Consider the following 50,637-nt stretch of genomic DNA (forward strand, 5'->3'; position numbering starts at 1 on the left):
GAAGGCAGTAGGAAGAGCACTGTAATAGGAGTCAGGAAGCTCGGGGTCTTCCTAGAACTGGCCACAGAGCTGGGGTTGGGGAGTGGGGGCCAGGTCTCTCTTTTGGGCTTCATTGTCCTCATCTGACAACAAAATTAAACCTTATACGTGGTTCTTACCATTCAGAGAAGGAGCCCTTTGAGACGCTAATGAAAGCTGTGGATCATTTTCTCAGAAAAGGACTCACAAAGGTATACCCTGAAGCCCATCAGAGGCTCCCATGATGCTAATTAATGAAGCAGGGACTTTAATGATAATGCTGCTCGGGGCTGTCTATCCATGACACATGCTTTGTTTTTTGTTTGTTTTTTTCTTTTTGAGAGAGTCTCACTCTGTCACCTAAGCTAGAATGCAATGGCACCATCTCAGCTTACTGCAACTTCTGCCTTCCAGGTTCAAGTGATTCTCCTGCCTCAACCTCCCGAGTACCTGGGATACAGGCACCCGCCACCACACCTGGCTAATTTTTGTATTTTTAGTAGAGATGGGGGTTTCACTATGTTAGCCAGGCTGATCTCGAACTCCTGACCTCATGATCCACCCGCTTCAGCCTCCCAAAGTGCTGGGATCACAGATGTGAGCCACCGCACCCAGCCTGAACACATGCTTTGAGTGAATACTTCAGACCTAGTTATCACATTAGGAGAAGTAATAGCCCTGCAAGGGCTGGATGACAGCCTGAAACCACTCAAAATGCACATTAACCAGGGTCTAGAGGAACAACTCTTGTGAAAAATTAATCCCATCGGTATGGAATAGGGACAGCAAAACCAAACGGCAGTTCTTGTGGAAGAGTTGAACTCGGGCTGGATTAGTAGAGGCTTGTGTTCCCAATAAGGGAGGTGATGGTGCAGTGTACCCCACACAGACCTAGTCCTGGGGCAGCATGCCCTTCCTCACCCCCTCACTAGGGAAGTCTGCCCTCACAGTGGAGGGGCCCAGAAGCTGGCACTCCACGTGGAGGAGCACAGGAGGGATCCTGGTGGACACTGTCCTTAGGGGAATAGTCAGAAGGGCCAGGCATGTTTCCTCTAGGACAGAGGAGACGGGGGTTGGACAGAAAGGACAAGATTGCTTTCTCCAAAGTCGCAGGGGGGCAAAGTGTAGTATTCCACAAAGCTCATGAGCCACTGAACTGGAACTCCTGGATGCGTCTCAAGGCTGGCTCGACATGAGGAACACCTCCACAAAAAGAGTAGCGTAAACGTCCCAACTCGGGCAGTCCTCAGGCTCTTGAGTTGTGGTGGAGGGATTTCTAGATTGGAGAGGGTGCTGGTGAGAGAGGGTAGGTGTGGCTGATTCTCGGACCCCAAAGTTGGGAGGGCGTAGAATGGGGACTGCCCAAGAATTAAGGGCCCAGCCATTTGGTCTGGGGAGTGTCCTGGATGCTGGCTGGCTGGTTTTCCCAGCCCAGGTTCTCGGAGCCTCCTCTCCTTTGCCCTCCTGACCCCATGTTTGGAAAAGATGCTGGCAGAGGTGGGAGGAGGAGCTGGCGGCGGCGCCTGCCCCCTGGTGGTCACGAGGGAGAGTTGCTCATTGCACCTCCCACGGTCCATCCCCTCTGCCCTCCTTGGCCCTCTGCCCCAGCCTCCTCCACTCCTACAAACCAGGTTCTGCCAGCCTCCTCAAGACTCTCCCAGCCTGGCTCACTCCCACATTCTCTGTCGGTCCTGAGTTCCTCTTCCCTTCCCCAAGTCCTCCTGTCTTGCCTGCCTTATTCCATCTGCTGAGACACCAGAGCCCCACCCCCAGTCCCATGAGAGGCAGGATGGGGCCAGATGGTTGCAGAAGCCAGGAGCAGAGTGCTGTAGTCGTTAACAGGAAAGCTGCGCCACAAGTTTGTCCCCTCTGTGCTGCTCGGGCAGAGACCAAAGGGCAGAGCTCGTTGGGAAGGTGAACCTGCCCAGGAATCCTTTAACTAGAGCTCTTTGCTAAGGGTCTTGGAAGGGGCGCAAGGGGGTGAAGCCCCAATCACACGTGGGAGCCTCCAAGGCCCAGTGCTCAGCCAGGAGGGTAGGAGTGCTGGTTAGCCCGGGGTGGCAGTGAAAGGAGTGAAGGTGGAACTCCCAGACTTCGGGGTCAGGGTTGTGCCCTCTGCCACCACACCAGCTCACTCCCCTGGAGGACTAGGGGAATGAGAATGCTTTCTCAGAGGTGGCAGTGGGATGATGCCTGCTGTTAATTACTTCCCATGCAGATGGTGTCCAGGGCTTTAGGGGCATAGGGTGATGGGGGCAGGGGGTCTGTCCCAGCCATTCCCTACCCACCACTGCAATGGCTGCCTCCAACGCTGCAGCTTCAAAGCCCAGGAGGCTAGAAACAAAGCTGGCTTCACAGTGTTAATTCTGCCCTCAGTTCCAGAGGTGGCTCAGAGAGGAACAAGGAGTGGAGACACTGCTATTAAGTCCAGACAGGTCATGTCTGTGACCACCTGACCCCACGGATGACCCTAAGGGGCCCCTACGTGCCCAGCCCTGGCGCCATCCCCATGTCTGGGCACCTCTTTCACCAGTGTCCCCCACTGGTACCCCCCGAGGCTGCTGCCCATGGAGGGCCTGACTATGCTGGATCACCATGACCTCGAAGGCTCCATCGGCAGGTGCCAGCTCCAGTGGTTGCCATGGCACCAGAGTGCTTTTTGCAGGCAAAAGCCAAACAAGCAGAGTCCACCTGGCAGGCTGCGGCTGCTGTTGTCACTGCTGCCCCTAAGGGCACTGGGCACTTCCTGGCGGGGGGCAGTCCTGGATCAGCTGCTGCCTGATGCACAGCCTGGAAAGTATAGCCAGAGTGGCGGGGATGCTAAGAGGGGTGCCCCCTTCTCATCTTTGAGTTTCTGCTCCTCCCTCCCTCTGGCCTTCTGAGAAAGTTCCAGAAATGGCTCCTGCCCACTCTCTGAGCAGCCCCTTCCCCACCCCTGACAGCTGGGAGCCGGAGATGACGGAGGAAGACGTCCTGGGCACTTGTGTTTAGGACGTCACTGGTTCATCTCCTGGTCAGCCAGCGTCCTTTTAATCCACAGCCTCATTCCCTCTAAGGGTAGATTCTACCTAGAGGGTCAAAGGCAGAGAAGCTGAGTGAGAGAAATCGGGGTCCTCACAGGTCTACAAGAAGTTCCGGAGCCTTCGGAGCTGGGTGCAGGGGAGGATGTGTGCAGGCTGTTACCTTGACTTCAGCATAAAGCCCAGGTTGTAGGGGATCATCAGGAGGGGCTACAGCACCCCTCAGTCCCCCATGCAGGGGTCAATTCCTCACCATTGCCACTCAGCCACAGCAGTCCGGAAATGAGCATTTTAATGCAGAAATCATGAAAATTTACAAATGAATCACTTTCTGGGCCAGAGCCGTGAGGGCAGAAAGGAGGTGGAGGCTGTTGAGCATCCAGGCAACCAGCTCAGTCAGCACCTTTCTGATGGGATCCTGCCCAGCCTCCCACGCTGGGCCCTCAGGGGCCCTGGCCCCCATCCCATCCTCTTGGCTCCCACTAGTCATTCCCAGATGGGAAGACCTCAGGTCAGCTTCAGGACATAAGGTAGAGCTGGAGAGGCATCCCTGGAAGGAGGGCTTGAGGCCAGGGAGGGAACAAGGCAGAAGACTGCTGGTTCTGGTTTTGGCCACCTCATCCTTGGCCATGTCCCCTCCAGCCAAGCCACAGCACGAAGAAGACCCAGGCTCTGGAGGCCCAGGGCCTTACCACTCCCTCTCCTGTCCCCCCAGCAGGGGAACAGAACAAGCACAGGAGAGCTCGTCGGGGAGCATGTTTCCTGGGGCTGAGGTTTGGGAAGAGGTCGTTTGATTGGATCCGGTTTGGAGAAGGTGAAGGGTCTCAGATGAGGTGGCTGCTGAGGGAGCTGTCATGCTCAATTCTTGGCCCCCACCCATCACCAAGATATGTACATCCATGTGTCAGGGTTGGCGTGATGCTGTTTGGAGCTCAGCACCTCCCACGTGGGGCATGCAGGGGGAGACGGGCTGGAGGCTCAGGGCACTGGAGGTAGAAAGGAGCCCTCCCCGCCTCCTTCCCCAGGCCAGGAAGGGGTAAAGACACATGTAAGGCAGCCCCAATTCCAGCAGGGCCTGGGTCTGGGAATGATGTTTCCCAGGGGTGGTTATGGTCCAGGCCCTGGCTGCAGGCACTTCCTCCCAAGCCTGGTGAGGTGAAGGGGACTCCCAGAAGTGGGTCTATCAGCTCCTCCGGACAGGAGAATGAGGTCTTCAGTGGCCAGCACTGGGGGCTGGCGGCAGGGACAGAGCCTTCTCCCTGGACACCCACCTGTCTCCTCTCCCACCCTGTCCAAGGGTGTGGACCCCAGAGTGCAGCATTGAGCTCTGGAGAACAGGTTTGGCCAGACAGATGGGTGGGGAGGGATGGGTGGCTGGTTACTTTGGCATCTCCAAGGCTGACACCTGAGGCTTCACCTTGAAGTACTGGTTGAATCGGATCACTGCGTACCTGGGGGAAGACAGAAGGAAGCTGGGTGTGAGGAAGGAAGGCAGGTGGGCCGTGCTGGGGTGCTCACATCACGAGGGAAGTTTCTCAGCGGCTCTAAGCCTATCTAGGTCTGGAGAGGCCATTCCCAACCCAGACTGATTAGTATTATTATTTCTTTTGCTGCTTTTATTTTTTTACTTTTTATTATTTTTTTTGAGGCCGTCTCGCTCTGTTGTCAGGCTGGAGTGCAGTGGCGCAATCTCGACTCACTGCAACCTCCAACTCCCTGGTTCAGGCGATTCTCCTGCCTCAGCCTCTGGAGTAGCTAGGATTACAGGCATGCGCCATCACGCCCAGCTAATTTCGTTTCTGTATTTTTAGTAGAGATGGAGTTTCACCATGTTAGTCAGGATGGTCGATCTCCTGACCTCGTGATCTTCCCACCTCACCCTCCCAAAGTGCTGGAATTACAGGTGTGAGCCACCGCGCCCAGCCTTATTTTTTCACTTTTAATATTTATTTATTTTGAGACAGGTCTGGCTCTGTCACCCAGGCTGGAGTGCAATGGCACAATTTTGGCTCACTGCAACCTCTGCCTCCCGGGCTCAGATGATTCCCCCACTCAGCCTCCAGAATAGCTGGGACTACAGGTGAACACCACCGCACCTGGCTAATTTTTGTATTTTTTGTAGAGATGAGGTTTCACCATGTTGCCCAGGCTGATCTCAAACTCCTGAGCTCAAGGAATCCACCTGCCTTGGCCTCCCAAAGTACTGGGATTACAGGCGTGAGCCACTGTGCCCAGCATTTTTTTTTTTTTTTAACTTCAACTATAATTTTTTCTTCTTATATCAGACTAGAGCAACCCTTCCACAAACATGCTTGTTTGGAGTTTTGTTTTTACAGTTCTATATTGGTAAGTATGTTCACATTGCTGTGCAAATGAATCTCTACAACTTTTTCATTTTGGACGACGGAAACTAGACGGACTAAGCAATATTCCCCATTTCTCCCTCTCCCCAGCCCCTGGCAACAATTCTACTTTGTTTCTATGGATTTGACTACTTTAGTTATCTCTTATAGAACCGTATTTGTCTTTTTGTGACTGGCTTATTTAGCATAATGTCCTCAAGTTTCATCCATGTTGTAGCAAATGACCAGATTTTCTTCATTTTTGAGGCTGAGTAATATTTTACTGTATGTATATACCATATTTTATTTATTCATTCATCTGTTGACAGACATCTGGGTGGCTTCCATCTCTTGGCTACTGTGCCAAGAAGAATGTTGCTGTGAACACAGGTATATAAATATTTCTTTTAGAGCCTGCTTTCAATTATTTTGGCTACCCACCCAGAAATGGGATTGCTGGATCATACGGAAGTTACATTTTTATTTTTTGCGGAACCACCATACTGTTTTCCACAGTAGCTCACCATTTTACATTCCCACCATTTCTGCACATTTTCTATTTTTTTAATAGCAGCCACCCTAATGGGGTGAGGCAACATCTCACCATGCTTTTCATCTGCATTTCTCTTATGAACACTTTGAAGACAGGGTAATGATTCCTTTTCAGCTGAAGGTAGGTAAGGAGGAGAAGGGCAAGGCCCTCAACAAGAATGGAGGAAGAAGTGATTCCTGGTCCTTCGGGACATAGGAACCTCACAGGACAGGGACTCCCCGAATCATCAATATGCAAGCAGCGGCTAGCTATATATGTTCGGAGTTACTGAAGGAGTAGCTGGGTCTGTCGCCCAACCAGAAGACAGTATGGCAACACTTAACCGCCGCGTGACTTCAGCAAGTCACTTCCGCTCTCCGGACCTCTGTCCTCTCTGCTGTAAAACGAGGGTAGGACCTGCGATTGTTCAGCCTGATTTTCAACGATTCCATCCACCACCAGGCTCCGTGGATAGGTGCGTTGGCAGCAGGGTGGGGAGTGGGCAGTAGGATGCAGTGGGGACTAGCAGACCTCCTACAAGGCACAGGGAGGATGTGACACTACTCTTTTCCGAGTGGCACTTTCCTGGCATCCCCTGGGGGCAATGGCTCTGCTGGAGATGAGCTGGAACATGAGCTGGAACGGGGACCAGTCAGCAGAGCAGGGGAGAGGACTCTGGGCATTCTGCCTGGGCTGTCCTTTGCCTGCACCCTGGGCTCAACCAAGGCTCTCCCTTTTGTCCACACCCCGCCATCACCCCCACACTCACCTGAGGAAATCAAAGTCGATGGTGGAGTACTGGTTCTGGATGAGGGCCCAGAGAGCCCAGAAGAAGTGAGACGCCTGGAAACAGACCAGAGAGGGTCAGACTGGCAATCTCTCCATGCCTCCTTCTGACTCTACAGAGCTGCAGGGATGCAGTCATTGTGGAAGACACACAGCTAGGACCCTGGACGAGATGTGGTGGGGTCTCCCCAGCACAGGCTGGGGAAATTCTGGAGCCCAAGTCACTGCACAGCATTTGGAGCCTCCACTCTTATTAGAGAAAGGTGGGCAGAGCCAGTTCTACCAAGGCCCTGGTGTTCACCAACCCTCAGGTGGGTAGTCAGCAGTGAGGAATTTCAGGGGGTGACCATAACCTAAGCAGGAACCACACGCCACCTCTGGCCTCTTCCCTACCCAGGGGAATCTCTTGGAGTCTTCAAGGCCAACGTATCCAGGCCAAGATGGACCTCTAAGCCAGAGCTTAGGCCTAATGGCCAGTGGGGGCTGGTTCCCCTCAGGACGGTGCAGGGAAGGAAGAGCGATGGGCAGCAGTGCCCTGGCCACGTGTCTGCTGGAAGATCCCTACACTAACCTCCTCCACTCCTTTCCCTCTCTCCTACTGGGAGGCTGGTTGGGTTGGAAAAATGAACCTAGATATGGAAACAAGAACCCCCAAGTCTGGGCATTTGCTGAGCATCAAACTCTGCTCTCCTCATGGCTGGAGGTACCTACCAGGCCAGGAATTGGGTGGGAGGAGGGTGAGGACTGAAAAACAACCTGTCGCACACTACGCTTATTACCTGTGTGATGAGAGAATCTGTACGCCAAACCCCAGTGACTTGCAGGTTACCTATGTAACAAACCTGCATGTATACCTCTGAACCTAAAATAAAAGTTAAAAAAAAGAAAGCCAGGGAGCTGTGGTTCCCATCTACCCCTGAACAAACACTAGTGACACCATCATTTTCCCACGTGAGTGTCCCCACACTTGTGGCTCTCCCATCCCATTCCCACCCCATCCCAGATTCCTCCTCACTCAGGGGTTGGCTACACTTCATTTCCTTTCCATTATTTAAAAGGGGCATAGTAAGCTAGCATGTATGAATGATCACTAAAAAACTAAGCAAGAGGAAGGCTTGTTCTTAAGGTCTTAAAGACTGAGGAGGAAGAGCCTAATGTAGAATCAGTTTTGTGCCAGTGAGGAAAACAGAATAGGGAATCTGAAATTACAGAAAAGTAAAGATTTTATTTAGTTCTCTTCCGTACTGTGAAATTCAAGGCAGCTGACTTGTCTTCTTACTTACGCACAGCTGACATGAATGAGACTAGTTAGCAACCCCTGAGCACACAGCAGTGGAGCCCTGGCATGACCAGGTGCCTCAGATAAGGGGCATTCAGAATTAAGAAGTGACAGCACAGTCATTTGAACAGGAAGAGCCTGTTGGGAAAAGCTGACTTAGAGTTCTGAGTCAGTGGAGGTAGTTACAAAGAAGGATTAGAGCTTGATATTCTCTATCTTCTCTAAAGGTTAAATATATATATATATATACATGCACACACACACACATAGCCAGGCATGGCAGCTCATGCCTGTAACTGTAGCTACTCAAGAGACTGAGATGGGACGATCATTTGAGGCCAGGAGTTAGAGGCCAGCCTGAGCAACATAGCAATACCCTACCTCTACAGAAAGTTTTAAAAAATTAGCCAGGGGTGGTGGTACACACCTGTGGTCCTAGCTACTCGGGAGGCTGAGGTGGGAGGATCGCTTGAGCCCAGGAGTTTAAGGCTGCAGTGAGCAATGATTGTGTCGCTCTGCTCCAGCCTGGGCAATAGAGTGGGACCCTGTCTCAAAAAAAGTATGTATATATGTACATATGTATATGGATGAATTTGACTGCAGCATGAAGGGCTGAGGTTAGACGGTAGAAAGAACTACTTATTCAAACAAGGGAATTGCTAACATAGGAAGCTAGGCTATTTCTTGGAAGTTTCTCTAGAGAGGAGAGAGCCTAGATTTGGTGGGGCTAGGGGAGCAGGGAACAGGGCATCAAGTATTAAGGGCTGCCTAAGAGGGCTCTTCCCAGGCTTCACCTCTAGGGTGGGGTCAGGAGCCGGGGATGGGTGTCCCCAGGCTCTCACCTAGCCCTGGGCTCTGGGTAGAAGGTTAGGTGGGTCACCAGCCCTTCCTGCTGACTCCTCCTTTCCTGCCCCAGCCCTAGTCACAAGGCACTCACCAGGGCAAACTTGTTGACTTGCACGTAGAGCCTTTCCACCTCCCTGGGGGTCACGGCCATCCCCCTTTGTGCCTGCAGGTAGTGGAGCAGCCACTGCAGCTGGGCCTCCCGCGCCGGGTACAGGCAGTAATCCACCTCATTCACGCCTGATGGGGAGGCAGGCCAGATACAAGGTGCTGGGAGATGGGCCCACCTAGGGTCTCCTCCAGCTCAGTAGTGTTCCCTTCTCCCATCTCCTTTGACCTGCAGGCTGTGCCCAAGAACGTGGCCCTGAGGAGGCAGCTTCTTTGATTACAAAACTCAGCTAGTGTGGGGGTCTATCCCACCCCAGCTAGGAGCACTGCTTCTGTGGGATCGAGGAAAGCAGAGAGAGAGGCAGACTGGTGAAGAAGCAAGACACCGTCCTGGGAGTCACAGGAACCCCTTGAGAGCTCCACGGTCTCTCCCATCCGCTGCACAAAAATGCCAGTGCACAGGAGGCCCTCAGTTAAAAGGCCTGGATCAGCATTGCCAGTCCTAGGCCTCATGCCAACATCAACCTTAGGGCCCTTTCCTATCACTGGCCGAAATTTCTTCATTTATCAAATGAGGGAGCCAGGCTTCATGTAGGGATATCAAACATGGCTTCTGGTGTTAAGCTGGCTACTTAAAAACATCACCCTGAGAGCACCCCAACCAAGGCCAATTCTCCAGATGGCTCGGATGCGTAGCCGGGCTGGGAACCCATGGATCAGATGGCTCTGGTTCCTTCCAGCCCCGCCGGAGCCCTCCAGCTGCCAGCCCAGTACCACCAGCCTCATCCTGGGCGTGGTGGAAGAGACCGTGGCTTCAGAGCTGGTAGAAAAAGAAGTTTATTTAAGACAGGACCAGGACTGGGCCACCTTCTCCAGTGTCCCCTCCTTCCACTTCTTCTTGTCCTTCTCAAGCTTCCTTTATATCCCTGGAGAAACATACGCAGTCTCCTGAGGCTCCAGGAGTGTGGCTAGAAAAGAATCTCCTGGAACAGATGTCGAAACAGAGGTCCACAGAAAAGAAGTGCACTCAAGTTCAAACGGTGGTTACAGGCAGAGTCAGGGTTGGAAGTCTCATCTCCCAGTGCCCAGAACTGCCTTCCTCACTCCTGCATACCCGTGAGGTCCCTCTCCCCAGGTCTGGATCTCCCCAGCTCTCTTCCTTCCCCCATGCTAGGTTCTGCCTCCTCCATTCTCAACTTGGGAGCAGGCTGCAATCTACCCCTTTGGAGAAATTCCAGTTGGACTTTGTTCTGTGCTGTGGGTGAGAAGGACTTAAAACGCTTAAGAATTACCCTCTGTGGAAAGGCCAGTGGGCCTGGCATCCAAGCATTCCCAGGCCCAGGGCCCTGCTGGTACCAGCCTCTGCTCCATGGCACACCCTGAGGCTCGGCTGCTCTGCCCAGCCAAGGCCCCATCACCCCAGGCATTCCTAGGTGTACTCTCAGGTACAGTCAATGCTCAACAGATTCATCGCCTGGGGTTCCGGAAGGAACACAGTTGGCCTGACGATGCTGGTGGAGAGTGGCTCTCCAGTTAGCCTGGGCATGCCTTACCTATCCTGAGCCACAGGGCCCGGCCCCATCATGTGAACCCCTCACCGTGCTAGTCTGGGGACAGCTCTCCAGTCCCAGTGTCCAGCTCCGTCCATGTGAGTTGCCTCCTCGGTCCCACCTAATTAAGTCTCAAAATGGAAAAACCTGCCCTGCTTCCTTTACACAAATGGTTCCATTGTGCATACCATGCCTTTATAAAACAACTGCCTACCCTAGGAATCACCCCCGTTCCCTGCCCCTTCCATTCCCACTCCCTGAAAGCTTCCCAGTCTAATCGCAGCACCAAACGCCAACAAAATGCTTAGTATGTGTCAGACGTGTGTGTGTGTGTGTGTGTGTATCTCATATTAACACTATGAAGTGGGTACTATTATGATCTCCATTTTATAGGGGCACAGAGAGGGTAAATAAATTGCCCAAGGGTCACATAGCCAGTAGGCAGCAAAGCCAGGAACTGAACTTAGGGAGTCAAACTACATAGCACATACTTAGATTCTACTTAGATGATTCTCATCAGGCCACCAGGCAAACAGCTACTTGTAGCCTGTTCTGCTCCTTATCTGCATGGAAGGCCCCATGTACAACTCGCCAGTTGCACTGGGCATAAAGGAGCTTGGACAAAGGAGCGGAGGCTGAAGTCACCCTGTGCTGTGGTAGCCAAGCCGCAGCAATTGTCTGTGTCCACCTGGAGGAAGGGGTCTTTTTCTAATTGTGTACCAAGCTGAGTATCTTCAGGGATCCTACGGAGATCACATTTTCTTAGTTGGTATCAAAGAGCCATATGGGCAAAGAGAGGTCTGCCCTGTGTATGTGAGTCCTGGTTCCTCCCACGAGACTTGGAACTCTCTAAAAGCAGGCTGTGCCTTAACCCCTCAAGCTGTGATATTTTGGAGGACAAAAGCTATCTAGCCTCTACCCTCCAAGTACAGAACCACCTCTGGCCCTCCCCATGCCCTGGCCCTGGTCCCCATCATAAAGAGGGTGCTTTCAACATCGGCCAAATATTGCCTAATGACAGGGATACCTTCTGAGAAATGCACCATTAGGTGATTTTGTGTGATCATCACAGAGTGTACTTACACAAACCGAGATGGACAGCCTACTACACACCTAGGCTACACGGTACAGCCTGCCGCTCCTGGACTATAAACCTGTACAGCATGTTGCTGTACTGAATACTGTAGGTGACTATAACACAGTGCTAAGTAGTTCTTTATCTAAACATATCTAAACATAGAAAAGGTACAGTAAAAATATGGTGCCTATTACCATAAACATACAGTAGTCTCATAGGACCACCATCTACATGCGGTCAGTCATTGAAACATCGCTACGCAGCACATGACGGTAGCAGTGCCCCTCTCACCTGCAAACTCATTGAAATGGTTGCCAATGTCAAAAGCTTGGTAGTTGTAGCCAGCATATTCATAGTCAATGAACCGCACATGACCTATGAAACAGAGGACAGTCGATGAGAGTTGGCCCAGGAGATCTGGAAACGGGCCTGGTCAAGCTTCCACTGACCTCTGGGATGCACCCACTGACTAATGCCGGCCTCTGCAGCAACCCTGCCCAACTCCATCGCTGCAGTAGTCTTCTAAGCTACTTCCTTCCATCCTTCTATCTGCCCTTCCCAGCTCCCAGTGTCCCTCTCACACAGCTGGATCTTCAGGCTCTCCTCATCTAAAGACATCTGTCCTCAGCATGGCTGAGGATCAGGAATACAGCTAAATATTAATACTCCCTGGAGTGATGCTCTCAGCAGCAACACCAGGAGGTGTGCTGTGTCTCTCTCCTCTCTCTCCCTCTCTCTCTCCCCCCACCTCCCCCTCCCCCCTCCCTTACTCCCTCCCTGAAGGTTCGGGACAGCCACAGTGTTCTCAGAAGCCAAGAGTTGTCAGGAGTAATGGCTTAAGTGCCCTACTATTGAGGACCTCCACAAACCATGATTTTGAGTTCTTTCTCGGCACAGATTTTTTTAATAGGTTCTTACTCTGTCACCCAGGCTGGAGTGTAGTGGCTCCATCACTGCAACCTCCGCCTCCCAGGCTTAAGTGATCCTCCTGTCTCAGCCTCCTGAGCAGATAGGATTATAGGTATGCACCATACTGGGCAAAGTTCTGTGTATTTTTTTGGTAGACATGGGGTTTCACCACATTGCCTGGGCTGGTCTTGAATTCCTGGGCTTAAGCAATCCACATGCCTTGGCCTCCCAAAGCGTTGGGATTATAGGCATGAGCCACTGTGCCCGGCCCTTGGCACAGATTTTTCAAAGTGGGAAATTTTTATTTGCTTTTCCCCTTCCCTCCTACAAATTAACTTAAGACCTAAATCCGCCGGGCGCAGTGGCGAGTGCCTGTAGTCCCAGCTACTCGGGAGGCTGAGGTGGGAGGATCGCTTGAACCCAGGAGTTCTGAGCTGTAGTGCACTATGCTGATCGGGTGTCCGCACTAAGTTCAGCATCAATATGGTGACTTCCCGGGAGCAGGGGACCACCAGATTGCCTAAGGAGGGGTGAACCGACCCAGGTTGGAAATGGAGCAGGTCAAAACTCCCGTGCTGATCAGTAATGGGATCGCGCCTGTGAATAGCCATTGCACTCAAGCCTGGGCAACATAGCGAGACCCCGTCTCTTAAAAAATATATATAAATAAAGACCTAAATCCAAGTCTCCTTTTGCTTGTCCCAGGGCCAGAGAAGCCATACCTTTGATGCTGTCATAGATGATATTCTTGCAGAGCAGGTCATTGTGACAAAACACCACAGGGGACTCCAGCTGGGACAGATGCTCCTTCAGCCAGGCCAGCTCCTGTTCCAACACCTCCACCTTAGGGACATCTGCAGAAAGCCTGGGCAGTGGCAAAAAAAGGTAGCCAGTGAAGGGAGGGCTGATAGACAGGGAGCTGCTTGGCCTCGAGAGCCCTGAGTTCGAGCCTCATCACTCCCTCCGTCTTACTGCAGGAGGACCTTGGGAAAATGGCCAGTCTCTTAGACCTTCACTTTTATCATCTGTAAAATGGCACTGAGGCTTCCTGTCCATCTGACTTCTCTGGTTACACTAGGAAGCTGATTAAGACATGGGCATAAAAGCATGAGGCAGGGCATAAAAGTCACTGGCTGAGGGTATCCCTGCTACTTTGTGAAAGGGACAGGAGGGTAAGGAAGGGGACACAGGGAAAGGACAGGGCAGGTGAGAACAAGTGTCCAGACTCGGGGATTCAGAATAAGAGAGAGCAAGGGCAACGGGAGCAGTGGGGAGGGATGCAAAACAGACCCGCTCAGGATGCTGGGAAAACTCACCAGGAGGAGGTGCGCTCCCTAGGTTGAGACTCTCCCACAAGATCCTCCCTGGGAGGAAGAGCAGGGCCCTGGCAGGGAGCTGGAGCAATGGAGCTCTCTTGAGGAGGCAGAAGTATGTCCTGGTGTACCCCAGTTCACCCCAGCAGCTCACCGTGTCACAGGTAGAAGGGACCAGGGAAACAGGCTGGTCTAACCTCTTTTCTTTTTTCTTTTTAATTAAAATCTTTTTAATTCTAGGACTTTATGATCTAACCTCTCATCTCACAAACAGACCATCGGCTCATATGAGAAAGCGAACAGAGAACTATTTTTTTTTTGAGACAGAGTCTCGCTCTGTTACCCAGGCTGGAGTGCAGCGGCGTGGTCTCGGCTCACTGCACCGCCTCCCAAGTTCAAGCAATTCTCTGCCTCAGCCTCCCAAGTAGCTGAGATTACAGGCATCCGCCACCATGCCTGGCTAATTTTTGTATTTTTAGTAGGGATGGGCTTTCACCATCTTGGCCAGGCTGATCTTGAACTCCTGACCTTGTGATCTACCTGCCTTGGCCTCCCAAAGTGTTGGGATTACAGTCGTGAGCCACTGTGCCCGGCCACAATGAGCTTCTTTAGTTCACTCCTACACTATCAAAGGAACACTAAAGCCTTCAATGAGAGCATGCTTGCTTTGCGGGCTCCCCAGTGACTCATCCCTTCTACCTTGAGGTATGAGTACGTGTTCCCTGGTCCCAGACCCCTGCCAGACCATGTACAGGCAACTTGGCGGCATGAACAAAGATGCATGGGTCCACCTCTCCTTCTGCCCCACCCCCATCCCATGCACCCAACAGTCTTTCCTGCTGAAAGAAACACAAGTTGGGGAATGAAGAAACCAGCCAATCAATCAAGTTATCAAAGGCCATGTGGAAGTCTGATGAGGGTGTGCTGTCCTCGTGTGCTCTGAACTTTTGTCCCCAGGAGGCACACAGGTCTGTGTACACTGAAAAGGCCAAACACTTACCAGAGTCCTTAAAAACCTAGAACCACCAATGGGCAGAGAGGAGGAGGCTGGGCTTTGATCTCCATTCCTGTGTCACCTGTTTGTGTTTCTCTGTCCAGGGCAGCAAGAGCACGCAGAGGAGGATGAGAATGAGACTGGCCCCCTCTCACCTTCTCACGGGACAGACCAATCGCTCCCTCACCCAGCCCAGAGGCCAGAACACGAGGAAGACTGAGGCACCCCTCTGTCCCCGCTGGGGAAGGAAGAGAGGACAGGCTCCCTTCCAGGCTTTGAGAAGGTCAAAGCTAAAGAAGATCTGAGTTCGGCCAGGCGCGGTGGCTCACGCCTGTAATCCCAGCACTCTGGGAGGCTCAGGTGGGCAGATCATGAGGTCAGGAGTTCGAGACCAGCCTGGCCAACATAGTGAAACACCATCTCTAATAAACATACAAAAAAAAAATTAGCTGGGTGTAGTGGTGGGCCCTTGTAATCCCAGCTACTTGGGTGGCTGAGGCAGGAAAATCTCTTGAACCCGGGAGGTGGAGGTTGTGGTGAGCTGAGAATGCACCGCTGCACTCCAGACTGGGTGACAGTGCGAGACTCTGTCTCAAAAAAAAAAGATCCGAGGTCACCTAGTCCAGTCCCATGGGGGAACTGAGGCTCAAGGAAGGAAAGAGGCTTCCTCCCAGCCTCCAGACATCTCTTGCACTGCTGGGTCCTCTACTTCCTTGTCTAAGGAAAGCAGTCCTTGGCCTGTCCAAGGATCCAAATTGAATCGAGTCTTCTAATTGTGAAGGCTGTGTACTCTCTGAAGGCCTGGGTGCCCTTCAGAGGCTCTGCAAAGGCCTCTTTGAGTTCAGGGAGTCCGCTGGGAGGAGTGATATGGGGGAGGCCTCCCCCATGCTTCCTGGAGTTTATCTGTGTCGACAGGTCTGCATAAGGTATGTTTCAGTCTTGACTCTCCTTAAGAAGCTACCTTTTAAGATTCCTTTTGTTTTCTTAGACTGATCATCAAAAGAGAAGAATTGGGAGGGCTCCTTTGATTTGCTCAGGTCCCGAACTGAAAAACATGGCTCTGACAGCCAAGATGGCTGCTGCTCTGTCCCTGACCTCAATCTGACCCCCACCCTGCCCACCCCAAGGCCACGCAGAGGCCTTCCGTCTCCCCAGGGCCTCCCTCACTGCTCTGCTTCCCTCCCCTGAGCACTTGAAACATTGCCAGCTTGCTACCTTCAGTCCCACCACCGCGGGGCTCTTTCAAGGCTGTGGGATTGGCAGAAGAGTAACCACCACCGCATCCCAGAAACACTGCCCAGGAAAATCTGCTCCTCCTGCTCCTCTGCCCCAGAGTCAGCAGGAGGGGGAGGAAGGGGCTGCAGGTCTCTGCAGGGAAGCCTTGGGGTTCCTCCTGATGCTGGGACTGCTGCCTGGGCAGTCTCCACTCCACTGTCAGGATCTGGCCAGGCAAGAGTACTTTCTCCCCACAAGACTCTAAGAGTCAAGTCCTCCCAAAGATCTGCTCCAGCCGCCCTCATCTACTCATCACTCGTGAGCAAAGCCCGCTCCAGCCATCTCCTCCAGTTAGAGTAGCCTCCCTGCTCATTTCTGCCATGCCACCTCTGCCAAGACAACTTCCCCTGGTTCTCCCACCCCCAGCATGCATTACACACCCTGCCTTCTTTTGCAGCTGTGCATGGCCATGTCCTGTATACCCACATGACTCTTAAGCTCTTTGAGGGCAGGGCCAATGTCACCTTCATTTTTAAATTGTTTTAAATCCCAGTCAATCAATGTCTGTGAAATGAAGGACTGAACAATCCAGGGTTATTCGGCAATGCCTGGGTCTCCGGGTGCTTATCTGGTCTAAATGATTGTTCAGCAAGGCTCTGCTTTTGGGCAGTCAGGCAGCTTAGGGCATGGATCATCCCCTAAAGAGGCTCAAAGAAGTCAAGCAACTTGATTTGTTCAAGGTTCAAAGGTGTGACAAGAGCAGAGATTGGGCTAGCTCTCCTCCAGGGATTACTCCCTCCCAATAACGTTACCCCTCAAGGTCACACAGTGGCGGCACAGTCAAAGGAAGCTGTAGTATTCAGGACCATGTCTGAGCACCAGAGGCCTGGCTCTAGTTCCTGAGCTGCCACTGATCAGCGACCCTGGGCAAGTTCCCATCCCCTCCCTGGGCCTCGGTTTTCCATCTGTCAAATAAAAGCTGTGGGCTGAAGGATTGGAAGGACGTGTTCTCTGTGAACTGTTCTAGCCCCGAGGGAAAAGGAAGTCCTTGTCCCAGAAAGAATATCTGACATACAAGGTCTGAACATGGTCAAAGAGAGGGCAGGCCTGGGCCACCACAGACAAATGGTCCCAACACGGTGCCTGATAAGCATGGCGTGGGAGGATGCAGATAAAGTCATGCATGTGGGTGACAGAGACATACTCAAAATGGGGATGGAGTTCATTATTATCTTGTCATCTTAGAAGGGGGAAGACACATCCTTCCCCCCAAACCTCTTCTGTACCCTACTCCCATGAACATTTGGAACACGGGTGATGGCCAATCCCAGCAAGGACTGTGAAGGAATCAGAGACTCACTCCTGCCTTTTCTTTGGAGGATGGAAGGCACGGCACCACTCTTTCCTCCAGGCCTCCATCTTCTCCTCAGCACTCAGCGTGTGCTGGGGAGTCAGGTGTCTAAAGGTTTACAGGACTCTCAGGTTGCTGGTCCAAGCGCTTAAGGGAAAACTCAGGGAACCCTGTCTTCCCTGGGGAAAGGCAATGTCAGGATGGGTGGCCTACCTCCTTTCTTGGGAAGAGTAGTGAGGGAAGCAGCAAGCTGTCAGTCTGAGCAAGGTAGGGGCACGGTCCCCGAAGGCACACGGGGACAAGAAAGGTCTTGGGAAGTAGCAGGAACCTTGATGTCCCAAGGGCTTGTCAGCTGATGAGTTGAGTTCTTCTGACGCTAAGTTCAGTCCCACCTCATTCTGAGGGCCCTGCCTTGCTCATGGTTCAGAAGGCAGGGCAGGTGGAAACAGCCCTGGCCTGAGAAACAGAAGCCCTGCCTCTCGCAAGCCCTGTAACACTGGGCCAAGCTCAGTCTCTGAGCTTCAGCATCTGCTAAGCAAAATGGGGAAATGTTGTCCCCAACCCTGGTCCCTGCCACAATCAGAGAGTCAAGGAGAAATGAGCACACAGGTGTAAAACTGCTCATCTAAGCTCCTGAGATTTAATCAACAGGCCCAACTCTGCTTGGAGACAGAGGCTTAGCAACTAGGACTGAAGGGACTGCAGGGGAAACTCCCCAGCCCCCTCCCCAGGACCTGAGCCCTTAAACCTCCTGGCAGGGTGGGCTGAAACCAAAAGGATGGGGAAGGGAGATCACATTAAGGCAGCCTTGGACCCTCCCAGATCGTTGTACCTGGGGTTGATCTCGTTCTTCACAAGCGTGAAATAATTGTGCATCTTGTGCCAGAGAGTGGGCTTGGGCAGGCTGCCGTTGGCGTGGATAGTATGAATCTTTGCCATTTCTAAGGCGATTAACCTACAGCAGGGAACAGGAAGAGTAGAGCATCAGTGCTGGGACATGCCCTCCCCACTCATCCCCTCCTGGCCAGATAGGGGCCCTCCAGGCCCACCAGGGCACTAGCCAGAGGGCCAAGGATGGGATGATCTCAAGTCCTTTAGGAGCACAGGTCCCACAGAAGGAAGGTCTTGGCAGAAGGAAGGAAAATAAATTAAGACCTTAGCTTGGTAGCAACTCCCTTTCCAGTGTCAGGCTGGGGCTGACTCAGGGAACAGAAGGGCAGAGCAGTGGGCTGTTGGTCACAGGTCAGTGGCCTTGCCTTACCCCAGTGTACCCACAGCAACCCCTGAGAACAGAGGGGCACTCGGGGATGGAGGCGGGGCAGCTTATCCTCCCCCTGGACTCTGACCCATCCTCTCAGGGTACGTGAACATAGATCACTTTGCACCAAGAGATCAGGGGTGGTGATGCCAGGCAGGGAAGAAATGCCTGCCCCTTATCAGCCTGGCCAAGGTGGGGAGGAAAACAGGCTGGCCCAGGGCAGCCCCTTCCTCGGCTATAGGGAGTTAATGCTGGCGGCTGAGTGCCAAGGACGCAAAACAAACCAGCTTTCTATTTTCAAGTTCTCCTGTGGACATTATCCAAGGTCTCAGGAGAGAAGGAGTGGGTGGTAGGGAAGGTTGCTGGGAGAAGGTGGGGGTGAGTGGAAGGCTGACCCGTCAGAGAAGGAGGGCCTTGATAAGGACCCCATCGCCCGAGGCCCTGTGTCCCAGCTGGGCCCTCCCAGTCCCCTGCCAGTCCTCCCTTCTGCAGCCCCACCCCCCAACCGTCTGCTAAGCCTCCAACAGTCAGCTTCCTTCCAACATACAGCCTCTGCCTGTTGCTCGAATAACAATCACTGGGAAAGACAACAAAGGCATTGGCTGTTTGAAACCTTGTTACCAAGCTGTTTCACGGACATCCTCTCTCTTGCTAGGCCCTGGGAAGAGGCAGGCCATATCCTACTGGGATAACAGAGCAGTTTTGGGGTTCCTCTGGAAGCCCCCAACGTCCCCAACTCCTAAAGGGTAGAGGAGACAAGGGGCGTGGCAGCAACCACGTGGGTGAGAGGGGAAGGCTGTGCTTTCTTTCAGAGGCCAGAGCCCTGGGGCAGAAGAAGGGAACCCACCAGGGTTTGGGCAAGGCAGGGAAACAGACCTGAGACTCAGGCCTTCCCTTCCCAAAGGAAGATTCGGAACAGAGCATGAGCAGAGCGTTTTCTTGAATATCAATGGGGCTGTTGTCTGGAATAGCAATGAAAGTAACCTCAACACTCAGCATTTTCATGCTGCAAAGCCTCAGCAGGCCGAGGCTGGGGGTGGGGTTCAAGGGTGGCTCCTGGAGGCCTTCCCCGAAGACATCCACCTTTACCCAGAGAAATGATGGTCTATCCTGAGAAAATCATCAAGGAAGGGCCTACCTCCTACCCAATTTCTGGCTCTCCCCCAGATGCCACATTCTTCTTCTTAGGGAACCTAAATCCACCTTCAATCTTCTTGACAATGGTAATTGCATGAGAGGATGAGTGACAGCCTCGGATACATAGAGGCGGAGGGATCCTGGGAGTGGTGAGACCTGCCAATATCCGAGCTTATTTGCACCAGACTGAGGGAGCGCTGGGGGGAGTGCAGTGGCAGAAGTCAGGACAGGGTCCCCTGTACCCTGCTGTGACTTCACATTTCTAGTCTGGGTACTTTTGGAGCTGTTCAGCTGGAACCTGCAAACGCCCTTGCATAGGTTTGTATGCCTCACACCCTCAAGATACACACACACACAGCTACAATACATGACTGAAATATGCCACCCGACCAGCAGCTTAGGAGCACGGGGTTGGAAGGGCTCTCAGCTCCTCTTCTTCTGAGTCCCTGCAAGGCATACACAAACAGAGCCACGTGCACTTGGGGTTACGTGGGTGGCAGGTGATGAAGCAAAGAAGCTTCTTGCTCTACCCCCAGGTGTGCTTGTTTCCCTTCAGTAAGTGAGGCCTCCTTCCCCTTGGATTAGCCTGGGCAGATGCCAAGGCTCCTAGGCAGACCCCTGTGCCCCTGTCCCAGTGGCAGGAGTAAACCCCAGCCTGCCTGGGGCCTCACTCAAGTCAGAGCCCTCCATGTGGGTCATGGCATTGGAGGGAGGGAGGAGGACACTGCTTGCCATCCTTGTTCTGGCACAGAGGAGAGGGAGGTACTAGGGATCCTTCTTTGGTCCTCCCCCTTTCCAGGCTCTACAGCATCCCCAGGGCTTGAAGGAAAAGTTCAGTTCCTGGGTCCACCACATCCAAGCATTTACTGGGAGGGGTTCCCCAGGAGCCAAAGGTTGTTGTGAGCCTTTGAAAGGAGGCCTTGACAGTTCCCCAAACCTGGGTTCCCACTTCGTTAGGGAGCCCGGAAGGAGCTCAGACTGGCAGGAGAGGTAGCATCTCCCTGGGCTGGTAAACCATGCTTACCCTGGATAGGGCCCATTTACCTTGACAAACAGAGGCAGAGGTAGAAAACCCTGAGTGCCCTGGGGATCTGGCTCAGATTTAGTTTCTAAGGCTCTGAGATGTTTCCAGGTCAGACTTGGAGTGGGCAGAGGTTTGAGGTACGGTACCAGGAAGCAGACCTCTGCTGCACTTAGGGAACCAGGTCCTCTGGTCCCATGCTCATGACAGTTTTTCCTTTCCTCCCCCAGAACCCATCCTTCTAGCAGACACCGCTTAAAATCCATGGAAAGCCGTTCTCTGCAGAGCAATGCATATAAACATGTATTTTTTATGCAGTTTCAGGGAACTCATAGATCTTACAAGTCTCCACTACGGACCCCATGTGCCAAAGATTTCCAAGCCCAAGGCCTGAAGAATAGTAGAGACAGAGGCCCTGGCATCCTCCTCACCTGAAAAGCCGGGGCTCACGGATGTGCTCGGGCCCCAGAGCCACACCCTGCATGTACTCATAGCACAGCCCATTCTGGAAGGTGCAGTAGAGTTTGGGGGCACAGCCATGTGCTCGCAGCAGCTGGAAGTTTCTGACTTCATTCTCCCGGTCCACCAGCAGCTCCGTCCGCTCCCCATAGACCCGGACCAGCACACAGTCCTGCATGTCCTCCTCCACGTAGCAGGCCACCAGCTTGTTGGTGATGCCATCCGTGAAGCGCTGGCATGGGGAGAGGGCAGTGCGTGGGTGGGGGTGGGGCAGGGTCTCTCTGGTCTCTCCCCAGGGCTCTGTAGCTCCCGCAGGAGGTGCTCATTTGAATTCTGAGCACAACCACCCCAAGCCCCCAGTGCTTTAGCCAAGTCACTCATGCTCCACTCTGTCCCCAACCTTGGGGGTCTCCAGTCTATAGAATTCAAGAAAAAAAAGGTAGCTTGGGTTCAGCTTCCACACACTCCTGGGTCTGCCTCTAGTGAATGGGATTTGGCAGTGGAGAAATTTCCACACAACTTGGGGGGCAAAGGCCCCCTCCCGCTCCTTACCCTCCATCCCAGCACCAAAAGAAACCCCATGGACCAGAATGTGGCAGGGGAGGGCTGGGAGTTGTCCAGAACAGAACATCCTGACCAGCTGCCTCTCACCTTATGCCAGGCAGTGGGCTCTGCTCTACCTCGTGCCCCATCCAGTGGCAGAGGTACAAGGAGGGCACTAAAGTTGGCACCCATCCTAGGACTTTAGTGGTCAGAGGTCCTGATTAAACAACGCAGGAGACAACTGGGCTGTGAGCAAGGTTCTCTGGACAGCAGGGTGATAAGGAGAAAGGAATCATGGATTTATGGGGCACAATGGGACAGAGCTGGGAGGGCCTTAGAGGTCGTCTGAACCAATTCTAGGTAGGGAAACTGAGGCAGGAGAGGGGAGGGCAGATGGCATGGTAGGTCAGTGCTGGAATTAACCTCAGGCCTGCTTGATAAGCCTTGACAGTCTTACACCAAACTGGACCTTTTATTTTGGAAATGCTACTCCCTCCCCAGGGTTGGGGGGAGGTCTGTCAGCCTCCACACTTGGTTTAGAACCTCCCCACAACTTTGCCCCCACCCCACCCCACCCCAGAATGCCCACTGCATGGAGCCGCTGTGAGAGTGGGTTCAGTGGATGGCTCTGTCCACAGATGTGTCCAGGGACCTGTGGCCAGCTGGCGCTAAGGAAGATGGCCCATGTGGGGGGTGCTGAGCCTGAGCGTGCAGCTATGGTGAGGGGCTGGGTGCTAGCCGGAATTCCGCAGGGTGGCTCCAGGGATCCAAAGAGGCAGCTCAGAGCCTGGAGGATTTGCTCCCACCATGGGGTGGGGCAGAAATGTATGCGTGAGTTTTGAGGGGGGTCTCTTAAAAGTTCCCGCCTCCTCAGGTTTCAGAGCTGGCTGGGTACGCGCTTCTGGGCAGCGAGGGGCACCAGCACCCAGCGCCAGGGGGTGAGGCCCGCAAACGCAGCATGCCGACAGTGGGCATTTGGCCACCCGGCGTGCCCAAGAGCCCCAAGAGGAGGGGGGCGTGTGCAGGGCCGAGGGAGGTGTGAGCCTAGTTTTGCTTAGGGACGAAACAGATCCTTACACAAACCACGTTCCAAACCTTTCTTGCGCAGCAGCCGCGCACCCCTGGGACCGACACCCCCGGAAGGATGGGAGGACTGGGTCCCCGCATCCTCGTAGCAGCCCCGGCCGGGCCCCATCCTCGGTCCCGCGCCCACTCCACTACCTTGGTCCGAACTTGCTCGGGCTTCCAATGCGGCCGCAGCTCCTGGATGAGGCGCAGGGCCCCGGGAAGGATGTCGTCCGGGTCCACGGAAATGCCGAAGTACGCGACGGGGGCGGCCCTCGGGGGGCCCGGAGGCTCCCGGCCGCCGGCGCTGGCCGCCGCCTTCTCCTCCATGCCCCATGAGCACTGCGGGCAAGGCGTGTGCCTCCTCAGGTGAAAGGACGCGCGCGGCGGAGGGGCCGAGGGGGGCACAGCCATTCCCAGCAGCCCCACCCCCTCGGAGCCGCGGCCGACGCTAGCCCCGGCGGGGGGGCCCGGCGAGGGAGTGGGAGGGGTAGAGGAGGGGCCAGGGGAAGTCCATGACTCAGGCGCGAGCTGCCCGCTTCGATCGCCCGCTCGCGGCCCGCCGCCCACCGCCGACCCCGGAGCGCCGCGGCCCGCCGCGATTGTGACATCACGGGCGGCGGCCCGCGGGAACGCCCCTGGCCCGCCCCTGCCCCGGCCCGCGGGCCGCTGGGGAGCGCAGCCAGCCAACGCCGGCAGCTGCGGCCGCCGCTACCTGGAGCGCGGGGCGGGGGCGGGGGCGGGGGCGGGGGCAACGCCCCCCCGGGGGGCCCGGTGACGCCGGGGGTGGGGCCTCCGCTGGCTCCGCCCCGCCCGGGTACCCGCCGAGGCTCGCTTCCCGGCCTCTGAGGCAGGGAGACTCCTGCTCTCTCCCGGTAGCCCGGGGGAGGAGGCTGGGGAGGGCTCGTTCTGCGCCCCCACCTCATCCTGGAATGGAGAGATCTGCTGCTCCCACGACGTCAGCTTGGGCTCTCCCCTCTGTGCCCCTGCTCCCTGCCTCCTCCCCGTCCCCGGACCCCTGGAAATGACTCTGCAGGGGCGACCCCTGCTGCATCTCAAAGGTGCATCCCTGCAGAGAGCCCCCACAGGCAACCTCCCACCCCCGACAGAAACACACTCCATGGAGAGGGGACATTGGGTGATGGCTTTGGGATGAGTGTGCCAGTCCAGCAGACTGTGCTGTCCCCTGGCAGGCCACTGAGCAGCCAGGACGTTGGAGTATTTGGGCACATCCTCGGCAGGACTTGGGGCAAGACTGAGTTAAAGCCTCCCTCCCATCCTGAGCGTGTGAATGGAACTGGGTAGTTAGGCCAGTGGGTATCCCCGAGCCCAGTGCTTTGCCGGGCATTCGGGGTGTGAAGTGGACAGACCCTGCCCACGTCCTGGGGAGGAGAACTAGGAGAACTAAAGGCCTGGTGCAGCTACGAGACCAAAGCAAGGCGTGGTGATGGCTGGGGATGAGAAGGAAGGGGAAGGGGTGACAAGGTGTCCGGGGCAGGGTTGCTGTGGGGAGGAGCCTGGAGAGAGGCCAGGCCGGCTCCAAGTCCCTCTACTAGCCAGACTCTCCCTTGGTCACTCTCTGCCACCTCCTGAGCAGGGCTCTGTTGGCTGCCGGCCCTATTTGCTATAGTGAGGCCTCAGGGATCTCACTAGTCACCATCCCTCACTGCCCTACCCAGAAAAGCACCTTCAGAGAAGGGGCCCTTTCCTATTTCCCCAGTTACCTCTTTGGTCTATCCTGGAACCTCTCAGCCACAAGGCTCCTATGCTTACTGCTGTCCAGAATCCAGCTCTGCCTAGCACAACTTCTGCAATGATAGTAATGTTCTATATCTGTGCTGTCCAGTTCCATGACCACTAGCCACATTGATTTTATTCCATTTTAATTAATTTTAATTTTAGTGTAAATATCCACATGTGGCTGCCATATTGGACAGTGAAGGAGACATGGGGTCGTGCCTGCCTTCTGAAGGTCATGGAGCCCCGGGATGGAGCTGGAAAAGACCCTGGCCTCCAACACTTCCTTTGCAGTGAGAAATTACAGCTACGCAGGACAAGAGAACATGGAGAATCAGCGGGAGTCCAGGGTCTGGAAGCCCAGGCTTGGGTTCTTGGCTCTGCACAGGGACTCTTGCAGGGACTCTTGCAGGGACTCTAGAGGTACTGAGGGCCTGGTTGGGCCGTTCAGTGCCTCATGGTTTTCTGTCAAAAGAGAGGTGAGCAACTGTGGTGAAGAGAGATGCCTTCCGTGGCTCCAAGTGGATGCTGATTTCTCATTCCCCGAGTTACACATGCCCCCAGACAGCCCAATAATAAGAGTGAGAGAAGAGACTTCAGCCTGAGGAGTCTGGGTGGACGGGATGGAGGATAGCAGTGTGTGTGTGCACCTGTGTGCTTGTGCACGTGGCCCTGAACCAGGGTGTGTGAAGCACTGTACTTGTGACAGTACCCACTGCTTGTGATAAAGTGGAAAGCCCCCAGGACCCGGTTCAGACAGACTGGGTTCCAGTCTTGATTCTTCACTCTTTCAGTATTCTTCATTACTCGAGTCTTTTTTTTTTTTTTTTTTGAGACAGAGTCTTGCTCTGTCACCAGGCACCAGGCTGGAGTGCAGTGGCGCGATCTTGGCTCACTGCAACCTCTGCCTCCCAGGTTCAAGCAATTCTCCTGCCTCAGCCTCCAAAGTAGCTGGGACTCCAGGCGCACGCCACCATGCCCAGCTAAGTTTTGTATTTTTAGTAGAGACGGGGTTTCACCATGTTGGCCAGGATGGTCTCCATCTCTTGACCTCGTGATCTGCCTGCCTCGGCCTCCCAAAGTGTTGGGATTACAGGCGTGAACCATCGCACCCGGCCACTACTTGATTCTTGACTGAGCAATCTTGGGCAAGGCCTTCCATTCTCTGGGCCTCAGTTTCCCCACCTGTAAAGTGGAAGTATTGCCCGGATCTCTGGTGTTCTATGGTTTTAGGTGGTAGTGCCTTAGACTGCCTGTGTAAATGGCTACATGGGGCAGGGGCAGGGGCAGTAAGGAGAGTGGAGGGGAGTTTTGCAGGGACAAGAGGCAGGGCTGACTAGCTCAGCAGAGCAGAGTCTGAACTCAGAGCTGGCTTCTGTGAGCTGGGAGAACTTTCTGACCCACAGTCTACTGCCACAGCAGTAGCCTTGGTCCCTGAGGGACTAGAGGGGGCTTGGTGCCGGCTGTCTTCAGGCTTCCCACCCGAGGTTATGTAAACAGCTCCACCTGAGTCCTGTTGATGGCCGATGGATGGCATCATCCCTGCACGCAGGGACCTGTGGACAGCATGAATGTGTAGCTTGTCCGTGTCACTTTCCTGTCCCTACATGATCACGCAGCCCCTCCCTCCATCCTAAACCCTAGTGAACCCAGATGCAACAGGCTGTGAACATGAAGCCTTTATTCTGTTTGTCTTCAAAGCAGGGAAGGGCTGGTGCAGGAGTCAGGGCACGCCTCCAGCAGGAGCTCCATACCTGGTGCCTCCATGTGATGGCATAAGCCCAGGCAGAGGGGCATTCCAGAGAGTGTTCCAGCTCTGGGCCAGGGCTGAAGGCAGGGCCTGCCTGGGCAGCAGAGGGCCTCAGCGGGCCAAGGCAAAGCCAATGCGGTTGTTACGACGATCAAACTCTGTGTAGAACTTTCGGATAAAGGTGGCGCCCAGGGCCCAGGTGGGTCCAGTGGGTGGTGGGATATCCATGGCGTGGATGGCCAGCGTGCACAGCTTTTTACTACTGTAGGATTCCTGCAGGAAGGGGGAGAGTTTCTCCTTACCCAGCACCTTAGCATTCTCCTGTCACCTTGCCTGATCTCAGCAGCTGTCTTCGGTCACATTCCCTCTTCTTGCCCCCTCTCCCCTAGCCACGCGGAGCCTCCCTCACAGTCACATTCCCTCTTCTCGCCCCCTCTCCCCTAGCCACGCGGAGCCTCCCTCACAGTCACATTCCCTCTTCTTGCCCCCTCTCCCCTAGCCACGCGGAGCCTCCCTCACAGTCACATTCCCCCTTCTCGGCCCCTCTCCCCTAGCCATGCGGAGCCTCCCTCACAGTCACATTCCCCCTTCTCGCCCCCTCTCCCCTAGCCACGCGGAGCCTCCCTCACAGTCACATTCCCCCTTCTCGCCCCCTCTCCTCTCCCCTAGCCACGCGGAGCCTCCCTCACAGTCACATTCCCCCTTCTCGCCCCCTCTCCCCTAGCCATGCGGAGCCTCCCTCACAGTCACATTCCCCCTTCTCGCCCCCTCTCCTCTCCCCTAGCCACGCGGAGCCTCCCTCACAGTCACATTCCCCCTTCTCGCCCCCTCTCCTCTCCCCTAGCCACGCGGAGCCTCCCTCACAGTCACATTCCCCCTTCTCGCCCCCTCTCCTCTCCCCTAGCCACGCGGAGCCTCCCTCACAGTCACATTCCCCCTTCTTGCCCCCTCTCCCCTAGCCACGCGGAGCCTCCCTCACAGTCACATTCCCTCTTCTCGCCCCCTCTCCCCTAGCCACACGGAGCCTCCCTCAGTTCTTGGCCGTTTTGCTCCTCGTGGACTGCACCACTCCTGCATTTAGGTCCCGTGCTAGATGCCAGGCAAACAATGCATCAGGCACCATACTTCCTATAGGAGCCCACAGTTTGCCTTAGCTTCTGAACCTAGACAAGCTCTTCAACTTCTCTAAGCCTATTGATGATGAAAAGAGGATCAGAATATAGGAGCCTAAGATTACCGGGAGCATTTGATGAGAAAATGGAGATCAGGGAACAGGCCCAGTGATTCCCAAACATGGCCACACATTGGAATCACCTGGGGAGACCAAGCCCCGGATACCACTCCTAGAGGTTCTGATTTAATAGGTATGGGATGTGGCCCCGGTACCAGGATTTTTCAGAGCTCTCCAGGTAACATGCACAGCCAAGTTTGAGAACTACGGTTCTAACATGATCCGAGCATTGTAATCTTTCCCCCTTTGGGGGTCTCTGTCCAGCCTTCCTCCCTGCCACCGAGGGGGGCCCACTCGAACCTCACCTGAAATACATAGTCCGCGCTGGTGAGCGTGTATTCTTTGCCTCCCAGGTGGAAAGAGATGTCGGGGAGCGTAGGGCCCTCGTTACACTTCACGACATACTGTGGTGGGGGGCAAAGGGAGCCTTCTTGAGTGTGGAAGGCATCTCAGCAGACAAGGGGTCCTGCACTGGTGGCCTGGACTCTCTGCTGGAGAGGGCTGGGCACAGTGCCCCTCTCCATGGGTGACCGGCCACACGTGTGGAGAGTGTGAGGCGAACAAGCGAAGGCCTGAGATGGCCTCATTTGCGACCTCGTGCTGCCTGGGGGATTTGTGAGCGAAGACCAGGTGGCGCTCCCCCCACCCGCAGCACCTTCCCTCTTTGGCTTCTTACATCAAACAGCCTCTTCTTGGCCCCCAAGGCCTCCATGAGCTTCTCTATGGAGCTGGTAGAACCTGAGATGTAGGATGCACCGGTGTCCACCAATGCCAGGCAGCCGTCTTCACAGAGCAAGGTGGACGACCCCACAGACACCCTGGGGGAGGCCACAGTCGGTCAGACAGACAGAAGGCCGATGGGGCACCTCCAGGCTGCATGTCCTTCCTGAGTGTGGGTGGGTGGGTGGAGACCACGCTGGTGGCCCATTGAGGCAGTGAGTGGAGCGGGGAAGGCACTGTCGCCCTCCACTGCTTCTCCCCAGGTCCCTCCCTCCCTCTGTTCCCCAGGCTGGACAGAGCAGGCAGAGAGCAAATGGTGGCTGTGCTTAAGAAGTGACTGCATTGGAAAGAGGGCAGGATGCCCCTTCCCCACCCTCCGCAACCCCAGTGACAACAGCAATTTTTGGAGCCTGCGGAGTGTTGAGGATTTCTGACCCCTTCATTGGAATCTGCCAGAGGCCAGTCCTGATGAGGTTGATATAGTGGAAATTCCCTTCATAATGCTGTGGGTCACTGCCTCCCAGCACAATCTGTCCTCCCAGCGATTGGGAATTCCTAAAGGAAAGATGAGAAGCTCTTGGAAACCCACAACCTCCAGGACTCAGGGACTCAGGCAATCGGGGAAAGTTGGGCAAGGGTGCAGGGCAGGACAGGACAGAGGGCTCTAGGGCAGAGGCATGTGGGACAGCCAGCCAGCTCGGACTGCTGCTGGGGAGCACGCAGGCCCTACTGCTTCTCTGCCTTTCTTGCACCTCCCCAAGCCCAACCAGAGGGTGTTCCAGGGTAGTCCAGCTTTGCCCCAAAAAGCGTCCCCAGAGAGGTCACAGAAAAGGAGCAGGTCCAAGGACAGCGAGTGGATTGAACAAGACACAAATGGACGCCCCTCACTCGGGGTTGGGTTGCTGCTGATTGAGCAGTGCATGGGGGGGGACTCTGGGGAGGCTGTTGGGTGTGGGGTGCGGGGGGTATGGAGAGAGCTGGAAGGAGGGACAGAGAACTGCGGGATCTAGCAGAGGCTGGGCTTGCTGATGTGAGTTGTGGGCCGGTGGTGCGTGTGATTCTAGGTCAGGTGCTCAGGGAATACTGGAAGGTCACAGCCATGTGGAGGTTCTTTCTCCTTACTCGGAATCTCTGCAGAGAAAGAGAGACAGCAGAAAGGAAGCTTCATTTTACGCAAGCCTCAATCAGCCCTGCTGTTTGGCAGAGTGGGTGTTATGTACTCTTCGCTCTTCAGGCAATGGAGTCACCAAGAGGTGAAGTCTCCTGCCTGAAGTTACCGAGGCCATGAGTGAACAAGTGTGGCACTGGAGCCGGGCTCCTGGTGCCCAGTCTGGAGCTGATTCCCCTCGCCTTCCTTTCCTCCACGTTGCACTTGGCTCAGGGACTACCGTAGGCCAATTCTCCAGGGCATGCATGTGCGTGATGTGTTTTTCCAGAATTCATACTAGAATTCACACATGCATGATGTGTGCATGGGTGGGTAGGTGTCCATATGTTATTTTGTGCAACTGCAGACTGCTTGTGTTTCTACAAATTCGGAATGCATGCGTATGTGCCAGCACAAATTCCCTCCTGCTCCTCTCCCAAGACTTCAGGATCTCTCCAGATGTTCCCTCCTTCCCATCCCAAGGTAAAGGAAGAAGCCAGCCCTCTCGTCCGAAAGCCTGGCTTCTTCCTGTCTGCTGGATCCTCCTCTCTTCCATGGCCTCCAAGTTCCGGTGCCCCCACTTTGCTCCTCCTCGTTCCACATTTTTAATCTCTTTCTTTCCATTGGCTTCTTCCTCCACCTACGGGCATCACTCGAGCGTCCTCTAGCATTTTAAAACACCCACCCTTCCTCTCCTGCTCTGGATCTCACCCCACACACCACCCCCATTCCCTTACCCACTGAATTTCCCAGGGCAGCCTACATCTCATGACCTCCACTTCCTGACACCCACGTCTGCCTCTTAACTGCTTGCCATCTGGCCTTGTCCCCACCTCCTCTAAAATGCTCTTCTGAAGACCACCCCTGACTGCAGAACCACCAATTGGCTTTTTCTCAAGGCCTCCCTTTCTATCACCAAACCAGAGACTCCTCTCCATTCACTCTGAGATGTCTCTGGACTCTGATCCTCTCCCCTATTCTTTTTTTTTTTTTTTTGAGATGGAGCCTCACTCCGTTGCCCAGGCTGGAGCATAGTGGTGTGATCTTGGCTCACTGCAACCTCTGCCTCGCCTCAAATGATTCTTCTGCCTCAGCCTCCTGAGTAGCTGGGACCACAGATGTGTGTGACCACAGTTGGCTAATTTTTGTATTTTCAGTAGAGACGGGGCTTCACCATATTGGCCAGGCTGGTCTCAAACTCCTGACCTTGTGATCCACCCACCTCAGCCTCCCAAAGTGCTGGGATTACAGGAGTGAGCCACTGAGCCTGACCTCCTTTCCTCTATTCTTTTTGCCACTGGCCTTGTGTTCTCACCCTTGTGATTTTTTTTTTTTTTTTTTTTTTTTTTTTTTTTTTTTGAGACTGGAGCTCACGCTGTTGCCTTAGCTGGAGTGCAGTGGCACAATCACTGCTCACTGCAACCTTAACTCCTAGGCTTAAGTGATCCTCTCGCCTTGGCCCCCCAAAGTGCTGGGATTCAGTCGTGAGCCACTGCTCCCAGCCCCTCTTATCTCCAACTCATGCCATCTTCCTAAGCCCAGCAGTTTGGAGTAAAGCCCAACTCTCTGCAAAAGCTGACAACAGCTTCCCCAAGACTGGCTGAACTGCATATAAGCTCAGCCTAGAACTGAAAAGCGTCCATGGTTTTCAGCACCACACTCGCTGCCTGCCTGTGACACTCATTACGTTGGAATATGTCTTGTCTTCCCTGTTAGCCTGTAAGCGCTATGTGGGTAGAGGAGTATGGATTCCGCCTGATCAGTGTTCACTGCTGTACCCCCAGAGCCTACCACAGTGCTCGGCACACGGCACTTACCGAACTGATGAGTGAGCACACAAATGAGCGATCTAATGGATAACTGAAGTTGGCTGTCTCTGTGTGGGAGGAGCCATGGCCCTCACAGGCAGGGCTCCAGGTCACAGAAACACCTTATTTTCCATCACCCCCACCTGGCATCTCCTCTTGCTCCAGAGTGGCACTGTCTACTAGAATGTCATACCATGCTGGGAATGTTCTCTATCTGCACTGTCCAAGACCATAGTTACTGACCACCATGGCTGCTGAGAATTTGACGTGTGGCTAGTGCAACTAAGAGCCACCTGTTGAATGCTTAATTCGTGCTTAACTGTACCTAATTAATTTGAATTTCAGTCGTGGCTTCCGTATTTGCTAATGCAGCTCTAGATACGGATTAGCTGTCACCTACCCACAAACAATTCTGGCCCAGACTCTCTTTCCACTCCCCAGCTCTTCTCCCCTCCCCTCCGCCACCTCAGCCCCTGGTGTCCCTGGAGTCCCTGGGGTCCCGGTCCCCACCTGTTGTAGTAGAAAGAGAAGACGTCCTCTTTCAGCACCCCTTGGGAGATGATGTTGTCGAAGAGAGGGGTGACCCTGCCAATGGCCTGTTCAATGAAGCCCATGCCCACAACCCCATCGAACTCGGCCAGCATGAAGGGTAAGGCGGGCATCTCCGTGACTTCTCCAAATGTCTGTGTCACTGTGATTCCACCCACCTGTGGGAGGAAGGACCAGAGGAGGCCAAGCCCACTGCCCACTCCTTGGCCGGAGTCTGGTCTGGGCTTCTACACTAGGGATCCCAGGGGCACACATGCTCCAGGGTACAGAAATCAAGGTAAGAGTATTTCCTAGACCCTGCACACACACACTCTGTGCCAATACACATCTCTGCTGCGGAGCCCAGAGAGAGCTGGAGTTGACCAGGGATTGGACAGCAGAGGTTGAGAGGGTGGTCCTGCCAAGCAGCAAAAGAGAAGCTGCCGAAGCTCCCCCCACCCCGCCAGTGCTCTGGCTTTCATGCCTGGCCGTACTGGGTCTTGGCCTTCTCCCTTATTATGAGCAAAGTGTTTCTCCAGCACAACCAAGCTTGCCCTTCTTCCTCCTTTACACCTGAGTTCACAGAAAAAGGGAGGGAGGCAGGAAGCACCCGGATTTCCTCTCAGGTTCCGTGTGCACCCCTCCCCTAAGTGATGGAGCAGGGGCTGAGAAACTCCAGAATGAGGAAAGGGTCAGACATGGGCCAAATGAAAAAGAAAAGCAGGCCTTGACCCAAGTCCCAAGGTCAACCTCAACTGTGACCTTAAAACCTATGCCTGACCCTAAAACTCGCCCTGCCCCTGCCCCTGGATTTCAGTGTAAGGTGTAGCTAAGAGCCCAGTCAGAGCTGCTGAACTTGGACAAGTGACTTGACTGCAGCCGTGGGGCTCCGGACAAGCCCTGCATTAGATAAAGTTAAGTTAAATGCAAAAGCCTCCGTAAGTCACCCAACGGTGAGCCCGTAGCCCAGGCTTGCTCCCCAATAGGTACTGCTATTTTGTAGCTCCAGTGAGATGCGGCAGAGCGGGGTGTTCCTCAGCTCCCCAGGCTTCAAGTGGGTTGCAGTGCACCTCCCCCCAGGTGTGGGCCCTGGAGGGTCAGGAGAGGCCTGGGAACAGAAGGGGTGGGGGGCACATGACCTAGGGCGGCCCCACTTACAGTGATGACGTCCTGGCTCAGAAAGCCACTGACCGTTCCTGTTGAATAGCGAATGGTAAGTTCCGTCCCGTTGTGCTTATAGCTGGAGGAATCCGAAGCATCGAAGAGCTTGTGATACACTGGCAGGGGAACACAGGCTCAGGTTTGTCCAAGAGTGGCCCAGACAGGGGGACTCAGAGGCGGGGCGCATTGTGGGTATGGCTGGTGTGGCTTAGGACTTAGCTTAGATGCAGGGATAAGTGGCCCTAGGGTCAGGAGTCTTGGACTATGTGCTTCATCAATCAAGAACTGGCTTTCTTGGGCCACCCCTCATGTGCCCATACCTCGAGAATTTTGTCCTAAATGAAGGAATTTTTTAAAGTAGTCACTACAGCGATAGCACCAGAGAAGATGCTGCGCACAGAGTAAGTGCACAATAAGAGGTTGTTGATTAAGACTAGGGATGGAATCTGGGCGTGGTGGCTCAGGCCTGTAATCCCAGCACTTTGGGAGGCTGAGGTGTGCAGGTCACCTGAGGTCAGGAGTTTGAGACCAGCCTGGCTAACATGGTGAAACCCTGTCTCTACCAAAAATACGAAAAAATTAGCTGGGTGTAGTGGCAGGAGCCTGTAATCCCAACTACTCAGGAGGTTGAGGCAGGAGAATTGTTTGAACCCAGGAGATGGAGGTTGCAGTGAGCCGAGATCACACCATTGCACTCCAGCCTGGGCAACAAGAGCCAAACTCCATCTCAGAAAAAAAAAAAAAAAAAAAAAAAAGACTAGGGGTGGAAGAGTTCTGAGTTCCCGGGATGGGATTGAGAATTCAGTCCTGTCTCAATTTCAGGAAGACTGGAGAGTGGCCTTCTGGGTGGCCAGGGGTTCTTGGAGCTTGCCTTTTTTTTTCTTTTACCTTGGTGGTTATATCAGAAAAATGGGAGACATCTGCCTCTCTCCCCTAAGTGTCAGTGGGCACAGAGGCAGAGAGGAAGCTGCTCCCTTGGTGGTAACGGGGATGGAGCTGGGTGAGGGGCAGGATTGCTCATGCACAGCAGGGCAGGGGGACTGGGAAGAGGCACCGTGGGTCTTAGGTCTCACCACAGGCAGTGTAGAGACGGCTGCACTTGGAGGAGGGCACCCAAACATTGGAAGAACCGGTGTCAAAGACAACTTTGAAGGTCTGGGGTGGGGTGCCGATGCCAATCTCACCATAGTACTGGGTCTGTGGGGGTAAAAAGAAAGAGAGGGCTGGAGGGGCTTAGGGGAGCTTGGGTCTTGGGGTCTTGCCTGGCCCCACTCTTGGCTCTTGGGAGGAGATTTGGCCCAGGTGAGGTCCTGTTGCCTCTCTGGATTTCCATTTTCCCGCAGGAACTGCTAGGAGGCTTAGCATCATCCCTTGGCATCCCAGAAAGTGAGTCTCAGTAAGACAAGAGGGTGAAATAAAAACATTGAGAATGAAGCAGGAAGCGACCTTGACCCTTGAGGATCTGCCAGGGCAGGAAGCCCGCTTTGCTAGGCCAGGTCACAGAAAACCCCACCTGAGTCACACACCCCTTCCCACCCACCTGTGACACCCGGGCTGAGGCCTGGGCTGAGTTCCAAACCTAACCCTGCCCCTGACTGGCTCCTGAGTGCCTTCCTGTCTTCTGTGCTCAGGACTTCCAGCTGGAAAATGGGATTTTTTTTTTTTTTTTTTTTTTGAGATGGAGTTTCGCTCTTGTTGCCCAGGCTGGAGTACAATGGTGTAGTCTTGGCTCACTGCAACCTCTGCCTCCCGGGTTCAGGCAGTTCTCCTGCTTCAGCCTCCTGAATAGCTGGGATAGCAGGCATGCACCTCCACGCCCGGCTAATTTTGTGTTTTTAGTAGAGACAGGATTTCTCCATGTTGGTCAGGCTGGTCTCCAACTCCCGACCTCAGGTGATCCTCCTGCCTCCACCTCCCAAAGTGCTGGGATTACAGGTGCGGGCCACCGCACCCGGCCGAAAGTGGGAGTTTCCTAGGGTGTTCACGTGCTCCTCAGTGCCTTAGTCAAACACAGCGTGGAGAGGGTGGGCCCTGTGGCAAAGAAGGCCCTAGGTCATGAGGGAAAGGAGGGAGAGAGAGAGCAAAGGGCTGAACCAGGCACTCACGTCCATGTAGTTGGTGAGGATCACAGAGGAGGTGACGTTGAGGAGGGCCATCCTCTCAGGTCCAAGCCTGGCCATGTCCACACCTCGTTCCTTCAGGCTTTCTCGGATTGAGGGCATTCTCTTGAGGGAGATCCTGACCCAGGGTGGAGGAGGCACAAATAAAAAGGTGTGTACTTGCACCATAATGATAGGGTCCTCCAGGCCAAACCCCTGCTTTAGTACAAATGCCTCTAACGCCTCTAATGCAGCCACCTGGAAATCACTTCTGTCCCTGAGGGCCTCTGGAGCATTTATAAGAGTTAACGCTTGTCAAGAGTCAATTCAGAAGAGTCAGCTGCCCTGGGATTAAATAACCCTGAAGTGACTTCCTTCCATTGTCTAATTTTGATTAGACAAGGCCATTTGTTATGGTTACCGTTCGTTCATTCATTCATTCATTCATTCATTCCATAATCACGTGCTGAACAACTACTTTGTGCCTCACTGTGCTGGAAACTGGAGCTAGAACGATAATGATCTGACTGCCTTTAAGAACTCGAGCTGGCGGGAGGACAGACAGGAAACAGGCACAGACATTCCCTCTAAGGAGATAAAGGCCAGGGAGTGCCCCTGTCAAAACCGGAGGCTGGTGGGGAGACAGTGCCATGGGAGGCCGCTAGGTGGCAGCAGATGCCCACAGCCGCTGAGAGGTTTCCAGGACACCTGGGGACAGGCATCCAGCCAGGGCTGTGGTGGAGTGGACCCCCTGAGCTGGGTTGGGCCTAGAGAGATGCCAGCATCTCCAGAGCACCATGCACCTCGTCCTTGGAGAGATGTGTCCCAGTGTCTTGGCTTCTTGTCCAGATGTTTTCCCATCACCTTTGAGAGGCAGAATTAAAGAGACCTGGGAAACTGATTACACTGAGCTACTACTGAATGAATGCACACCAACATTGTACACACACCCATGCAGACCGCATAGCAACTCTGCACACTAGCTGTCATCCGTTTTATAGATGAGAAAATGAAGGCTCACAGGGATGAAGGTGACTCAGAAATGCTGGAGCAGGGATTCAGAGCATGTCTCGGCCCTATTTCCCATATAGGGTCTCCTGAGTCCTGACATAAGGGCTGTTTGCCAAAACCCAGAGGAAGATGTCTCCAGCTGTTTGCCAGAAGGTGCCAGTTAGCTCTGCAATAGACTTTCCCATACACACGGAGATTCCCTCTTTCTTCTCAGCGGCTGGTCCTCCTATACTTACGCTGCCCTTTCCTTCCTACATCCTTCCTGCATCCCGTGCGTTCTACTCACCCCCATTTTGCCCATGAACATGAACGCAACTTTTATGCCTAGCAGCATTGTACTGTAACAGAAATGATTTGTCATCTTCCTATCACAGTTTACTGTTACCAACGTATTTTCACAATCATCATTTTATTTGATCTCATGAGGTAGATGATTTTATTACTCCCACTTTACCGATGGGAAAATGGAGGGTCAGAGATCTGACCTTAAAGAGGTTGGATTTCCCGCTATTTACTCCAAATAAACAGCCTATGCTTTGGACTTGTTTTTGCCGTTTCCTTTTCAGAAAATTCTTTCCTTCTCCCCTTCCTTTTCCCCCCAGTTTTTTAATTCTTCAAGGCCCAACATGTGCCCCCACCTCCAGGAAGCTTGCCCCACGGCCTCCAGCCCACACTGGCCTCACCTTTCTGTTCTTCCTTGGGTCTCACAGCCTGCACTCTACAGCTTGTGGAACTGGCACCATATGGTGGTGAAGACAGTGGTTGCAGGGGGCATGCATGAATCCCCTTCCCACCTGTGTGATTCTGAGAAAGCTACCTAACCTCTCTGGGCCTCTAAGCCTCCATTAACTCCTTTCTAAAAATGGGCCTAATGGTAGTCCCTACCTCAGAGTCACTGTGCAGATGAAACCATGTGCCCACTGCTCAATAAATGTAAATTGTGAGTGTGTATATGCACACGTCCACCTTGAGAATGGAGCTCATTCATTCAGCTGCCCCAAGTACCTCACATGATGTTCTGCACAGAGCAGGTAGCAGAATTCCTATACTTCTGTTTCAAAAGCTGGATTCCCTCTCCAGCCCTTGCCCAATTCCATTCTGTTTCTCTTTTGGATGACAACAGGGGAAGATGTTTTTACTTTCCTCTACCTTATCCTGGGGGTGATGCTGCTTTGAAGCACCCATCCTCTTACCCCATGCTCACAACTCAGCAATTATTCTCTGAAAGCCACAGAGCAAGGGAAAGCAGCTTTGGAAGCAAAAGGCCCGGTGTGTGTTGAGGCTCAGCCTCTTACATTTCGCCTCCCTGAGCCTCAGCGTCCTCATCTGCAAAGTGGGAATGCTGAATTGTTGGGAACATGACTTGAGATGAGACATGTAAAAAGATCCTGTGAAACCCTAAGCATTTTGTAGGCTTAGCAAGTATTACCATGATTAAAACGTGCCTTCCTACTTTCAGTACTACTGGTCACATCTGCTGTCCCCAAATTGAAAACGCCTTTCTCTGTGAGGCCTTCTCTCAAACACTGCCTCTTCCCCTTCTTCAGTCTTTGGTTTTTTGCTTCTTTTTGGTTTTTAGATAAGGTCTGGCTCTATCATCCAGGCTGGAGTGCAGCGGCTCAGTCTCTGCCCACTGCAGCCTCCACCTCCCAGGTTGAGCCGATCCTTTCACTTCAGCCTCCCAAGTAGCTGGGACTACAGGTGTGCACCACCACACCTAGCTAATTTTTGTATATTTTGTAGCAACAAGGTTTCACCATGTTGCCCAGGCTGGTCTTGAACTCATGAGCTCAAGCGATCCACCCACCTCAGCCTCTCAAGTGCTGAACGTACAGGCATGAGCCACTGTGCCCAGCTTTCTTCTTCAGTCTTAACGAATCACGTGTTCCTGTGGGGCCTGGCTTCTACTGGAGGCCAGGGTTTTCTCCTCCTAGCTGTGGGCTGCCTACAGCCTTGCTTTTGATATTTGTAAGAATCCATCCTGTAGTACTAATAGTAGCTGGGCTCTTAAAACGTGCCCAGCTTTCTATGTCTTATCTCATTAAATCCTCAAAGCAGGCACTATTGTTATCATCCTTGTTTAAATGGTAAACTGAGACTTGGAGAGGTTAAATAACTTGCCCATGGTTCCAGACCTAGTTTGTTTTGCTAGTGAAGCAAAATTTAAATGAAGGCAATCCAACTCTATAAACTTTGCAATTAGCCACGATACCACGCTGCTTCCCTGGTAGAGTTAACTGTACTCATGCCCTTTGTTTTGTTTTTTTTTTTTGAGATGGAGTCTCACTCTGTTGCCCAGGCTGGAGTGCAGTGGTGTGATCTTGGCTCACTGCAACCTCCACCTCCCGGGCTCAATCAATCCTCCTGCCTCAGCCTCTCGAGTAGTTGGGATTACAGGCGCATGCCACCATGCCCGGCTAATTTTCGTATTTTCAGTAGAGAGGGGTTTTCCTCATGTTGACCAGGCTGTTCTTTAACTCCTGACCTCAAGTGATCCTCCTGCCGTGGCCTCCCAAAGTGCTGGGATTACAGACATGAACCACCATGCCCGGCCACCCATACCCTTCTTAATAGTCCTTAGTAGTCAGGCTGTGAGCTCCTCAAGGGCAAGGGGCGTGTCCTAATCATTTCTGAGTTCTTTACAGTGCTTAGCATGGTGCTCTGGGCAGGAAGCAAAAGACACAGCTTCTAGACCTGACTAGTAGTGCCACTTATTTATTGGGCAAGTCTCTTGACCTCTCTGAATAGGTCCATGCCTCCCTATCCAGCTGATTGTAAGGAGTGAATGACACCACATATGGAAAAGCCAGAGTGTTGGGAAGATGGGAGCCCTGCACCCCTCCCACCCCTTCTCTGATTGCGTTACCAATTACCGTTTAAAGGTGGTGGTGTCTGTTGGGAGACCGAAGGTGCAGGAGCCCCAGAGCAGCAGCAGCAGTCCCCAGCGAGGCATTCCTCTCCATGCATCCATGCTTCCCTCAGTCTGGTGCTCTCTCTGAGATCCGCGGAGGTTCTGTGGCTCCCTTAGCCCTTCTTCTTTTATACACGCCATGCATGGGGTGATTGCAATTCTGCTCTGTCCTGATTTATTACCCTGGGGCAGATGGCAGGGCAGCCAGCAATAAATCTCACTGTGGGACAGAGCTAGGTGGGTGAAGGGTACCCAGGTTTCCAGATGTGGAGCAGAGGGGCTGGAGGAAGGAGAGCTGTGGGAAAGCAGTCTTGTGCACAGTGACGCTAGCAGCCCTCTATCTGGCATGGCCCTGTGACCCCTTGAGCAGGCAGAGGCTGATGAGAAACAGTACTGTCAGGGCCAACATCAAAACTGGGACAAGCATAGAACCTAGGTTCCCAGCTCCCCAGCCCAGACCCATCCCCTATACCCTAGAAGCTCCATCCTCTGTATTAACTTTGGCTTTGTCCCTATCTGGCTTCTCCCAGGCTACAGATCAGTTTTTCCATCTAGAACATGGATGAATCTTCCTGAATGGTTTCTTGGTGGGAGAAGCAACAGCAGGTTTAATTGTGAGAGTGGAGGGGCCGGGTGCCATGGTTCACGCCTGTGCCAGCACTTTGGGAGCTGAGGTGGATGGATCACCTGAGGTCAGGAGGTCAAGGCTGCCTTGAGCTATGATTGCACCACTGCACTTCAGTCTGGATGACAGAGTGAGACCCTGTCTCAAAAAAAAAAAAAAAGGAAATATTGTACATTTTCTTAAGATAGTTTCGAATTCTTATGTTATCTTCATCAGGTTTCTGATTACTTAGGAAAACTGAGCTTTAGAAAGGCTAAGTCTTCATGTAACTTTCTGTATTGCTTTTAAAGTTTTTTGATTATCACTTTTGTTAAATGAATATTTTACAAAGACTTGTGGTTCTGTTTTGATCAAATGTTTTGAGGCTTTAACATCTTTGACAAATGTCCTCAAAATCTAATCCGAAATTGTTTGAAATGTTGCTAATTCTTCACACTTTGTTTTCCAGAGTCTAGAAAGCCTTTTTTCTTTTTGAGCTATTTATAGCTTATAGAAATTGGGTTTACCTTTCTCTTTCTTCCTGTTAACTTCAGAATTTAAAAAGCTGTTCAATCCCGCTAGGCCCAGGGACTATCATGGAAGAGGTGGGCACATGAGATTGTAAGGGCCAGTTTTAAGGAGTAAAATTAGTTCAGATCCTCAAAATATAGGTACACAGATGCCTAAACAGCTGATGGCTCAACACATAGAATTTATAAAAAGGTCAGCTCTGTAACTCTGCTTTTTGGTTTTGGCTCTTATGTTACCGAAAAGGTTTTAAGGGTTAATGAATGCTTGCCCATCTCCATTCCCATCTGGCCTAAAACATTTAATTGACTGTAAGTCTTTTGGCTTTGAGTTCCTTGACCACAGGGATCCTACCGAGGGATATGATGAGACTGGGGCAAGTAGCCACTGTAAGATTTGTTTTTGGGTTCTTGCCGCGTTTAAAATGAAGAAACTGAGGCCAGCACGAAGATAATCTAATGCGAAGGAATTTATTTAGGCTCCCGGATGAGGTTCTGTGGTCTGGACAGGAGGGGCCGAAGAAGTCGCACGGACTCCTCTCAGGCACAGGGTTTTATAGGGAGTGGAGGCATCCAATTGGCTGCGGTCAAGGTGAGTGGGACAAAATGGAGGGGAGTAGGGCCCAGATGGAACAAAATGGAGGGGAGTGGGGCCCAGATAGGACAAAATAGTAGGCAGGGAGTGGGGCCCAGATAGGACAAAATAGTAGGCAGGAAGACAAAATGGCAGGCACGAGGTGGGGCCTGCAGAAGACAAAATGGCAGGCATGGAGTGGGACCTGAATGGGACAAAATAGTAAGCAGGGAGTGGGGCTTTTTCCCCGGGCTCCCGGGGGGGGGTGTGTTCAAGCTCCCGGAGAGGGAAGGGGGCATGTCTAAACTCCCCGTGAGGGAGGGGGGCGTGTCCGAACTCCCCGCGAGGGGAGGCGGTGTGTCTGAGCCCCCGGTGAGGCAACCGGCCTTACATTCCAACTTTTTGATGATAGATAGAGGGCGCCGCTCTTTCTGACTACTTCCTGCTGAATAGGGGCGAAGTAAAGGGGACAGGTCAGTTGGCTGGTGCCTCGACCGAGACGCGGACAAAGGGATGAAGCAGCATTTGGTTAACAGCCACTCGTCCAATTTCTCGCAAACGAGCTTGTAGCAACCTGAGGAAAAAAGGGGCCATTGGTAAAAGCAAACAGATTACGATGATAGGGGTGATGATGGGGGTTAGCCAGGTAAGCATAGGATGCCACCAGCTTAGGGACAAGGCTCCTGTATTTTGCTTTTTTCAGAAGTCTTCCTGGAGACGATGGAGAGTGTTGATGTCCTCCTCTACTAGGCCTGATTCATTGATGTAGTAGCAGCATTCTTCCTGAAGAAACATACAGGTACCCCCCTTTTTCCGCTGTTAGCAGGTCAAGGGCCCATCGGTTTTGGAGAGTTACCTGAGCTAGTGATGTGATTTGTCGCTGGAGGGAGGCTAGAGAAGTGGCTGATGCTTCAATGGCTACACGGAGCTTGTCTTCCAGTTGAGTGGCTGAAGTGACACTGTAGCCCATTGCTCCGCTTCCTATTCCAGCGGCTACTAGAGATGATGCTAAAGAGAGGCCGACTACTACAGGGAGGAAAACAGCTCGTTTGTTTCAGTGAACAGAGGGAGGAGGCATAAGGAGGGATAGGAACTCGGCCTGCCCATATGCCTTCAACTGTGGGACCAGAGTAACAGGTACGCAAGGGAAGGGAAGGGAGGCATTTATAACCTTGGTTAGGGTCCCATTACACCAAAAGTATCCTCCCAGAGGTGCATAGTGGGTGGATCTTACTTTTACAGTTGTGTTGCAGCTGGGGCTGTCAGTTGTTCCGTAGCAGAGAAAGAGATCCTGGGAGTGTGCTTTGAACAGCGGGATTCCTGTTAGGGTGATGTCGGGTCCCGTAGGTGATCGTGACAGGTTGAACTTGGTCCGGAGGGGAACTGCGGCTAAGGGGGATTCATTGAGGGAGGCACACAAAAAACAATTAGTAAAGTTTATGGCTTCAGTTAAACTTAACATATTAACACCTTGCTGTACTAGTGTTAACCAAGAGAAAGGTTGGGGGTTATTGCTGGAGGATCCAAGTTGGTTAGTTAAAGTGGCCTCATTTTGTAAAATGGTGTTGCCTAATGAACTGAGTTGGTCTACTTCTACTGGCACGACGTGGGTATAGGTTCGATATATTTGCCATGTACCACTGGGGTGGCTATTTGTAAACCTGGTGTATATTTTACCTGCAATTCCCTTTTCCCATCGATCGTGCCAGGGGTCATGAATAGTAAGGGACACCTTGCCTTGGTTGTCAATAGAAAGTACTTCACTTTTTGGGGTTTTATGCATGACACAAGAGGCGTATGGGCATCCACCAAAGATAGCGCTCCACTTATGACAAAAATCCTTGGTTTGGTCATACAGAAAGCAGAGGCCAAAGCTATTTTGAGAGTTCTTAATAGTATTGGCCTTGGATTTTGGGAACTCAAATTTTATGGGGGATTTGCAATCTATGGGCTGGCAATCTACTTGAGCAATATATCGGGTCTTAGTAGTGGGGCCTTGTTTCCAGGATTCCTGCAAATAGAACCACCAGGCATAGTAGGGACTGGCCTTAAGGGGAGATATTAGAAGGATTGTTAGGAGGAGGATTTGAAGGGTTAGGAATTGACGGGCAGGGGCCGTGGGTGAGGCGGAGGCGAGTGGGACCCAAGGGTTTGGATTTCCATTGGTCATCTTGAGGTGCCGCCTTAAGGCGGGACACATGATACCACGGGGTGTGACCTAGGAGCTTGGCAGCCATGGGGGTGGTTAGGATAACGATGTGGGGTCCTGACCACCTAGGCTGCAGAGATCCTGGCTGGCGCTCCCGAAGGAGAACACTGTCACCTGGTTGCAGGGGGTGCTGCCGGGTGTGAGTCTCCAGGACCTGGAACAACGGGGAGAGCACGATCTGCGTGTTCCCTGAGTAAGTGGCGAAGGAGAGATAAATAGGGAAGGTAGGTGGCTAGGGGAGGTGGTTGCACCGAAAAATTAAGGGAAACCAAGAAGGGCCGACCGTACAGCAACTCAAAGGGGCTAAGGCCTGTTGGTTCCTGTGGGGTGGCTTGGATCCGGGCTAGAGCAAGAGGTAGGAGAGTAGGCCAAGAAAGTTTTACCTCAATGGTCAGTTTGGCCAAATGGTCTTTGAGAATCCCGTGGGCCCGTTCGACCTTACCCAGTGACTGAGGGTGGTAGGGGATGTGTAGTTTCCAGGAGATGTTGAGAGACTTGACGACCAGCTGGACTACCTGGGCTATGAATGCTGGACCGTTGTCTGACTGGATGGTGGCAGGTAGGCTGAAGCGGAGGATGATCTCTTGAATAAGAATGGAGGCTACTGTGTCTGCCGTTTCATGAGAGGTAGGGAAAGCTTCAATCCAACCTGAAAAGGTATCTACAAAGGTTAGGAGGTAGCGAAGTTTTTTGTGAGTGGGATATGGGTGAAATCAATTTGCCAATCCTGAGCCGGCAGGTTGCCACGCATTTGGTGGGTGGGAAACTGCGGCCTTAGGCTTCCCTGAGACGAGACCTTAGAGCAAGTGACACATGTTTTGTGTACCTGCTCAATTGTCTGTTGTAGGCCTGGTGAATAAAAGAGGGGTTGTATAAAGCGGTACAATGCCTTGGGCCCTATATGTAAGGATTGGTGTATTTCGGCAATAATTGTAGGAGCCTGTTCCCGTGGGAGGGCGATCTTATTATTTAGGAAGATCCAGCCTTGGTCAGATTCGGTTCCTCCCCTTAACATAAGGTCCTGTCTTTCTGATGGTGAGTACATTGGTGATGTAGCTGCGGTAACGAACAGAATTGGAGCGGGAGCTGGCCTGGTACTAGTTAGAGCCTTTGCTACCGTATTTGCCCTTGCATTGCCCCGAGAAACGGCATCCTGCTGAGCTTGGTGCCCTCGGCAGTGGATGACCACAACCTCTTTGGGCAGCATCAGAGCTTGAGATTTGGGTGGCATTGACTATATTGGGAGGGTTAGGGGGTTGAAGCAAAGGGTTAAGACAGGGCGTAGTCTCAGTTAGGAGAGACAGTACGAGGTGTGTATGTGAGGGGTTTGACTTTGTGTATTTGAGATTAGTGAGTTGGAGAGTGGCCCCTACAGCCTGGAGAATATCTCGTCCTAGCAAGGGAACTGAGCATGAGGGTATGATTAAAAAGGAGTGAGAGAAGGGATGTCCCTCGAGGACACAGACTAGGGGAGGAGTTTGGTTAAGACAGAAAGGCCTTCCCTCAATTCCCATGACCGTGACCTGGGAAGGTGTACTAGGCCCTGAGTAGGAAGGCAATACAGAGTAGGCAGCCCCCGTGTCCACTAAAAGAAATGGACTTACCCGCTACCTGCAGTGTTACCCTGGGCTCGGCAAGGGTGATGGGGGTCCTCGAGTCCGGGCTGCATCAGTCATCCAGAAGGCCAAGTAATTCAAGGGGAGGGATTGCTTCCCACGGACCAGCCTGCTCCTCACATAGAGGTGCGGGGAGTGGGCCTTTGGTCCAGGATGGGCAATCAACCTTCCAATGTCCAGTCTGTTTGCAGTTTGGGCAAGGTCCAGGAGGTGGACGAGGACAGGGGCACTGCCGAGCCCAATGTCCCTCTTGATCACATCTATAGCAGGACCCAGGTGGGGCCCTTAAAGCATTTCGGACAGGTTTCGATGGACCTCCCTCACCAAATGTTTGGTAGATTGCCGGCCTCAGGGCTGCTACAAGAGTTCGGGCTTGGAGGCCTACCTTCTGCCATAAGTGGGCCTGTCGGGTGGCCTCAGCCTTATCCTCTCGGTCATTAAAGACCTTAAATGCCATGTTTACCAGGTCTCGTATGGGAGTCTGGGGGCCTTCCTCAGCTTTTTTAAGCTTCCTCCTTATGTCAGCCGCTGACTGGGAGATAAAGTGGGTGGCTAGGACTGTAGCTCCTGCTAAGGAGGCCGGATCCAGCCGGGTATGGAGGATCATAGCATTAGTCAAGCGGTCAAGAAAGGCGGCTGGGTTTTCATCGGGTCCCTGAGTTATTTCCCTTAACCTATGGTAATTAACTACCTTTTGGGCTGCACTTTGCATGCCCGCCAGGAGGCACTGTAGCATTTGGTCTCGATGGCGGCGGCCATCCCGACTGTCCTGATAATCCCAGTTAGGGTCGCCCTCGGGGACTGCTGCCGCACCTACTGGCATCTGGTTGTTAGTCAGATGTATCTGATTAGCGTATTCCCGGGCTACTGTAAAAATCCGGTCACGCTCGTCTAGGGTAAGGGTGGAGGATAGGATTACAAATGTGTCATGCCAGGTTAAATCATATGCCTGAGTAAGGTAGCGGAATTCTTTGATGTAAGTAGTAGGATTGGTGGAGACATAGCCTAGGCGTTTCTTAATGGCTGACAGATCAGAAAGGGAGAAGGGAATGTGCACTTGGGTACACTCGGACAATACCCTCTGCTCCGGCCACCTCGTGGAGGGGTCAAAGGAGGGAGGCTTCATCGCTAGGAGCACTGTACGAGCCGGTGTGTGCACTAACGGGAGAGGCTAGGTTGGAATCAGGAGATGGAGGAGTACTAACGGGAGAGGCTAGGTTGGAATCAGGAGATGGAGGAACTGGGGGGGATTGTTGCACCTTTATTATTACCCTTATTATTACTACTGTCATTACTACAATCTTTATCATTACTACTTTTAGCATCATCACCTTTACCATTACTACCATTACCATTACCATAACCTTCATTATGATCACCACCACTTTTACCATTACCACCATCGCCTCCATTATCACCTACAACACACTACCATCACCTTCATCACCTTCATCATACCTTCATCATACCTTCATCATCATTACCACTTTCATTACCACCACCATTATTAACAGTCACCTTCATCTCGAGGGCCTGAGTTGGTTAGTTAAGGTGGCCTAATTCAGTAGGTCCACTGGCGAGGCAACGTGCCTCGAGGGTGGCTGAATCTGTAACTACTGCATAGGCCGCTTTTCGTTACCCCTCGGCTGTCACTATTGAACTCCTATTTACAAAAACACAAGGTCTGGGCTAGAGAGAGAAAGGTTAGTCAGGCCCTCCCGATGTGTAACAAATGTATCCATTAGCTTAGGACAGGAATGGGCTGGGGAGGGGGAATGGGATGGAAGAGGAAGCAAAGTAGCCAAGTTGAGTAGAGAAGTCAGACAAAAGCTGACTGAAGGATTTTTAAAGAGAAAGTAAGAGAGTGTAGAGGAATGGTAAAGAAGGCATTTTTTTTTTCTTTTCTTTATGGAAAGCCCTAGTTTGGGTAGGTTTTGGGCTAGGCATCTTAATGACGACTTGGGGTCTAAGCGGGACTTCTGGTTCCCCATAGTTGGCTTTTGTGGGGCAGTCAGAGGCGAGGAAGGGATAGGAACAGTATTATACCCAACATGGGCAGAAGAGTTCCTTTCCCAGAGGGGATGACTGTGAGAACCTACAAGCTACAATGATTAATGCAATGATGATAATAAGGAGGAGAGCAAAAAGAGACAGGGCTAGGACTGTCTGCCACATGGCAAAATTAGAGGCTACAATAAAGACAGCACTACATAAAAGACTGACGGACAAAGGGTGGGTGCCCCCCAGATGAGGACCAGTCTGATGCCTTCCCAGCCACGTTCCTGTGGAACTGCGGGTTGAGGCCCACACAAGCCCCTGTAGCTGTTAGGCCGTGGGACTACACATAAACTCACTCACTCACCCCAGAATTAGGAAGAAAGGAGAAAAATAGAGTTAAAGTAGAAAGCGGTAGATGGTAGAGTTAAAAATAGAAAGCGGGAGAAAGTAGAGTTAAAAATAGAAAGCTGCTGCCATCTTAAGGGTGCGGTCCAGCTGCCATCTTAGGTGGAAGAGAAAGCTAAGAGCAAGAAGCGGCCGCCATCTTAAGGGCATGGTACGGCCACCATTTTGAGAGGGAGAAAGAGAGAAAGCTAAGAGAGAGACAGAAAAAGAAAGAAGCCGAAAATACAGTTTTTTAAATAAACGGGAGCCTTTTATGCTAAATGGGCTAATTTAAAACAACAAATTTGGTGTGAATCGGGGATAATGGGGCCTCTGAATACCCACAACTCAATCGCTGCTGCGGGGGTGGTCGGAAGAGCGGCTAGGCGTCCCAGGCCGTGCTTACCAAGCACCAACAACGAAAGGGTTCAGGAGAGTGGGGATGTCTCCCTCCAAATCCTGACCCTGACACGACAACGAGAGGGTTCAGGAAAGTGGGGACGTCTCCCTCAAAATCCTGATCCTAAGAAACCCCGCACGGGGAGAAGACAAGAGTGTAGGGACGTCTCCCCTACGCTCAAGTCCTCGCGACGAGGCCGGGGTCACAGGCCCACAGCAAACAATGAGAAAGAGTCCCTGACGCGGCCGCGATTGCGAGCAGGGAGTCCACGAGACGAGGCAAGCAGCGAGAGGGGTAGTGGGCAACAAAAGGCTTACCTCGCGGTGAAAGGGCTGCTCCCCAGTCCGGCGTTGGGTGGAGGAGTCAGTTTCCCCCAGGAGGGGGTCTTACAACTCCTTCCCGGGTTTCGGCACCACTTGTAAGGTTTGTTCTTGGGTTCTTGCCGTGTTTAAAATGAAGAAACTGAGGCCAGCACGAAGATAATCCAATGCAAAGGAACTTACTTAGGCTCCCGGGTGAGGTTCTGTGGTCTGGACAGGAGGGGCCGGAGAAGTCGCACGGACTCCTCTCAGGCACGGGGTTTTATAGGGAGTGGAGGCATCCGATTGGCTGTGGCCAAGGTGAGTGGGACAAAATGGAGGGGAGTAGGGCCCAGATGGAACAAAATGGAGGGGAGTGGGGCCCAGATAGGACAAAATAGTAAGCAGGGAGTGGGGCCCAGATAGGACAAAATAGTAGGCAGGAAGACAAAATGGCAGGCACGGGGTGGGGCCTGCAGAAGACAAAATGGCAGGCATGGAGTGGGACCTGAATAGGACAAAATAGTAAGTAGGGAGTGGGGCATTTTCCCCAGGCTCCCGGGGGCGGGTGTGTTCAAGCTCCCGGAGAGGGAAGGGGGCGTGTCCGAGCCCCCGGAGAGGGAGGGGGGCGTGTCCGAGCCCCCGGCGAGGGAGGGGGGCGTGTCCGAACCCCCCGCGAGGGAGGGGGGCGTGTCCGAACTCCCCGTGACGGGAGGAGGTGTGTTCGAACTCCCCGCAAGGGGAGGGGGTGTGTCCGAGACCCCGGTGAGGCAACCGGCCTTACAGCCACAACACCCCCAGCAGCAATATGGAACAAAATCAAAGTCTGGTCATTTATGCTTCCTTTGGTATGTCTTGGCCAAATGAAAGAATGTCAACTAAAAATAAAATCTAAGGTTCTCCCACTGACTGAATGGATCCCATCTTGGCCAAGAGGACCCCAGAAAACCCCTAAAAACTTAGTTCTCTAAGTATAATGTAATAGGAAGTCAGACACACCTCATTATACCCTCTCCCTTTTGTGGTTTAGATACAAGAACTGATCAACCTTAATGTTAAAATAGAGATCATGAGACTGACATAACTGAAATTTTGTGGCCATAAAATATCAAATTATAAACAGGACCTAAGGCCATGCCAGGCAAGAGTTAAGTCATGCATCCCTACACTTAAAGAATAAGCTATATACTCAATGACCCGAGGTTTCTCTCTTTTTCTAGCAGTTAAATAAGCTCTGGCCTTAAGATAAGCAATATTAAAACAATTGCAGCTCATCCAGTTCATAGATGCTAACTGAACCTCAGTTCCACCAGCCATAAATATAGCTTTGATTGGACAAAAGACTGATCTCACTAATTTTCTCCTGACAATAATACTTCTGACCATGGACTGGTTTTGGCTGGTTATAGAGATTATGAATTTTCATGCCTTTGTGTTCTGAAAAGACCTTTTCATGCACAGGGCCTGACTGTAGTACATTTAAATGTTAAGTTTTCACCCCAAGGTAAACATGGGTCATATGTAACATGTATGTTTGTTCAATGCACATGTGTCAGGACCATCCTCATAAATACTCGAAGCTTCTCCTATAACATACATACATTGAATATGTATGCTTAGCCAACTGCTGTCATTCCCACAGGAACCCTGGGTAAAACTGACAGTGGGGAACAAACGCATTGACTTTCTTACTGACACAGGGACAACATACTCTGTAGTTAATACCCACCAACCTTAATTCAAAAAAGACTATCTATGATGGTTAGATTATCATCTTGGAGACCACAATCCACAGGAAAAACTGAAAAGATGAAGCATACTCTAAAAGGAAGCATTGCCAAAATATATCGAGAAACTAATTTGACTTGGGATAAGATGTTGCTGATTGCTGTTGTGAATTAGAGTGGCTCCCTAAAGTAGGTTCAGATTGAGCCCCTTTGAAATATTATCCGGTAGCCCATTCTAGGTTTTTGTCCTGGTGGGAGACCTAACTAATGTTTAAGAGGTTTGGCAACCACCAAATCTCTTTTTGCTTTGGCACTATACTAACTTCTGTTCATGAGTTTGCTTCCAGCAGGACCACTCATCCCACAGATGTGGTCTTATATCCTTTTCGGCTGGGAAATTGGGTCCTCCTAAATATCTGGAAATAACAAGGACCTGAACACCAATTTGCTGCCACGTGGACAAGGACATTTGAGCTGCTGAATACACACTCATCAGTTCAACTTGCTGGAGTAAAGCCATGTGCACATCACATCAGGTCAAGGCAGCACCATCAGAAGACACCCCACTAACCCAGGAAAACAGTGGGCTTGTGAGCCCTGGAAAGACCTAAAGCTACTCTTTCACAAAAAAGATAAGTAAAATGAAAACGTATCCCCTGTGTGTCTTGCATGTCCTTTAGGGATTTTTGTTTCCCTGGCAAACAACTCTTTAGTTAGGATTTCTCAATCTATTGCCTCTTCCACTAACCCATCACACTGCCAGATTTAAACCTTGTTCAAACCTGTCATCTTAAACCTTGTTCAGTACAGTCACTCTGATCCTACAGTTGTTCCTGTACACATAATTTCAATCATGTAGCTGCTTGTGCATTAGACTTATAGAAGCTGGTTTCTCAAATCACCCATAGGACCCAACTGATTAACTCCATACCTAGAGGACCCATGCTTCTTTCTCATGCATTCCCTCATCAGACAGTACATGCAAAGCAGTAATAAGGACCCACAAGCCTGAAAGCATACTTTCTACGGACCAAATGGCCTCCCTAAGCTAGCCACCTATTGCTAGCTTAATTCCTCCTCTACAGACCCATACTGACAAAATTAGACAACATGCTACCTGGTTTAACAAACCTTAGAACACCAAAACAGGCTTAATCTAGGGGCACTTTCAGAGACTGCTTTGCAGACCTATTCCCCTGGATTCCTAGTGTAATTCCATCAATCTTGGGAGGCATTCTTAAATTCAGCCTTGATGTTCTTCTTTTAGTCATAGTGGCTTACATTCTAGTAAAACTTATGTACTAAAACTATCAAAGCAAAAGGGAAATGCCCATGATCATTGTTCCTAAAATTGGCACTACAAAATATTTCCTTA

The 50,637-nt window shown here is 52.5% G+C and overlaps 2 protein-coding genes across 3 annotated transcripts; both read right to left on the bottom strand.

Moving 5' to 3' along the window:
- Positions 1-3,313: 3,313 nt before the first annotated feature.
- Positions 3,314-23,427, bottom strand: ETNK2 (ethanolamine kinase 2). Of its 2 annotated transcripts, XM_012459397.3 has the most exons (8): positions 22,978-23,427; positions 21,186-21,445; positions 18,171-18,293; positions 13,188-13,330; positions 11,848-11,931; positions 8,915-9,060; positions 6,682-6,755; positions 3,314-4,489 (listed from the first exon to the last, which is right to left on the bottom strand). In XM_012459397.3, exons 1-8 carry the CDS (start codon positions 23,233-23,235, stop codon positions 4,417-4,419), a joined length of 1,161 nt encoding a protein of 386 aa, XP_012314820.1. In that variant the 5' UTR covers positions 23,236-23,427; the 3' UTR covers positions 3,314-4,416. The 2 variants fall into 2 exon arrangements, with proteins under 2 accessions (XP_012314820.1, XP_064216335.1); XM_064360265.1 differs by lacking the exon at positions 8,915-9,060 and having other exon boundaries at positions 4,403-4,489; positions 22,978-23,235.
- A 2,795-nt stretch (positions 23,428-26,222) lies between these two features.
- Positions 26,223-39,028, bottom strand: REN (renin). The gene is made up of 10 exons (XM_064360191.1): positions 38,887-39,028; positions 35,009-35,141; positions 33,977-34,100; positions 32,901-33,019; positions 31,725-31,921; positions 29,382-29,390; positions 28,695-28,814; positions 28,216-28,357; positions 27,845-27,943; positions 26,223-26,581 (listed from the first exon to the last, which is right to left on the bottom strand). The coding sequence occupies exons 1-10, from the start codon at positions 38,982-38,984 to the stop codon at positions 26,420-26,422; spliced, it is 1,203 nt and encodes a 400-aa protein (XP_064216261.1). The 5' UTR covers positions 38,985-39,028; the 3' UTR covers positions 26,223-26,419.
- Positions 39,029-50,637: the final 11,609 nt, after the last annotated feature.

The sequence above is a fragment of the Aotus nancymaae genome, unplaced genomic scaffold (genome assembly GCF_030222135.1).
Source record: "Aotus nancymaae isolate 86718 unplaced genomic scaffold, 86718_ANA_hifiasm-v0.15.2.pri h1tg000039l, whole genome shotgun sequence".
Lineage (NCBI taxonomy): Eukaryota > Metazoa > Chordata > Mammalia > Primates > Aotidae > Aotus > Aotus nancymaae.

What these genes read in the sequence shown, in the direction of transcription:
- ETNK2 (XM_012459397.3), bottom strand. Translation starts at nt 23,235, where the DNA reads ATGGCTGTGCCCCCCTCGGCCCCTCCGCCGCGCGCGTCCTTTCACCTG. An exon ending in CGTGAGCCCCGGCTTTTCAG is followed by an intron (nt 18,294 to 21,185) that starts GTGAGGAGGATG and finishes TCCCTGCTGTAG; the next exon opens with GTTAATCGCCTTAGAAATGG. An exon ending in AAGTCAACAAGTTTGCCCTG is followed by an intron (nt 6,756 to 8,914) that starts GTGAGTGCCTTG and finishes GTCTGTTTCCAG; the next exon opens with GCGTCTCACTTCTTCTGGGC.
- REN (XM_064360191.1), bottom strand. Translation starts at nt 38,984, where the DNA reads ATGGATGCATGGAGAGGAATGCCTCGCTGGGGACTGCTGCTGCTGCTC. An exon ending in TCCTCACCAACTACATGGAC is followed by an intron (nt 34,101 to 35,008) that starts GTGAGTGCCTGG and finishes TTACCCCCACAG; the next exon opens with ACCCAGTACTATGGTGAGAT. An exon ending in CCAAGAAGAGGCTGTTTGAT is followed by an intron (nt 27,944 to 28,215) that starts GTAAGAAGCCAA and finishes CCCCCACCACAG; the next exon opens with TATGTCGTGAAGTGTAACGA.